A 72,089-nucleotide genomic window follows, 5' to 3' on the forward strand; every position below is an offset into this window, starting at 1 on the left:
TGTGTGTGTGTGTGTGTGTGTGTGTCTGTGTGTGGGGTGCACCTATGTACACAGATGTTACGAATGCTCACTAGAAACAAACTGGAATAAAAGATCATGTCCAACTAAGTTTTAAGAAATGTTCCAAAAAGGCAGTGGTACTGAACAGAACCTGAGGGATGGGTAGATTCCTCCACTTATTCATTCAACAAAACTTTTTGATGGCCTGCTCTGTGCCCAGCATTTCATTTGTGTCTGCAACTAAGCCGGGCACAGTACCTGGCACTGGGGTGCGTAGGTTCAAGCCCAGCATAGTGCCTTCCAGATTGGAATTGTTGGGTTACTTCATAATGGGTGGCACACCTGCATGTTTGTACACCAGGTGAATGTCCCATGTCCCATGTCAGGTGCTCTGGGAAACTGAGACGTGTGCATGGAGGTTAAAGGGGAGCACTTTTCAGGGCGACATCAGTGAGGGTTGAGAAAGCAGTATTGCACAGAGCGGGAACTGGACAATGATACAAACACAACAAAAGACTCCGCTCATTCCACAGAAGTTCTGAAAAAGAAATGGTTCTTTGGAACTGTTCCAAACTGAGGCAAGGGGCGGAGGCCTTAATACCCAATATTGACCAATCATTGCATGTGAGCTGCAGTCAAAAAGAGGCGTGACCTTCAACAAGCAAAAGAACCTTTCAGAGAGGAACTACCCTCCTCTGTCAGGTGGTCCCGTCTGGAAACAGTACCAATGAAGCAGTGGTGAACTTTATGGGAGTCTGATCCACTCACTATTGAAGTGTGTGCCTGGCAATGTTCTCAACATTATCATTCCCAACATTATCATTACGCGTGTGCCTGGCAATGTTCTCGTTGAATCCCAGAAGCCCTGCGTCTGTCTTACAATAGATTGCTGCTGGGCTGACCCTGTGATGTAGTAGGTCCAACAGAGCCCATCTCATGCAGGATAACCCTAGCCACACAAGATGTCCTCCTCTTAGGTGCTCTGTGTGTCCCAGGACCCGGTAGAATTCTAGGAGTTATTTTTCAAGTGGTATAGAATTCCTCACTTCAGATGGCAGGGACTTGTTTCAGGACTTTGGCGTACACACTGAGCATCTCCTTTCAAGGCTTCTCATAAATGCCATTCAGTATTTTTCCACCAGTGAGGCCTCTTTAGTTATAGGTTTTCTGGGTTATAAGCAGCAGGACCACTTGCAGTGCAGCCCCCACTTTCCAAGCTCTGGGTCTCACTTGAAATGGTCTTTCACACCACCCCGTATACATTTGGAATAGTGTTTCCTCACATAAAACATCTGCATCTGTAACCTAAAGAAATTTACCAGGTGTTATGTTTTCTTATAGGTGGAAGCTATCAGATGATTTTTTCTTCACTTTAAAGAGGAAGGTTCTACATATTTTAGTTTTGTGGACCTGTAAATCTTCACCGATGTGGCAAGCCACTGAATATTCACAGGGCTTTTCCCCTATCCTCTGAAATATAAACAGCTTACTACGTCTTCAAATGTACATGTCAGTTGTGTATCATCTGGGCTGGTTAATATGGAATAATGAATATGGTGAGCCAATGTTACGTTCTGCAGAATGTCCATAAAGTCCAGAGGTCTTAAGGCAAAGATTGGGAAATTATGGGGAAAATACTTCTTGTCTCTCCCAAGAGCATGTAAACTGCTTCTGGGAAAGAGTGTAGCCATTGGATTAATGATGGCCTACCACGGATGCAGGCTGCTCCAACAAAGATAACACATGAGGCACAGCAGTGGTGATGAGAGATTTTTCTGGCTGTTTTGAGGGTTTCTACAGGTGAGTTAAAGGTAAATATCATGGGGCCACCATCCTTTAGGCTTTGGGTGGAAAATGTTCTTTGTTACTTTGAAATACAAGATTCCCCTGGGCTTTCTCGGCCCCCACAAAAGTCCTTCTTTCCCTTGTGAGGAGACAGCAGCCTCACTGTGCCTAGAGAATATGCACCTGTCTCCCCTGAGGGGGATGCACCACAAGATGATAGCTGCCCCCCTCTATATCTGCCACCACTGCCCCAGTACCATGCAGGACAACACTAAAATCATTTTCCAGAATGAGCCAGCTGAGGAATAATGTATCTGGCTCAGGGGAAAGGGGATTATTCACCAAAGCTTTGCACAGGCAGCTCATATACACTGATAGAACATATTCTGAAAGTATTAGACCAGGGTTTGGATTAGGCTGAATATAAGACAATAAGAAAGAGCTAATGGACGTGAGGGAAATTATTCTATGATTCATGATTCGATGACTGTCCAAGACACCTGGTCCTATCTATTTGAGTGTTGTTCTGTCTTCTTGAATTTGGCACAGAGCTATTGAGGTGGGGATACTAGAACTGCTTTGATGGCATTCAGAAAGGAGTAAGATATCTTAGGTAGATAGACATACTAGAAAGGACTTTTTACCTAAAGTCAGAGAATTCTTCAGCTGACCCTATGCCCTGGGAAGATTCAGGGGACATTCCAGCCAGGAAATCAAGAGAGGATGCTGGACTCATGCCAGCTTTGTTAATCAGCTTGGTGTTAGCTGTGCTGTGTGGACCAGTGACGGCAGAGTGGGACTGAGCCCCGTAACATCAATGAGAATGCCAAATGACAGACATACATTGGCAGCACAGGCAAGAGCAAGACAACCGGGAGACCTCTGGCCAAGCCTGATGGACAAGGGGCCATGGTTGTGAGACTGATGGACAGCCAGTTAGGGTGTTGCCTGACCCCTGTAGAAAATCATCAAGAGTAGGTGAGTTAAAGGCTTACATCAGTTAACTCAAAGCAAAATAATGATCTGCAGCCCATTTCCAGACCTGACTCAGCTTCAAATCCTCACAATTTTAGGTGGGCTTGATCTCTTCACGAAGGACCTGACAATGCCCCAGTGTTGAGTATGCTCAATAGTGATACCCACCACTCATTCCTCACCAAGGCATCTATAGCCATCTACTGGAGTGAGTCAGTCCTGGGGAAGGAGATAGACAGATCTCACAAGGGTTGTCCCATACAGAGTCAGCTGAAGCAAGAAACCTCAAATACCAGAGAATCCCAAATTCCAACATGGTTTCCTGTTAGAGATGGGCATCTCAAGGCCAGGTCATGACTGCAGCCCTATTGTGTCCACCGCGTCCTGGAAACAGCCATCTCCAGACCCACCGTGAGTGATCTTTCTGGTCTCTAAGTATATCACTGGGATGAATACACTTAGCAGCTGAAAGATCCCTCACATTTGTTCCTTGATGTGTAGAGTATGAGCAGTTGTCAAAGAAACAACCAAGTGGAAACCTTTGAAACTGCCCCCCCGCCCCACCAAGATGGTGAATCAGAAACAATAGATCATCCCACTGGAAAGGACAGAAATTCACACCATCCCCAAATACATAAGCATACAGGTGTGGTGGTCCTCACTGGTTTCCCCTGTGAGCCATCTCTGGCCCGTGCACGATGCAGATGGATGGTGGCAGATGTTGGGGAACACCATGAACCTGCAAGTGGTTCCCCAGTTGCAGCACTGTGCCTGATGTGACATCCTTGCTTGACAGATCCAGAACCTCCATTGACCTTGGTAACTGGCAAACAGTTTCTTTTCATTTCCTATCCACAGGAAACATTGCTCATTCACTCAGAAGGTACAGCAGTATGCATTCTATCTCCACATGTGCACGACCTCTCCTGCTGTCTGTCACAATATAGGCTGAATGGGACAGAATTGTTTAAAAATCTGCAGAAAGTTGCAATGGTTCACAAAAATGATGGCATCAAGTTAATCAGACCTGGGAGAAAAGTGGCAAGGATTCTGGAAGTTGTCATAAGATAAGTGTGTAGCAGATGGTGAGAAATAAATTCTACTTAAGATTGCAGAGTCCCAGGTGTTGGTAACAGTTTTAGGGCTTGGTGATTGGGAGTGTGGTGAGACAGCCCATTCAAGGTGAAGAACAAGCTAGTACACTTTGTACCTACATCACAAAGAAAGAAGCAGACTACTCTTGGTGGGGCTCTGTGATTTTGGAGTCAGAACCTAGAAAATACTGCTCCAACTCATTTATCAGGTGCCTTGGAAAGTTGCCCTTTTTTTTTTTTTTTTTTGAGACAGGGTCTCACCCTGTCACCTAGGTGGGAGTCCAGTGGTGTGATCACGGCTCACTGCAGCCTTGACCTCTTGGGCTCAAGCAATCCTCCTGCCCAGCTTACAAAGTAGCTGGGACTACAGGCACACACCACCACACTCAACTAAATTTTCTTTTCATTCTTGAAGAGAAAAGTGTCACTATGTTGTCCAGTCTGGTCTTGAACTCCTGAGCTCCAGTAACCCCTTAACTCTGCCTCCCAAAGTCATGGGATTACAGGTGTGAGCCACTCTATCAGGCACAAGGCTGCCTTTCCTTCTTTCTTTCTTTCTTTCTTTTTTTTTTTTTTTTTTTTTTTAGCAAGGGCCTAGAACAAAAGATAATTCTCCATGTTCAACATGGAGTCAAAGTGACCTTTAACCTGGGCTATGTGAAACAGCAGGTCCCATTGAGCTGGAGGTATCCCTAGTCCATAAGAGTGGTGCGTACACATTTGTTAAGCCTCACTCAGAGGGTTGCAGCAGAGGATCCAGAGCCCTGCAGGCTGGCCTTACCATCCGCAGCAATTTCTGGGTATAGCAGTGGAAGTGGTACCAGCAGCAACTGTAAGCATCCTGCCCTGGAGTGGCAGAGTAATGGCTGCAGCCCCTGATGGCAGCAACAGTGGCAGCTGTGGCCTCACTGAGCTGTGCTGCGGCATGTCTGTCCGTGTTTCTGGCTGCGTGGATTCCTAGACATGGTTCTTGAACTCTCCTAAATCTTCTATGGACTCTTCAATATTTGTGCAAATTCCTTTACAGCTTAGGTCATCAGAGTCGGTTGCTTGTTACAAAGAATAGAAACATTGAGCACTGGTAATGATTATCCCTTCCCAGCTGCTAGAAGAGCTCCCAAGAGGGCAGAAATAGAGCTGCCTCAAGACTGGGTCAAAGTTTGCTATGTGTGCAGCCAGAGATTTGGATTAAAGAGGGTAGGGAGCATAGCAAATAAAAAAAAAATCACACAATTAAAGATTTTCAGGGTTTTGTGGACTCTTAGAATCATATTGTTTAATGCCCTCATTTTTCACACAAAAAATGAATCTCTCAGAGATGTTAACCCTTTGCTGATATTCCCATGAGTGCTCAGGGTCTAAGTATAAGAACCATGTCACCTTTTCTCCATGCAAGAGCATTCTGCCCTCCAGCCTCCTGACTCCTGAGCTGTTTTTGTTTGTTTGTTTGTTTACCTCTGTAAACACACAAATGGAGGGGACTTTTCCCTTGATAGTTTTATTAATCTTAGGGGACTCGGTTGAATATTATCCAAATGGATGTCATTCCCCTTATGCCTCAAAGATAATGGTTTTGCATGTTTCTCAGTGGCTATCAGACTCTTTATAGACTACTTGAACAATATGATGAAGGACTTCTAACGTTTTTCAGTAATGATGATTGGGTCAAAGATCTATCAAGGAGTTAATCAGAAAAGTTTATTAATTAGCATATTTCCAGTGGCACTATTGCAACTGATCCATAACATGGCATATGAAGGGTATGTGAAGTTTAAAAATCAATGATCAATCAACAACCATGTTTTTTTCTGGATCAATTGCATTGAAGTTTTACTAAAGGAATCTTAGATTATTAATAATTAGTACAATAGTCCTAAGTACAAGCTAATCAAAGTATGTCATATGTACTTACGAAAAAGCAGCTAGAATCTCCCTATGAAATTTTGTAAATTTATTTCAAAGCATAAATCGTTCTGTTCAAATTGAAATAGCTATATTGTTTAATTTTAGTTTTAAATAGCAAGAGCAATTAGTCCACTAAAGGAACTAATTGCTTGGAAATTTTCATATTTAAACACAAAGTCATTTCTAAACGACAGGCTTGAATGTCATTTTAAACTCGAAACAATGATCTTTCAAAGTAAAGCAGTAAAACAAAGGTTTCAAACACTTCAAGGAAAGAGTACAAGTACTTGATTTTGCTTTATTTTTATAAATAAAACTGTATTACAAAGAGTGTGATTATGATCAATGCCTATTTTCAGCAACACATTTCTTACAAACAACCACAGGATTCTAGACACACATGATAATTCAAAATACATTTGAAATCATTGGGCGTTTTTCATGCAATCTACTCCTAAAGATTATGATTATTTTCAGAGCTGCAGAATTATAAAATAGACTTTTTTTTTTCATTCAAACTCACTCCACAACCACCATTCTATATTTTGAAAAAAATCTCAGGTTAAACATAAAAATAGAATGGATGAACATCCACATACTCAATTCTATTGGATTGCTGAAGCTTCCGAATTCTGAGCATTGCAATTGTCCTTTTGGGTGAAAAGTTGTTCATAGAAGGCCATTCCCTTCCCTTAATCAGATTTTAGAGTTTATGACCAAGAACTTTGGAGCCAGCCAGACTGGCTCAGATTTAACTGTAGTGCTAATTAACTATGTGACCTTACATAAATTACCGTACTCCTTTAAGTATCAGGATCCTCAGCCATACAAATGATATAACAGTATGATCCATTATTCAATATATTCAATATAAGCATATTCAATATCCTTATCTTGTTTAATCCTGACAATAATGATATTATACTTAGGATTAAATAAGATAAGCATAGAAAGTAATTACTCAATTAAAAGGTGCTTAGTATTTGTATTAATATTTTATCATGAGTAAAATAACCATACATTATAAAAATTAGATAGAGGAAAGTAATTTTATGAACCTCTATTCCATGAATCATGGTAAAGTAACAAGTACAAGAAACTGCTAACAAGAGATAGTTAGAATGACCCTATAGGGTAAGCAAGCCTAATTTGCTCATTAACTTCCTAAGAATACAGGGTGTCTAGGCAGAGGTAAACAGTCTTAGGAGGAAAACTAGGCAAAAGGGAACCTTGATCTACTCCACTACTTTGTCAAGACTACTTAGAAAGAGTTGTTTACAGTAGCTAGTTTTTAAAATTTGGTGATGTCAGGCTAGATTCAATAAAAATTGCATTACTTAATGTACAGCATGCTTTGTTACAAATTTTGAACTCATTCTGAAATTAGTCTGAAGATACAGAACTTAGCCAATGCTATGCAATCTGCAAATTCAAATATTGAACGACTTGGTATTTGGAATATCCTTAAAAGCAATTAATTCTTTACAACTTTTTAAAATAAGAAAATCAAAGTTATTTCAATGTATTTTAGGGTTAGAAAAACTAGACATAGATATCCACAGGCAAAAAAAAAAAATTATGGACACAGACCTTCTACCTTCACACAAAATAAAATCAAAATGGATTGTAAATCTAAATGTAAAAATGCAAAATTCTAATCAAACAGGAGAAAGTCTAGGCAACTTTTGATTTGGTGACAACTTTCTGGATACAACAACAAAAGGAAGAACCATGAGACAATAATTGTCAAGTCAGACGATATTAAAAGTAAAAATTTCTGCTCTGTGAAGATGTTGCTAAGAGATTGAAAAGACAAGTCGCATGCTGAGAGAAGAATTCTTGGAAAACATGTATCTGATAAAGGATTAGTATTTGAAATATGCAAATAGCTCAACAATAAGAAAACAAGAAATCCAATTAGCAATAGGCAAAAGATACCACCCCGAAGAAGATACACAACAGCAACTAATCATAGGAAAAGATGTTGGACTTCATATGTTAGTGGATAGATGCAAATTAAAAGTACCATGAGAGTCCACTATACACGTACTAGATTGGCCAACATCCACAGTACAGACAACACCAAATGCTGATGAGGATGTGAAGCAACAGGAACTCTCATTCATTGCTGGTGGGAATACAAAATGTTATAGCCACTTTTGAAGACAGTTTGGCAGTTTCTCACAAGGCTAATCATCGGCTTACTATAAACCCCAGCAATCATGCTCCTTAGTATTTTTCCAAATAAGTTGAAAACTTGTATCCACACATAACCTGCACAAGAAGTGTTTAAAGAGCTTTATTCATAATTAACAAAAACTAGAAGCAACCGAGAAGACCTTAAGTAGATAAATGATAAACAGATATTGGTACATGCAGACACTGGAATATTATTCAGCACTAGAAGAAATGACCTGCATAGCCATGAAAAGACAGGGAGGAACCTTAAATGCATATGACGAAGCGAAAGAAGGCAGTCTTCAAAAGCTGGACTGTATGAACCAACTCTATGATATTCTGGAAAAGACACATCTATGGAGACAGTAAAAAGATCAGTGGCTGCCAAGGGTTAGGAGAAGGCTGGAGGAAGTGGTAGACTACTGAGGATTTGTAGGGCAGTGGAATGATTCCGTACAACACTATAATGGTGGATCCATTGCAGGATGCATAGAATGTACAGCAAAAATAAAGTGAACTTTAATATAAGCTGTGTGCTGCAGTTAATAATAATGTGTCAATATTGCCTCCTCAGTTGAAACACATGCACCACATGAATGCAAGATTTTAATGAAAAAGAAACTTGAAAAATGGAAAGAATGGGAACTCTACTTTCTGTGAAATTTTTCTATAAATCTAAGACTACCATAAAAAATGAAGTCTATTTTTTGAAAAAATAGTATGTTTTTATAGAAGTCAAGGCAATTATGTAATTGTATTCATATATTCAATATGTTATACATGTGACTAACATTGCTTTAATAACTACATACCAATCATTTACATTTTAAAAGATTAAATTAAAGTTATTTATTATGTATTTATTATCTTTATAAAATTTGAACATGCATAAGGATAACAATTGCATAAATTGCATGAAATAATGCAGTCCAATTTTCTTTCATTTCTTCCTATTGGATTTGAAAATTATATTTAGTAAGTTACAGTTTTAGTTTATAAGGAGAGTTATGAAAATGACTTTGATTTTTAAAATGGTATTTAGTCAACCAGAAATGCCAAGGAATGACATTCTTAGTTGAAATCAGCTTTTTAGAATACTAAAAAAGGATTTAATTCATTTTAGTTTTGTATGGTTTTCGTAGGGCTTTTTTAGTATTGTGTAGTTCATAATTTTTGATTATTTTTACATTAGGTAGGAACCTAACAGGAAAAATGATTATTTTATTTCTAAATTGAAACAGAAATAATTTGGAGCTTCTCAACTCAAAAGTGCTTTCAGGTATGTTTAGCAAATCAATTGCAAGTCTGAGCTCTTTCATGCTACTTCCTGATAAAAGCAAGCACTAGTCACATGAACTGTGTGCAATGATGTGCACATAGGACTAACTGGGAATTTTGATAAAATATAGTTTCTGATTTGGTGGGTCTGGGGAGAAGTTTAAGGTTCTGGATTTCTAATAATCTCCCAGGTTATTCTGATGCTGTTGTTCTGCAGACCACACATTAAGAAGCAAAGTGTTGCCTCAAACTTGTTACCATATGGAGAGAAAATAGGAGAAACATGTGAACCATACCTGAATATGTTACTTAAATGTTTATTTATCTGTGTAGACATTTGTATTACTTCTCCCATTAAAAGGAAAGATCCAGATAACAATAATCATCTATCCATCCTTCCACCCATCGTCTATCCATCCTTCTAACCATCTATTCATCCGTCCATCCTTCTATTCATAATCCATCCATCCTTCCATCCATCACCTATCCATGTGTCCATCCATTCATCCATCCCTCCCTCCATCCATCCAAGAAATACCTATTGAGTCTTTTCTGTGTATAAAAGACTATCAGAAGCCCAGGAGTAGAAGTCCATAGAGTAGTAATGGACCTTATCGTAGTAAGTAAAGTAAAGTCCTTATCGTAGTAAACCATAGAGTCTGATGGGGAAAATATAACAAAACGGTTAAATAAAGACATGAAAAAGAATCAGTTTAGAAAGTGATGATTGCTGTGAAGAAAATATATTAAGAGAAAGCAATAGAGAGTGATAAAGACAGTGTATAAACTGCCTGGGATACTGTCTCCAGGACAGGATTTAAATCTGCGTAAACATGGGCAAGTGACTTTGTCAGCCAGAGCCTCACGTTCTTCCTCTTAAACCCTCTTCTTTAAAATGCAGGTATGATTGAATGAGGTAATCCCTGAAAGGACCAAACAATGTGCCTCACATGTTGAAAGCACTCAGTAATTGTTAGTTATTATGATTTTCTGGGGAACTGGCTTTGGAAACCATATCTGGTTGCAGTGATGCAGAGAAAGTCATCCCGAGCGGAGATAAGAATTTATGAAAATGTAAAAACTTCAAATATGCCCAGTGACTAGAGACCAGGGAACAAATCAAGCAATTCTGTGTTTCAGGAATTTGGGATGAGTGTAGCTGGAAATGGGATTTTAAAGGTAGTTAAGATGTTAGAGATGATGCTGAAAGAAAAGTATGTTTCATACTAAGGAGTTTGGCTATTAGCTTGACCGATAGGCCAATGGATGTCAAACTGTAGTGTGCAGAGTAATGCAGACACCTCTCCCTCATGCCAGCTTCTCATACAATCATTTTCACTTTAACAAGATGTTGAAGCCTATATTTCATTGGACAAGAGGAAGAGGAAACCAGCAGGGTTCTGAAAGCAGTGAAATATGTGAATGATGATAGACCAAATGCAATGGTGCTGGTGTAATTATGAGCTATAAGAGCAATTCAGAAATTTATTTTAAATAGAGAACAAACAAAAATTAACTGGTTGGGCTGGGAGAGGGTAGCAGAAAGACATTTTGAGCAGACCAGACCAAATTGTAATAGGAATTTTTAATAAATTACGCATTTATAAGTAAAGTTAATGACGGGGCAATAGTTAAAACTAGCTGAGAGTTCAAACAGAAATTGCCTGGCTGCACAAAGAACTCTGGGAGATTTAATTAATTACCTGGGGCATGTAGTCAGGTGAAGAAAACTGGACAGAGGCACACAGTGTCAGGGAACCCTGTCTTCATCTCAGAAACACCAGAATTGGCCTTGCAACTTTGAAAAATCGATTTCAACTGATTTTCAGCAAATCAATTTGCCAGAGATCTTTTCACCTCCTCTGAAACAGAATATAATACAGATTTCCACTTTGGAAAAACAAATTGTCTTTGGAGAATACATGGATGAAAGAATTCTACCTTGAGATTAGGAATCACCATCTTCTCTATATGTCAACCTTATGAGACACGAATGGATAAATAAGACACAGTGCACATGGAAACATTTAATAAAGATTCCGAATCAGGCGTAAAGAGGCTATTGAATGGGACGCCTGAGCAGAAGGACTTCCACCATCCCTGCAGCTCAACCCACTGTCTGCTTTACCAAGACAAGAATTTGCCACCATTTGAAGTCCTACAATGAAGAACATGTGTGAGCATGTGGAGTGCTCTGATTATAAATATATTTAAATCAGGCTTGGCTCTGTCACTCACACCTGTAATCTCAGCACTTCGGGAGGCCGAGGCGGGTGGATCACCTGAGGTCAGGAGTTCAAGACCAGCCCGGCCAAAATGAGGAAACCCCGTCTCTACTACAAATACAAAAATTAGCCAGGCATGGCCTGTAATTCCAGCTACTCAGGAGGCTGAGGCAGGAGAATCGCTTGAACCCTGGAGGCAGGGGTTGCAGTGAGCCAAAATCATGCCACTACATTCCAACCTGGGCAACAAGGGCAAAACTCTTTCTGTCTCTCTCTCTCTCTCTCTCTCTATATATATATATATATATATTTGATATGTATATCTATATGATATACATGTGATATGTGAAATATATCATATATGATATATGTGATATATGATATGATCAGACTTCTTTGCTCACCAGTATTTCAGTCATGACCTTACACTGATAAAAATAGCATTTCCCATTTCCCATTTTGATAGTGGATACTGGCATTACTGTCTTTGCTTTTTAGGAAGATAATCCTGACACCTAGGGGGTAGTTGGACTGGAAGGGCAAGATCAGTTGTATTGTAATAAAAGAAAAAAAAGTCCTAATTTGTAGTGTTTATAGATTTCATGCTGTGAATACTCCAGCTATGGTCAGTGTCTTTCTTTTTTTACATCTTTAACTTTTGTGGGTACATAGTAGGGTATTTACAGAGTACATAGCATGCTTTCATACAGGCATACAATGTGAAATAAGCACATCATGAAGCACGGAGTATCTACCCCCTCAAGCATTCATTCATTGAGTTGTGAATAATCCAGTTACCATCCTTCTACTCTCTATGTCCATGAGTTCAATTGTTTTGATTTTTAGCTCCCACATATAAGTGAGAACATGTGATATTCATCTTTCTGTGCTGGGCTTATGTCACTTAACATAATGATCTCCAGTTCCACCTGTGTTGTTGCAGATGACTCAATCTCATTCTTTTTATGGCTGAATAGTACTCCATTGTGCATATGTACCACATTTTCTTTTTTTAGCTTTTATTTGCTTTTTTTTGCTTTTTTTTTTGAGATGAAGTTTCACTCTTATTGCCCAGGCTGGAGTGCAATGGCACAATCTCAGCTTACTGCAAACCTCCGCCTCCCGGGTTCAAGTGATTCTCCTGCCTCAGCCTCCCAAGTAGCTGGGACTACAGGCCTGCACCACCATGCTCGGCTAATTTTGTACTTTTAGTAAACTCGGAGTTTCTCCATGTTTGTCAGGCTGGTCTTGAACTCCTGACCTGAGGAGATCCGCCCGCCTTGGCCTCCCAAAGTGCTGGGATTACAGGCACGAGCCATGGTGCCTGGCCCTTTTTTTAACTTTTATTTTAGACTCAGGGACACATATGCAGGTTTGTTACATAGGTAAACTGATGTCACAGGGGATTGATGTACAGATTATTTCATCAGGTACTAAGTCTAGGACCCGTTAGTTATTTTTTTCTGCTCCTTTCCCTCCTCCCACCCTCCACCCTCAAGTAGGCTCCACAGTGTGTTGTCCCTTCTTACGGTCAGTTTCAAGCTAGCACCTGTTTCACCGGCTTACAAAATTATTGAGCATTCAGCTCTGTGCTCTTGCAGGACTATCCAGGCTGGGATCCATCCCCACTGGGAAACCTGTCAAGGGGGCAGGTAGGAAACCACGGACCAACACGAGACACTAAAGACTGTTGGCTAGAGGAAGAGCTAATGCAGTGGTGTTCAAATGCAGCAAAGCATAAGATTTGATAGACATTTTTGAGATTGAGGAAATCTGGCAACTGATTGAATTCTTTTTAACAAAGATAAGTCACGGAAAAGTACCAGTTTTATCACTTGAAAGGTTAACTGGATGATGGTGTCTGTGATTGTGATTCAACAGAAAAGAGCAGACATTTGTGAAAAGAAGAATTCAGTTACATTTCAGCACCCTAAATTCCTTAAACACGGCTGCGGGGCTTGGCTTGGGAGACAACACCAGGTTACAGATGCTCTCCTATATAACCAAGGTATAGATATGTTAACTATTCTACAGAATCATCTACCCAGGAATTTTATAAGCATTTAACAGAACACATTCAATGAAGTATGTCTTTCTTCCTACGGGTAAATTGACCCTATTCTTTATATTCTGGTTTACAATTAATAGTATAATTTTCCACTAACCTCCCAAAGTAGGTCTCGAAGGTGTTTTGGGGTCTTTCATTTCCCAGTTCTCGAACATTATTACTTCCTTTTATTCTGTAAGTAAAATCGTCATGGATTTACTCTCAAGTGTGATTTTAAAAATCCCTCATTTCTGCTGTCACAAGTAGCTGTGACCTGAGTACCTTCCCTAATAATTCATTTTTTGTATTTCTGCCACACTTAACTTCTTTTAAATGTCATGATATCCATCTTTCATAAGTTGTATTATTGGGAGCATGACAAGAATGTGGCCAGAAGGATGAAGCAGCTGGAAATTGAGACACTGAGGAAGGGTTAAGAAATACAAGTTTTGGGCCGGGTGCGGTGTCTCAAGCCTGTAATCCCAGCACTTTGGGAGGCCGAGACGGGCGGATCACGAGGTCAGCAGATCGAGACCACCCTGGCTAACACAGTGAAACCCCGTCTCTACTAAAAATACAAAACTTAGCCGGGCGAGGTGGCAGCGCCTGTAGTCCCAGCTACTCGGGAGGCTGAGGCAGGAGAATGGCGTGAACCTGGGAGGCGGAGCTTGCAGTGAGCTGAGATCTGGCCTCTGCACTCCAGCCCGGGCAACAGAGCGAGACTCCGTCTCAAAAAAAAAAAAAAAAAAAAAGGAAAAAGAAAAGAAAAGAAATACAAAAAGAAATACAAGTTTTGGGCATGGAGAAGAGAAACCTGAAGGGAACATGCGGTAGTTGTTTGTCATCAAGCAGGAAGAAAGTGTTGTCGGGAAGAGTCCTCAGTCTGTGTGTCCCAAAAAGTAAACTCAGAAATCACTAGGGAGGCAATAGCAAAAACGAGTTTGGTTTTGTGCCAGGGGGATGTTCCATTGAAGCAACTCAGATGTGGATGGAGATGCTTTGGTGCTGCAGGCAGGTAGAGCACTGGCCATCACCCTGAGAGTAATTTTAAAAGGAATTCTAGCTGTTAGGAAGCACTGGGCTGGGGGATCTTTTAAAGACCTGTTAAATGGAGGGTTCTATCATTCTCTGAAGTGAATGTTCTCTACAAACCTATCATTCTTCCCTAATGTTCAGTTTTTCCCAATGACTGAGTTTTGCAAGCCAGTAACACTAAACAAGAAACATTTATATTCTCTTTGGCAATAGAGTTATGTCGACTAAAAGGCCTCAGTGCTAACGGAGAGAATATATGCTTCCTACTTTGGTACACACAGAGAACTCATTAGTTCTAAATTTAGAAGTAAGCTTTAGTGTTGGAGGGACTCCAAGTTTGACTAATACATTTGACGATGTCCTTGTTAGAAAAAAAAAAATACCATGATGGAGAATTCTATTTTTCTAGGTTGGTATGTGTGGATGGACAGGGAAAAACACATGCTCTTTTCCATGTGCTAATTCCATCTGTTCACAATTATTGAGTAGGTGTGCCAATCGAATGATGCTCAGTACACAATAGGTATGCAATGGGTGCTTTTAGTCTGATAGTATTTATAGTTCCTACTTGGCAGAGGTAAATCACTTAGCTAATTCTCAGAGCGTCTAGATTTAAACCAACTGCTCTATTTTTCTCCAGGGCAAGCTGCCAGGTAATGAGACGCTGGTCAACCACAAGGTGTCATTTTGTTTTGACAAAGTCTATTGAGCACCTACTAGGTGTAAGTAAACAAAGATAAACATAAAGAAATTAAAAAATAAGTCAGCAAAGGTAACCAAGATGCTGCATTTAAGAATCTGCTCTAAAGGATCTTGGTCTTGGCAGAAAGACACATTTGAATAAGTAACTTGGTATCATTATCAGTGCTCAAAAAGCCTGTTATTTAGCATAATTCTTTTCTAGGAATCTTAAAAAACCACTGCATAGATAGTTCAAAATTCTCTAAACTACCTTGCTTAGAAGCATTCAATAACTTTAAATAAAGCATTTCAGTGTAGAGTAGTGCTTTACCACAAATTTTCTCTCCATGAATATCAAAATAAATAATTAAACATAATTTGACTGAAGCTTTATGTATTTTAAAATTAATAATAAAAATATTAAATGTCAAAGTATATGGATTTAATATGTTTAAAATATTAATTTTTAATTCTATCCCCTCAAAATCACGACAGTGTTTCCTATAGGGAATTCTAAACCATAGCGATGTTCCCGTCATAATTCATTAGGCTAGCTCTCCCTCCACTGTTAACAGCAGCAGGAGTGCACCAGCAGGGAGAAATGGCAATGTGGAATGGTCAACTACACACGTATGCTGTGGTGCCCACTCCTGCACCCTCTGATGAGGAGAAGCTGGGTGAAATAGTGGGGCAGATGACGTTTAGTTACAAGCTAAATAACCACTGGCATCACCCTAGGGTGCCACCATCACATGTTTTCCTCTTCCTCCCCTCTCTGACTCTCTTATTAACTCGACTATAAAGTGGGTGGACATCCCATTATAACTCTGATTTACAAACTGATATTGACAGAAACTTTTTTCACACTGTACTCACTCAGAGCCATGGGCAGTTGTGTTTCAGATGCTGTTAATTTGTTAGAGTTGGCAATGGTGGTTACTCTGGATCACTACACTGAAACAGGAAAAGACACACACACAAAAATCTAGAGATGGGTAAAAAGAATAAATATTCATGTATACTATTTTTTTTTTCCTAAAAAAAAAAAAAAAAAAACAAACACCTAACGATTTAATAGGCCTACATGGAACTGGCCTTCTAGTACGTGGCTAATCATCATTTGATAATACTTAGAAACTAAAAATAGTAATGAATCATTGAATGTTTCTCCATCTATTCAAATCTATAAGTTCCTTTAATACATAAAGGATTTTTCCCCAGGGAGGTTTTTGACTTCTTTCTTTAGTCAATTCTTTAAAAATATTAGTTTTTACCATGAATGCAAATACCTTGTGTATTATTTTATTTTCTAATTTTGTATTGTTAGTGAAGATAAATATTATTAGTTTTTGTAAATTGGTCATTGTAAAGTGACCTTGATAAACTATTGTGTTTATTCTAATATTAATAATTGATTTTTTGGCTTTGTGGATGATATGATCATCCACAAAGAATAACTATTGTAATTCTTTCTTTCCAGCATAGCAGAAGTGATTGTGAACATTTTTGTCTAGTTTCTAGTCATAAAGAAATACGTCAGAAGTTTTGCATATGACAGTTTTATGATATGTAACCAAATTAAGGGATTTCCTAAATCTAATCGTGAGAAAATACCTGTCAAAATCAAATCGAGGGATGCCCTACCAAAGAATTGGCCTCTGAGTTCTAAGAACTGTGAGGGTCTGAGATTTAACTCTGCTTAAAAGCTAAAATTTTAGCTTGCTACAATGTGATGGATGCCGGCAGAAGACGTTAGGACTCCTAGGCCAGAGACAAAGACTTCATTACACACAGCAGTCACAGGAGTAAGAGAACCAGTTTTTGCGTTGGTTTCCTAATATCATTTCCCATAAAGCAGTACAAACAAGACCAGTAACACCTGGTCATGCAGCAGGTTGCGTTACCGTAGAGGAACCCAGAGCTCAGGGAACCTGAATCTTTCATTAGGTTGATGCAAAAGGAATTGCAATACAATGGGCAGTAAGTATGTCCCGAAGGAGAAACTCTATTTATCTTCCAAAACTATTTGCTAAACAATCATCTTTAAAATGATAGTCTGGAACAAAAGTAGTCAGTGTCTTTCCTTGCAAGATATGCAGTAACCAAAGAAACCCTGGAGAACTGTCATCCTGCAGTCAACTTCAGATCATCAAAATCAAGAAAATCAAGGGAAGTATGAGGAACTCGTCCAGACCAAAGAAGCCTAAAGAGAAATGATTAACTAAAATCAACCTGTGATTCTGAGCTGGCTCCTTTTACTATGATAAACATTGAAACAATTGGAGAAATTGGGCCTGAGGGTTAGGTACAGTAATGCGTCAATGCTGACTTCCTGACTTTGAGGATTATGAGTAGTGAGGTTATCTAGGAGGATGCCCTTGCTTGTAGGAAAAAGATACTAAAGTATTTGGTGGTGATGGGCTCCCAGCTGACAACTTTATCGCAGATGGTTCAGGGTAGAAAAAGGACTTTTTTTGGTATCCTTTCAGTTTTTCTCTAATTTTGGGATTGTTTCAAAGTAACGTGGGATTCTGAGGCTTTGGGGAGAAGTAATGTTTTGATTAGCATATCAATGTATGTATACTTTTATTAGTTTATGCAAGCTTCAATGTCTTCCTAAACAATTTTTACCTACATATATTAAAATGTTTATCTATGTAATTGCTGTGTTAAATATATTGTTGTATTATTTTATTTTCATTGTTTCCAATTTTGTTTTTGATGTTATTTCTCTTTTTCCACTATTTGCTTCATTTATTGATATATCCTCTCTTTTTCTGAAAAGATGAGTTTTTGAGTCCTGATAAAATACATTTAGAGGTATCAGCTTAACTTTACTTCTACTTTCACTTATATTTGGACACATAGTGTTTAATTATTAGTCCATATTAAATATGCTATAATTTTTCTTTTGATTTCCTTTGAATCCAATGGTAATTTAATAACATTGTTTTTTTTGAGTCATTTGAAAATGTTTAAGCTACCTTTTATTTAAAACTGAGTCATGTTACTGACTTATTGGAGTTTTTTGGAAAGTTGCTTTGTGGTTATTACATGACTAGTTTTTATAAATGTACGGAAACTTTTTTTATTTGTGACCTCTAGAATTTTACATATATGCCTATTTATACAGTCACAATAGTTCAAGTTTATAAATTATGTTATGTATATATTCTACATTTTTGCTTATTTTTGTCTTCTTAATCTATAAGCTTTTAAGGGAAGAGTATCATAAATTACATTTGTTATTTTTCTGCCTTTTTCTATGAGTCTCTCAGGTCTTGTAAATATTGGTACATGTATTGAAGTTTAAAGTGATTATGTCTTTGGATCTATTTTTTTACCCATATGTAATATTTTTTGTTCTTTAGCTTTCAGTGTTACTTGTTTGCCTCCATTATGTCAAATATTGGTGGATTTTAAAAATCAAACCTGATTTTTCGTTGTTATATTGAGACACATGTTTCTCACCTACTTTATATTTTGCATTGGATGTTCTTTCTTATTCTGTCTTCTTTTTAACTTTGTATTGGATACATCTTTTTCCTTTAGTTTAAAAGTCATAGGACCTATTTTTATTCTTGTTTACCTTTAACATAAAAACTATATTGAGGCTTACATATCCTTAGAATTTTGGAGATATATTGTTATGTATATTTTTCCTTCATTACAAATACGCTAGTGTGTTCTCATGTCAAATTTATTTCATCCACACACACATAATCCCATACCACGTGGCTATACCTAGGTTTCTTTTTCTAACTCCTTCAGAATTGCTAGGTCCCTTCGCATAGGTAGGTAGCTAAGCAGATAGATAGATAGATAGATAGATAGATAGATAGATAGATAGATAATAGACAGATGATAGAGATTTGCCATTTGTTTAAGGGAATTGGCTATGAAGTCTATAGCTTGGTAGGCTGGAAATTTAGGCAAGAGTTGATGTTGCCTTCTTGAGTCCTAAATTCTGCAGGGCAGGCCAGGCAGGATGGAAACTCAGACAGGCTTTCAATGATGCAATCTTGAGACAGAATTCCTCCTTTAGGAAATCTCAATTATCATTCTTAAGTCCTTAAACTGACTTCGTAAGTCACAACCACATTATGAAGGCTAAGTTGCTTTACTTTGCCTACTGATTATAAATGTTAATCACATTTAAAAAACAAAAACAAAAACCTTCACAGCAATATCTAGTCTAGTGTTTATCCAAACAACTGGGCACCAAAGCCCAGTCAAGCTGACATAAATTTAACCATTGCAGGTGTTGTAAATACATTTTTTTAATCTACCTCTTCTTTAGACAAAAAGATAGATTTTAATAAATTTAATTAATCTTATTTTTTGTATTTTTTTGGCTAAATTCTTATAAATTTATTTTTCCTTTTATTTGAAAATGTCTTCGAAAATGTTTCTCAAATTGATTTTAAAAAGTGATATTTCAAAGGTATGGCTGAGAACATAAGTGCTCTGGCTTTATTTTACATAACAATTTGGTTAGCTAAAACATTACAGATTCAAAATTTTACATTTTCCAAGTTAATTTTAAAATACGACTTAATTGTTTTCTTGCATCTAGTGATATCAACATGACTTTTCCCTTTGCAGGCAGTCTGCTCTGTATCTTCGAGTGCATTTAAATGATCCTTGCAGCACATATTCCTCACTTTATTAGAAAGTTTACATGTGCAGTTTTTTCAATTCTCTGTACTACATTTAATCAAATGACTTCCTTTTTTCTTTCAAACAGTGGTTTTCAAAGTTGGTCTCTAGCATCTTCAGCTTTGTTGTAATCACACTCTCCTTCCCCACACCAGATCCACTGAGTGAGAATCTCTAGGCCTGGCAGTCCCACCTGCCTCTAAGTGATGTGGGCACCTTGTTTCAAGTTTGAACACCGCTGTTGTAAAACATAAAACTTTTCATCATGCTTCCTTTAAATATGTCCTCTTCTCTTTTAGTTTCTCTTGTTTTATAGGACTCCTGTTATCCAGATGTGGATGTTTCTGCATGTCAATGTTTACCCTTTTCTGCTGTTTTATCCGAGGATTCCTCAGTTGAATCTTTCTACTCCATCATTCTTCAGCTGTGCTCGTCTTACTTGTTTTTCTTCAGTGTTTGTTTATTTCATTTCAACTACTACACATTATACTTAATAGTTCTATTTGATGGATTATTATTTCTTGTTTCTTTTTCAGATTAAAAAAATCCTCCTTTATCCTTTTAAAGATTTTGTTTTAATTTTAAAATTCTTGTCAATTACAACAATTCAGGTTTACATGTTATATGTTGCTTCATTTGTTGTCATTTGGTCACGGTTGTAATCTGAGCACTACGGTCATTGGACCTGTGAACTCTTTTTCTCTTAGATGGCACCTCTCAGGTCTGGTAATGAGCCTTAGGGGAAGGCCAAAGGACAGGCCCAGGTTTACGTGCTTCTGGTGAGACTAATTACAATGGAGAGGATGTGGCCCAAGCAGTTGGCCAACAAACACAGACCTCTGTTGATAACTTATCTTCATTACTGTGTGCCAGTCTAGCCAGTGTTTTATTTTTAAATTGTAATGGAATGCAGGATTGGCAGGCAATTTTTGATTTTTAGTTTGCGTTCCACCAGGTTTTGTGTTTGTGTTTAGCAAATGCAAAACCTAACAGCTCTCATCTCTTACCTGTGCCACATAAAACAGCTGCCAAGCGATGCCCAGCTGAGACTCTGTCTGCACTATCACGATGTCACACGCTGATCATCCTGCACACTTGTGTGCATATTCAGGTTTGTCTTCTCAATATAGAATAGATAATCCATGAGAGCAAAGAAGAACTTGTCTGATTTCTTTAACATTCTAAACCTAGTGACAGCCGCAGCAAAGAGTACGTAGATAGTTTTGGAAGCTTTGCAATTGTTTTTTTTTTTTTTTTTTTTTTTTAGACGGAGTCTTGCTGTGTCGCCCAGGCTGGAGTGCAGTGGTGCGATCTCGGCTCACTGCAAGCTCTGCCTCCCGGGTTCACGCCATTCTCCCGCCTCAGCCTCCGAGGAGCTGGGACTACAGACGCCCGCCACCACGCCCGGCTAATTTTTTGTATTTTTAGTAGAGACGGGGTTTCACCATGTTAGCCAGGATGGTCTCGATCTCCTGACCTCGTGATCCACCCGCCTCGGCCTCCCAAAGTGCTGGGATTACAGGCTTGAGCCACCGCGCCAGGCCTGCAATTGTTTTTATTAAATGAATACGTGACAGAACTTTTGCACTATTGTCTCAATACATTTAATGATGACTAGGTTTTATCCTTTGTCTTATCTATTTTATGTTAGAGGATGGTAAAAAATCCAATATTTTGGTTATCTATTAAGGCAAATGAAGATCCCACGAGTGATGAGATATTATGGCTGTCTTATCTCTAAGTGTTCAGCAAAATATCTGATATACAGAAGATGGTTAAAATATGCAATTTATTACACATTATTAAATATTACTTCTTCAATTTAATATTGAATTATTGACCAATAGTCATTACAAATTGTGTTTGTGCAGAGGAACGTCCATGTGCTTATAGGAACATCCATAATCTCTGTGAAGTTTGTTCTTTCTTTAAAATAACTTTCTTGTTTAATATTGTTTATTATATTATCAAGTCCTTCACTTGAGGTTGCTTTGGGAAATGAATGGTGCAACCCTGTCCAGTGCGTGTCACACTCAAAGCAGAAATATGTCTATGGTACTCTTTATTCTTCCTTGTAAAATGTAAGGCCAGAAACTGCTATGTATATTACTGGCTTTGGGTACAGTTTTAATTGGTTCATGAAACCCATGGTTGAAAATATTTATTGTTTATTCAAAAGTTTTATATCTTTCTAGACAGTGACTGAGAAGGCAGATAGGCACAACACACTGGAAATAGGTCCTAATTATCATGATTATTACAACACAAGGAAGTCCAGTAGCTTTGATGGAGAAGACAGCTCTTGTATCTTCCTTTAGGAATTCAGTGGCATGTTTAACATTTACAACTTGTGAGCCACTTTTTTCTTAACATACAGAAAATTCTTTATTGATGCACTTTGGACATAGAAAAGCCTGTTCATATACCTTCAATATGTCGGTGATTTATTGAAAGGAATAAAATACTTATTAATCATTTGAGTTCAGGATATGAAATAATTTTTCAACATGTCCAGATGAGCCTGTCCAGTTAAATTCTATCATCAATTGCAGGCAATGGTAGAGACTTGGCCTTGAGTGTCAATCTGTCTTCAGACAGTTTTAATTTCAGCTTCCACCAGTGTATCAGTGGCTTGACAATGAATTACGAGTTTCCCACTCTTAGCTGGACAAGTCACTCACAACATTTTTTGTAACATGACCCAATTCTGGAGGAATGATTTTAGATAAATGTGATTTTTTTAATGAAAATAAAAATATATTTTATTGCATGTAGAATGAGCCACATGACATATAAAACAGGAATTGTATACATTGTGCATTTCTTTCTTCGACAATCCTGCAATGAATTCTAAAATTCAGTTTTCATCAGTGAAGAAGAAAACTTGTATAATGAAGAAGTATCTTTCTACTAATGATTCCATAGACCAAGGCAACCCTCATAGTCGCTTTACTCCCAAAGTGACAGTTTACATGGTCAGGATGCTCTTATATACACAATATGATCACTTTAGAACACTGAAAAGAGAATCAACTAAATGTGTTGCCCAGGTTGGGTGCAGTGGCTCATGCCTGTAATCCCAGCACTCTGGGACACTGAGGCAGGTGTATCACCTGAAGTCGGGAGTTCGAGACCAGCCTGATCAACATGGTGAAACCCTGTCTCTACTAAAATTACAAATATTAGTCAGGTGTGGTGGCAGGTGCCAGTAATCCCAGTTACTCAGCAGGCCAACACATGAGAGTCGCTTGAACCCGGGAGGCAGAGGTTGCAGTGAGCCAAGATGATGCCACTACACTCCAACCTGGGCAACAGAGTGAGACTTTGTCTCAAAAACAAACAAACAAAAATATGTTTTCCAGCACTGAGAAGGATACAGAAAAATAAAACAACAAGATTATTTTTAAGGAAGGAAATTTCAGGTAACGATGTTTTAATGACTATCCACTCTACTATAAATCAGTAGTTAAAAGTATTTAAAAGTGAAACAATTGATGCTGAATACTGTGAGGAAAGTTGAGGCTATGTCAATGAATACCAGTGTGACCATGAGGCAACAGAAATGGAGACTCTAAATGTGTTTGTGCATTATGCCTAGGTTTATGCAAGCCTCATAGAGGTATTCAGTGTCATTTAGGGGTGAAATTAGATTATAAATGTGCAGAATTCAAGATGTTGTCTTGTGCATTGTAAGTACCCCAAATAGGGGAGCTCTTATTGTAGTTACTGTTGTAATAAATTATTTTAGATACTGTTTAATACCTAGCAGTTCAAGTAACTCCATCTGAAAATGCCTTTGCTGAATATCATTGCTTTATGAAAAGATACTGATTCTAAACCAGTGGGTCTCAACTGAGGCTGATTTTGCCCCTACAGGGTACATTTGGCAATGCCTGGAGACTTTTTGACTTTCATGATGGTTGAGGGCTTGTTACAGGCATCTGGTTGGGGGAGGCCTGGGATGCTGTTAAACATCCTCCAAGGCACAAGATAGCCCCCTCTCAACAAAGAATGATCCTGCCCACGGTGTCAATGGTGCTGAGGTTGAGAACTCCTGTTCTAAACAATTTATGTGATTTTGTTGTTTCGTTTAGTTGTTGTGATAATTGAGAAACAGCAATAATAAAAACTGGAATCTGCCATTTCAGTTCTTCACCTATCCCCTCATCACTGCTGTAGCTAAACAGAAGCTGTGAGCAAGAAGACGGAAGAAAAGAATTCTTACAGAGACAAAGCGTAAGAGGAAAGAAGAGAAGGTAATGAGTAAACAAGATGACTGGCAGAAAAAAAATTGATTAATGTCTCTCATTCCAATTTACTATTGTGAAAGAATGGGTTGAAACTGCTCTTAAAAATTTAAGAAGCTGGCTGGGCGCGGTGGCTCATGCCTGTAATCCCAGCAGTTTGGGAGGCTGAGGCAGGCAGATCACTCAAGGTCAGGGGTTCAAGACCAGCCTAGCCAACATAGTGAAATTCCATCTCTATAAAAGTTAGCCGGCATGATGACAGGTGCCTGTAATCCCAGCTACTAGGGAGGCTGAGGTGGGAGAATCACTTGAACCCGGGAGGTGGAGGTTGCAGTGAGCCAAGAGTGCACCATTGCACTCTAGCCTGGGTGACAGAGCGAGACTCCATCTCAATAAATAAATAGATAAATAAATAAAAAGCAAAAACCCAGAAATACTAATAGAGCTCCACACAAATAGGATGTCACAACCTAGTCTAAAGGAAGGGCGTCTAAAGGAACAAGTAGTCTAAAGGGAGTCTAAAGGAACGTGGAACCCATGGGAATGTACGTGGAACACACAAATGTAGATATCAATGGGACCAAAGAGGTGATTCTTTTTAAACTACTCCTGCCCAAGTATACTATAATCCATTCCACATTGAAGGGAGAATGAAAACTACTTTCCAAGCTCCTCTGTAATGTCTTAGTTTTATAATTGCCCTACTAGAGATTGGGAATTTGCTTACTGACTGTTCAATCATTCTCAATTTTCCTGTTTGAGGGAACAAGTCCCTCCAAGTATTGTCAGAGGTAGTCCCTGTCATGTGAGTAACAATTGGCACGTGGGTTTTTGCCCAGAGCATGAGTAGGACAGACTGGAAGCACTGTCTCTATATGTAATGTTGCATTTGCAAGGTCTGTTCCAGGTCGCTTGTGTAGACAGCTGTCTTAGCTGGGATTTTCCACATTGATTTATAAGGTTGAATACTATTAGCTGCAAGTTAGAACATATTTTTAACAAAGGCCACTTATGTAGTAGGAAATGGTAGACATATAAGAACCAAGAGCAGAACAGAAGCATACAGGTGAGAAACAATCTTAAACCATGTGTAATTGTCATGTCCATGGCCACCCTTGGCTGGAGGCAGGTCGTGTTCATCATCCTACAGAGAAGGAAGTGTGGGCCAGGATGTTCTGGTAAGTCACCTGCAGGCACATAGCTAATAAGAGGCAGATTTCCCTTTGAGGTTTGTGCAGCCATGGCCAGGCTTTGTGTGGCTGGGCCATGCTGCCTTCTCCAAGCAGCATGGACCGAGCTTAGTCCTCTGAGATGGAGAGAGAGACGGTGGCTGAGTACATGGAGGTTGGAGGCTGGAGGAGAAGAGAAGCAAAATCTCCCATCTGAAGTAATTCCAAATGTGGAGAGCAGCGTGTGGCCATCAGAGCACAGGCCTGCAGAAGACCGGGACACAGGGCGGAAGGTGGCCCCAGCGGAGGCGTTTGTGCTGCAGCAGTGGGGCCAGGCAGCAGCTTAGGAGGCCCCTCAGAGAGCGACAGAGACAGTGGGAGACAGCAGCTCATATCTAGGATGAGGGAGCCCAGTTCTGTGGTTTGTGCCTGGGGTACCACTTCCCTGTGCCTCCTCAGAACAACAAGAACAATGTCCACCAGGACTATGGCTCATATCAGTGAAGCCTTAGGTTCAGAGGGTCCAGAATGTAGACACTAGGGTGGATTTTACACTGTGTTAAGTTATGGTGTGGGGTAGATGGGAGAGGAGCCCACGTGGGGGCTTTAAGGATCCTTCAACACAGTCCAGGAAGTTACACTCAGAGGAGCATGGAACTAGGGTCCCCACTCAAGGCCAGAGACAGGGATGGGGCAGGACACACTCACAGGGCCCAGACAGGACGAATGCCCAGGGTAGGGAGGCACCAAGCCTGTGAGGCCGGGAGAGAGACAGGGAGAGACAGAGACAGAGAGGGAGACAGGGAGAGGAAAAGAGGGTGTCTGAGAGAGGGACACAGAGAGGGAGGACAGAGAGAGAGAGAGTGAGAGATGCAAAGAGACACGGAGATAGACACAGAGAGACAGAGAGTGAGAGACACACAGACAGAGAGTGAGAGACACACAGACAGAGTGAGAGACACACAGACAGAGAGTGAGAGACACACAGACAGAGAGTGAGAGACACACAGACAGAGTGAGAGACACACAGACAGAGTGAGAGACACACAGAGACAGAGAGTGAGAGACACATAGACAGAGAGAGAGACATAGAAAAAGAGACAGACAAACAGAGAAAGAGAGAGAGACACACACAGAGAGGGAGGCAGGGAGAGGGAGAACCCGTGGGTAAGTCACTTTATTGGGGGTCAGGTGAAGTGCAACACCGAAAAGGCCTGAGAGGTTTTATCATGCTTTTGAGTGTTACTAGGTCCCAGTGTGGGAGGGCAAGAAGGGGAGATAATACCAGGAAGCACCCCACCATGCTGGGCAGGTGCCTGGTCACCTGGGCAGGGTGCACACGGCCTTATTGTGGAAACGTGGAAGCATTAGGAAAACACAGTTTTAAAATTTACCATACATATGGACATCCACACACACCCTTTCCAATCTTGTCTCTTTCAAAAAAATTATTTGTGCTGGACTCAACAACCACGCCGTGGCCGTCCCAGCAGTGGCTCCGGTTGGAGCAGCACTTAGCCTCCGTTGTGTGCTCTCAGGACTCATACGATGCTTAGGGGAATGGCCGTGATAATAGGAACGGCAAGGGAGAGAGAAACAGAAGAGTGTGGCAAGACGCCCTCCAATTTTCCTCTTTTTTGTAGAGAGGCCAAAGGTCTATAATGTATGATTAAAACTTTAATTAAATATGCTTAAATTCTAGTTCAAAATGTAGTTTCACTATCCATTGGACGCTTTAAATTCTCAAATGAGATGATAAATCTCAGCTGCCATAGAAATGTTACTCCCCGAAATGTTATTAAAAGTAGGTTTTTGTTATCTGGCAAAACTCATTATAGGGAGATTCCTTGTGAGATGAAATAAGAAAGAAGGAAACTGGCATTTGCTGAGGGACTAGGAATGCCCACTGCTGTTCCTTGTTTTGCAGGCATAGTCTCTTTTACTTCATTTCACCAAAATTACAAGTGAGTTTTACCCCTCATTTTATAGTTGAAGCAACTGAAACACAGAGACAAAATATTCTGTACTAGATCACAGAGCTGAGAATGTGGGAAGCACCTAGGTCTGTGGCTTCCAAGCCTTTGAACTCAACATCACGTTCTCTCTCCAATAATCCAGAAGGGAATGCGTGATTTAGCTTCCAAAACAGAGCTTCCAAAAGTTAAACCTACTATTTACTGAGAGTTGATAGGATTCTATAGAACAATAAAATCTCTGAAAAAAAGCATTAAAATGAATTGTAAAAACTACTAAATTTGCTCAGGGCTGTAACTTGGTTTTTTAATTACTGGGAAGCATGACATCATGGATCGACAATGTCTACGCGCAGGCGATTTGGCTTCAATCTAAGGGAGTTGCAAGAGAAAGGAATACTGGAAGTTCAATTTCTGCTTCTTCGGTGGAGAGGTTTGGTTGATTCTCTGCCTTGAGTCCCACACTGTGACATCATTCTAATAGAAACAAAAGAACGACTGGCCAAATTTAGGACATGCATGAACTTTGTAATTTCATACATTTGAAATACATTCAAATCTTTAGAAGTCCATTCGTGAACTATAAAATAAAAGAACATTACTTCCTTTTTCCAAGAAAAGTGCCTCCCCGTGTCTTCTTGGACGTGATATTTCTTCTACAAAATCAGGCTTCAATGAGCTAAGTGTGAGTAAATTAGAAACATATGTACTAAATTGTCTCTGTTATAAACTCTTTTATTAAGGAAACACTCAAATGCTCTAACAATGAATACAACAATCTGAAGATTTGGGTACACATCAAACCTGCTTAAAACTCATAATTCAACACCTTTATGGGAGTATAACTTACTAGTGTGTACCGATTCTAACGTTTAGTACTCATGTCATTAGTTCTTCTTAAAACCAAGTCTAAATGCAATTTAGGATAAAATACTCCTTTGTAGCAGTTCCTCCAAGCAGAAAAGTCACCTCAGAATGAGAAGATAAATAAATAAGTAAATACAAACCAACACAAAAAGCAAAGCTCAAAGAAGGGGAAAAAAATCCTACTTTGATCCGGGCATGTCCATTCAAGCTGTTCTGAAAGGGGAGACAGGTGGGATCTCTTTTCTATTAGAAATGGCTGCCAGAAATTTTCACATTTGTCTTAGAGAAACTGAAATTGATTTATGTTTGATAAATAGCACGCAACACAATGCAAATACGGAAAAAAATCTACAACACATTGTATCTGAATATCAACACTTTATCAACCCCTCAACACATCTCCCAAGGAATCTTCACTCCGATTTATTTTCATATTATTGGGAACTGATTACAATTGTTTTTGTGTGCATTTGAAAATGCTTGTGGTCCCAGAAGATTTATGTTAGAATCTTTACTTTTGAGAAGATTTGGAACGACGATAGCTGTCATTCTCTCTATCTTACTTTTAAGTATACTTTTATGCGTGATCTATAGATCTTAAAAAAATTCAAGAAGTTTTAAAATCCATAATTTATGTCTCAATTCTTACTCCATATATTCTTATATCAGCAGCCCCAGTATATCATAACATCTTTGACAAACCCTGGGTTCTGTTCAGCTTATAAGGCATCTTCTCCAGTGGAATGCAGCCAGTCCTGTGTATTTCATCAACCTTCAAAGATCAACTCTGTTTCAGTGCAGGATGACTGTGTTTTGGCAAGAAGCAATGAACTCTTGAGTGTGTGGAGGATTTAAAAATCTAATATTCCATAACAGCATCAACGACCCTTTTAGTTTTAATGTCCCCAAATAATAAAGGATGGTTGTTAAACCGGATATAATGGGCTGAGCAGATTGTTTTTTCTAATTGGTGTTTTTTTGCATCTGAACTTCAACCCTGGCATTTTCCTTCTGGATTTGAACACAGCATTTCCTCAAGTAGGAGCCAGAGGAACTTGAGAACCCCGGCCTTTGTGCACGGCTGTGCAACCTGGGCTTTGTCGAGACAGGAGCGCATTACCATGACATTTAAGGAGGAAAACAAGCTACTCTGAATTGTGTCAATCTCACTTGTGATCTATTTTTGAACAATGTCCTGGAAAGACATTCCCGTTCACACAGAACTAGTGATTTACCCTCCGGTGGATTCTACCCTTCCAGCTGCTTGGCGATAAATAAAGCCAGAGTGGAGAGAGAGTGTAAATAAAATTAACTGTACCCAGTTGGCTCCCCAGTGCTTTCATTTATGCAAGCTTGTTTGATGAGGTACTTTTCGAGTCTTCTTAATTGCGATATAAAATAAGGCCTCTGGTAATCAAAAGCTCTAAAAAAAAATCTTGCAGTGGGGAGGTTGTCCACCTTGGTTGTCCTCAAATTTTCCTTCTTGTTTTTACACTTCCCAACCTCATTACCATTTCAGTAACTCCTGGGGGTATATGGCACCATGCAAACCTGGCGCTGCCATGGCCAGACAGATAATCCAGGAGCTCTGAGCCTCCCACCAATACCTACTGTGGTGTGGAAACTCTCCTGTGTTTTTTACTGAGCCAAGACAATGTTAGACAGCCTTCAAAGAAGTGCTTTAACAATTAAGAGAGAGAAAGAAATATATATAGAAAGAGAAAGAAACAGAGACATACAAGCAGATACACACATACACACACAGAGGGAAAGAGAGAAAGCTGGACGGGAGAGAATAGACAGGAAGAAATATAGAGAGAGATAGAAAGAGAGAAATGGAGAGAGACAGATACAGAGAGAGACAGCAAGAAGGAATAGAAAGGGAGAAATGGAGAGAAATATAGAGAAGAATGGAGAGACAGAAAAATAGAGAGCAACAGAGAAGGAGAGAAAAGCAAAATACAGCAGCAATGCAGTAACACAGTACAAATTCCTAAAACAGTGTGTAGCCTTCCGTTTATTTGGTCATCACTATGTGCTGGTTTTTGGACGTCTGTCTGTTACTTCCCTTTGTCCTGAGTGGCTGCTGTGGACATAGTCTCTATTTGGTTCTTGGGCTGGTGGTGCTCTCTCTCAGGGAAATTTAGTGGCTCTACCCCTGGACTCTATGTATGTTTAGGGACTTCGGGCCTGGAAGTTGGAGACCTTCCTTCGTTTCACAAAATCTGCACCACATCAGGTGTCTCCTGTCACTGGAAGCAGAAAACAGCTCTTCCTTTTTCTGTGTCTGTGGGCGGGAACTGGCTGCCCTTTCAGTTCCCGTTTCCTGTCTAGGACGTCCTAATTTTGAACAGAACAAACAGCACTTGCAACACCCAACCCATCAGGAAATCCTGTTGTCTCTGCCTTTGGAAGACCCAGAACCCCATGGATTGTTACCATGTCCCTGCTACTCACCATCGCAGCTGCAAACACCGTGCTTTGTCACTGGATTCACAGGCGCACCCTCCAGGTCCCCTGCTCCTCCGCAGCCTGGCTCCTTCTGGCTATTCACAACCCAGCAGCGGCGAGAGGGTCACCTCGCAAGTCAAGCTCAGGTGCTCGCTGCGGCAGCACATCTGCTAAAACCGGAACACACACAGAGAAGAGGAACTTGGCCCCTGCCTAAGCACGACATGGAAATTCATGTGACATTCCATATGTTTATGAATATACTAAAAGCCATTGAATTGTAGGCACTGAAAATACTAAATTTTATGGCATGTGAATGATATCTCAATTCAGCTACTGTAAATAAACAAAAGCAAATCATGCCCATCCTTTGCTCAAAGCCCTGCAATGGTTGTTTATTCCATTCAAAGTAAAATCTATATTTTTTTAAAAAGCCATAAAGCTTCTTGTGATCTAAAACCCCCACCCCCATTATTTACAATCTGATTCTTTCTCTAGTTATGTTTCCCCTCACTTCTGGCGGATGCCAATTTGCACTGTTCCAGGAATGTGCCAGGTACTTCGCCCCCTAGCGGTCCCCTTGTTAAGAACCCCTGCAAAGACAGGGTGGACTCGCAGCCCCAAAATGTAGTTCAATGTTGAGAGCAATGATGACATACACACACACACACACACACACACACACACACACACACACACACACACACTCCAAGACAGTGTAACAAGGTGTATTTACATAATGGCAGAACAGGGCGAACCTCTTAAGCAGGTCTCAAACCGAGTGGAAAGAGCAAGGACAGGTGCATAGCTGGGAGCTTTACTGTGGTGAGCAGGTGGGTGGAGCTGGGTAAAGGTGCCCAGAATGCGGGCTTGCGTGATCTGAATCTCCCGCCAGTGTGAAAGTGGGAGCCCTTGGGCTTTCTTCTCAGCTTGTCCAGATGTGGGACAAGCTGACGAGAGGCCCAGGACCAACATTTGGCCACTGAGGCTTAAATGTTTTCAAGCAGCAAAAACTGAAGTCGGCCACTTTATCACACAACTCTTTGCTAAAACCTCGAGCGCTCAGTAAGACCTATCCTGAATACGCCGTGCAAAATCCTCCTTCGCACCTCATCGGTTTCTCCCCAATCTGCGTTCTTGGCTCGGTGTTGTCTTTTTCACACATCGCTGGCCACCTTCTAATGTGTCCTGTCATTTTCCTAAAATATTCAGAACTTGTTATCAGGGTTCCCCTGGGTCCTCTCCTGACCCGCTAAAAATGAACTGCTTGAGGGCAGGGGTCTTTGATCCAAATGCAGATGAATTCCGATTGCCTGCACCAGACCCGGCACCAAGCAGATGTTCCATAGGTACACGTTGAATGAGTGGATTCAGATACTTAAGAAGCAGTCAGCATCCACTCAATAACCCGGTTCTATAGGTTGGTGCAAAAGTAACTGCATTTTTTTTTTTTTTTGCCATTACTTTTTAATGGCAAAACCGCAACAACTTTCGCACCAACCAATCGTTGCCAAATTCTCTTTGGTGGCTCACTTCCTCAGTAATTTTTCAACCTGAATCTTAGCCCTTGGGGCTATCAGAATTTTACTAGTGGTTAAAGTATTAAAGCAATATCATGCATATGAGAAGCAAATTAGACATTTATACCAGAAATTTTAATTATCTCTGACAGCTTTAATAACTATAATAATTCTAGTTAATTCTAACTAGAGTTACTGTAGTTATTGAAAAATTAGTTTGATTTTGAATGTTTACTCAAAGGTGAGCCATTAAGTTGTAATTGTAAAAATCGATTCAATTTTTAAGTGAGATATGATGACTGGGGCACTGTTCTAAAAGGCCGTGAGGTAAGGGAGGGAGTTGAACTCTACTCTGTTTCCACCACTAATTAACTATGAGTCATTTCATCCACTACATTGAACAATCTGTCACTATAATAGGGCTAATATGAATTAAAACATGAATGCTAAAAGAGTATATTTATTTTATCATATGCAGTGTTAGGGTAACAGACAATAAAAGTACCAAGTTGTCCTTTACTTGGCTTTAAAGCAGAGATTATAAAGGAACCAAAAATATATAGAGAACATGTAACGAAGGTCTTTCGCTTTGATGCATTTAGGACACTTTCTCTCAGGATTTGTATCTTGCACTGGAATAATAGTGGTGACTGGGTGTGTCTTTAACCTTACTTTCTGCTGTCATGGCTTCTCTATGAGGATTTTCGGGGGGGTTGCCATTACAATTGTCTTTTAGCAGTAGAATTTAACAAGAAAATTCCAGGGGCAACACTCTAATTGAAGATCAGCACAATCCCTATACCTGCAACCTCTTCTCAGAATTTCCTTGCACTTCCTGGCATTGACTGCAACCAGGAATCATGATGGAGATTCAGGCTCCTCAGTAGCCATTTCTGCAGGAAGCTGCATGTTTTCCTGCATCCCAGAACCTCAGTTCCAGAGGTGGGTCTCCCGTCCTCCCTGATGCTCAGTGTCACCTTCCACAACGATCTCCAATGCTTCTACTGCTCCTTTGAAGTTATGACATCTGATTGTACAGATTTTCAGAGTTTCTACTTTTTCTGCCATTAAATGAGCTTCAGCTAATTTCTTCTGTTCTTCAAAAACTCATTTCCCTCATGATTTAGATTCACCGTCTCAACACTTCGTTTCGTTCTTAGAGACTTCAGTGCTCTTGCCATGGCTCTCTGAAATGTTCACTATCTCTTCCTTTATGTGCTCACGGTCATGACTTTCTCCACAATTTCTGAGCCACCAACATATAGAAATTACCTGAATTTGAATTTGTTAACACTCTTTTTTTTTTTTTTTTAGACAGAGTCTTGCTCTGTCGCCCAGGCTGGAGTGCAGTGGCGCTATCTCAGCTCACTGCAAGCTCCGCCTCCCGGGTTCACGCCTTTCTCCTGCCTCAGCCTCCCGAGTAGCTGGGAGTATAGGCGCTGCCACCTCGCCCGGCTAGTTTTTTGTATTTTTTAGTAGAGACGGGGTTTCACCGTGATAGCCAGGATGGTCTTGATCTCCTGACCTCGTGATCCACCCGCCTCAGCCTCCCAAAGTCCTGGGATTACAGGCGTGAGCCACTGCGCCCAGCTTCACTAACACTCTTATATGAAAAATCCAGTCATCCCATTCTTCAATCACAATCATCTCTTACTGCTTTGCTTCCTTTGCTTAAGTGCTGCATTAAAAGAAAAAAAAAAAAAAAAGCAGCCTCATACACACCCTTCATTTTCTCTTTATCAATTACTTCCATCTTTATTTCTTGAATTATCTGGTTTATATTGCCTGAATAAATCTGTCGCCTTGGAAATATTCTCATTTCCATTCCCTCCTTTTCCTCCTGGAAACACTTTAACCCCAGATGATTCAGAAATCTGCCTTCGTTGTGCTTATAACGACCAAAACTGCATAACATCAATAAATTTGGCAGCTAAGTGTCACCATATATTCACAAATTTCAAAACAAAATGGTCACTCAATGTTATATTGTAGTCAGCTAACCCTCGCAGGCTTTCCGTGCTATTTCATAATACGTCTTTTTCCAAATTTTCTACTTTTCTTCCCTTACATTATGATTCGTTAATGACTTTGCCATGAGGTCATGAGGTGGGAGCTGTGTTTTTCTTCAGTCACCAAATCTGCAAGTCTTCCTGTACCTGCACCTATTTTCACTTTTATTTTTTAAATGTACAAGTATACAATGCTACCAAATGTGGATTCACCTTCTGTGATGAATTAAAAACGTTCAATAGGTAATTATTACATCCTTCACTTTCTAGGATTTGGGGCATAGCAGTAAAAATGATAGATTAGATTCTTTCACATTGAAATTTTATTCTAGTGGATGAATACACAGATAACTAAGACATTAGATAGTTACAACTAAGGTATTAGACATCTACTTTCTTAGCAAATTTTCAGTACACAATATAATGCTACTAACTTCACTTATTACCTGTTTAATGGTTTACATTCACTTTCTAGACATTCATCTGAGATAACCGCATCTTTTCACCTTTACCCTTGGTCTCCTTAACTCACCATCCCCTAGTTTTCTTGTCTTTTTAGTCTCCATTGGTCTGAGAGAATCTCTTCAGATATATTTGTGTGTCATGACCTTGACGCTCTTGAAGAGCACTGGTCAGATATTTTGTAGATTGTCCCTCAATTTCAATGTATCTGATGGTTTTTCATGATTAGATTGAGGTGATGAGCATTTGGCAAAAATACTCAGTCTCTGGCAGTTCTTTATGGAAGTATAAAACCAAACCAATACACCCACCACTGTGATGTTCCTCAGTTCTCAAGGTCCTGGGTCTGCCTGATTTCTTCTCTGCATTTCTTCTTTAGAATCTTCACATAAAAAAAAGTATATGTTTCAAGATTTTTTATTACACTTAGAAACATAAAGTATGTCTACTCTATTTTTTTCCTGTAAGCAAAATTCTAGATGAAGCAGAAGCCTGTTTTCTAACTTTTAAAAAGTTTTTTTTGATTTTTATTGAGATTGTAAGTTTATAATACAACTTAACGTTTCATAGAATTAACAGGTATATAATGTTGAGTCTTTCTCTTTGAGAATAAGAAGTGTTTTCCTGTTTGTTCAAATCTACATTTCTGTTTTTCATGGATAGTTTTAAATTTTCTTCCTGTTACTTTTGCACATTTAAAAAAGTTTATTAGCAAATTCATTAAGTTTATTTTCAAGGGAGAACCATCGTTATTGAAATTGTAAATTGTATACTCTCTACCGTTGTATCTTTTAAACTTATTTTTTGTGATATGAAAGCTATTATTTGTAATACTTACTAAATTCTTTCATTGTTTGAGTTGGTTTTATCATTGCTTATATAGAATTTTGCAGTTATACTATCATTTTATCTGCATATATAGAATGTTTTGCTTGTTGTTTGTATCAATTATTATGCCTCTGATTAATTTATCTTGCCTAATTTCATTGACTAATACCTCCAGTATGCTGTTAAACAGTAATGCAGATACAGTTTTTCAGGAATGGAATCTAGCTGATACATGAGGAATTAGAATATTGCCCCTGTGAAATCACCTGGCCCTGGTGAGGTTTTAGTTTTTTGTTGTTGTTTTTGTTTGTTTGTTGTTGTTGTTGTTTTGCTTGCTTTGGTTTTGTATAGTTCCTGGAATATGTTCTTCTCTACAGAAATTAATCTATTTACACTTTCTGTGTTTAATGGGACCAATTTGGGGATGCAGGTAAATCATGCACCAAATTGCTTCTTTTGCCACTTGTCTGCTTCTGACCTTGCAGGGATCACCTGTAGACTGCGATATGATGGTGATGACCAATGTTACATGGAGAGTGAGTCATATTTTAGTGAGATGACTACTAATGTAATGTGCTTCTGTGTGCCTGTTTCTAATTGCCCTGACTCTGGGGTTGTGCTTCCTAAACAAAATCTTTGCTTTTCAAGTTACTTCATTATTAACTCAAGCAGTATTACTAAAAATGGGGAAAAAAATTCTTTTACACACATTGCTTACTTTTATTTTGGAAAGCTGTCTCAATAAAATTATTTTACTTAATTCGTTTTTATCTTCTTCTTCTTCTTTTTTTTTTTTTTTTGAGACAGAGTCTCTCTCTGTCGCCCAGACTGGAGTGCAGTGGCGCGACCTTGGCTCACTGCAAGCTCTGCCTCCCGGGTTCACGCCATTCTCCTGCCTCAGCCTCCCAGGTAGCTGGGACTACAGGCACCCGCCACCACCCCTGGCTAATTTTTTGCATTTTTAGTAGAGACAGGGTTTCACCGTGTTAGCCAGGATGGGCTCGATCTCCTGACCTCGTGATCCGCCCGCCTCAACCTCCCAAAGTGCTGGGATTACAGGCGTGAGCCACCACGCCCGGCATTCCTTTTTATCTTGTAAGTGCTTCAATGGTTCATAACATTTTGCTAACATTTAAGATAATTTTTTCTTCTCTTATGCATGAATTCATTTTTCCTGATTTGGATAATATGATGCAATATTTCACAGCTTTCCAATAGCCTTCGCTCTGATTATGTCATCAATATAATGATTCACAAGAATTCCAGAGAGACCCTATATTTCCCGACACATGTCTCCATGAGATAGGAGCAATGACTCTTGACGTAGCCTTGTAATATGTATACATTTTTTTAAGTCTTTGCTGAATAAAAGCAAACTGAGTCTGAAATTCCTTATCAAAATGGAAAAATTCAAAAAACAAGATAGACTAGAGGAGTCTATTTGTGCTATTTATAATCCCAGGGCATTAAACATTTATTTCTGAACCTGGGGATAATATTTCTTGAGATTTTTGCACTGACTCCTTTGACAACTAATGACTGGCTATACCTGCCTATGATTTGCTACATTGTCTGAGTAGCCAAATTAGGAAATTATGTGATGATGCAGTGTTATAATTCTCTTCTTCCTCTTCCAAATATTTTAGGTTTTGAGAGATTATTTTTTCCATCTTTTAGCTGGATTCTACACTTGAGGTTTCAACTACGAATTCTAGGAAGGATCATCAGATTTGTTCTGATTTAAATAGTTCTCATTGCTGGCACAGTTGCATTTATTATCAGAATTTTAGTTTTCTATTTTCAAACACTATGAACAATTCTGCACTTTTCAGACAATTTGTCACTTATGGTCCAGTACAGTTAATGCTAATTTTATGTTGATATTTTGGTTTTTAATGTATCTTTAAGATTGTAAGTCAGAGACAATCTGCTCCTATCCTTATGTTGAAAATGGAGGAAATCAGTTTTCAGATGAGATCACTACTACTCATTTAGTGGTGAGTAGCACAGTGTTTTGAGCATGAACTGAAACTGAATCCCATCCATACTGATTACATTCATGAATACTTGGACATATTGTACATCTCTTCTGGATCTTACTAGCTACCTCTATAAAATTTTACTAATAATTTTAAATTAAAAAGAACTGTGTCTATACCATAATTAGTCTGTATCAATTAACTATATATGCATATATAATATACATAATATATATACACACATTGTGAGAGAGACATATGCTCACAGGTATATGGTTATATGTCTCCCTCTCTCTCATACACACACACACACACACACACACACACACACGCCCATAATTATATTATGTGTATAGACATATACCCATAATTAGTCTTGATCTATCAATCAACAACTTTAAAAATATTAGTAAAATTTTGTAGAGATGGCTAATAAGATTCAGAAAATATATATAATCTGTATATATACACAATGTATATATAATACCATATGTATGTATCTATCTATCTATCTATCTTTAGTCTTCAAAATGGTCATTTTCCTGCATGTTATAATGAAAGCTGGATCCCAACTCCTCCAGATAGACAAGTATATACTGAGAAAGTTAAGAGTCTAAAATGAATGTATAACAGTATATTCTAAAGGTATTAGGCTAAAGAAATGCATCATAATGTTGGATTGGTTCAAATTTATTCATATCAGTGCATTTATCACAAGATTCAGGACTTAACTGTAACAGCAGTTAGCTTTAATAACATCCTAGGTTTGTTATTGGAGTTTGGATTCAGTGGTAGGTCATAGTCAACAAGCCCTCTCATAATCAAGTCAAAAGAAGCACATTTGAAAGTGAATTACATCTCATCCTGTAAGAACATCCTGCAAAAAGGGTTGCCGTCCTCTGTAACCTGCAGATGAAGTTGCAAGAGGCTGCATGGGACCTGGATCTGAAGGAAATAACCCAATCTTGTCGTTGAAAAGGCCAGGCAGGGCTCCTCTTCCATCAGAAGCAAGGTAGATGCATTAACCACGGTAAGTGGAAGGGTCTGTGGTGACGGGAAATTGATAATCAGGTCCCAAGAATGAAATAATCGGGAGCTTTGTTAAGATATATAAGCAGGACCATTTTGAGTCTAATGGGCAGAAAACTAACTCGGTTATTATCATTGTGGGAATTTTCAGACTAGCACCCACTTGACAGACCTGGCACCTTGATCGAAGGCATTTATATGTCTCTTTGACAAAGATCCCTGCAAAACAGCCACAGGCATGTATTAGGACTCTTCCTCTAAGCCTTCCCGGTGGGACTGGCTGTCATGCACCAAACTGTCAGTGTGTGATGCGTAGAGAAAATGCCATGATTTTTCAATGAATATTAAATACTAGCTCTGAACTGATGTTAATACTCAAAGTCAAAACCAAACAAGACACAGTAGTCACCGGTCAGAGCAGGGGCTCACAGAGGTCAGATGAGAGGTAAAGACTTGGTCCAGCATGTTTCACAGTGAGAGTGCAAACCCAAATCAGGAGACTTTGAAAACTGCAGAATCTTCATCTTGGTTTCCGGATCAGTGGAGCAAGTCATATTGGGTAGGAAAAGCCAGAAATAAGCCACTGAAGGGATGCAGCCTATGTGAATAGCAAGTCAAAACTGGAACTGTGTCTTAATAGAATTGCAGAATTAGTGCCACCACCACATACTGGAAAGCTGCAACATTTGTAGTTTTTATAGCATCCATGTTTAAATGATTTGTTTGCTGGGTGCTGATCTTGGAGACTGAATGTAAATTTTTGTAAACATAAACAGGTGGGGAAGTCCATTGCAGCCAAGGTTCAGGATATGGTATGTTTACTAGATAAATACCAGGTATATGGCTATTGACCTAGTAAATACTTTAATTCCCATCAGCAAAGGTATTCAAAAGCAGTTCACATTTACATGGCACTGACAGAGATGCATTTCATTGTCTCACCTTAGAAGTTTGTCAGTTCTCTTGCTCTGTGTTATAATATTGTTTGGGAGGACATTGTTTGCCTTACTACGTAGATGATTGCACCAATCCATTGAGTTCATGGTAGCTATACTAACTGAATCTATTGAACAGGAAGTAGCAAGTGCCCTGCATATTTTTAAGGCACTTGCATGTTCAAGGACAAAAGATCAAACTCAAGGAAATTCAGAAACCTGCAATACTGGTGAATTGTCTAGTGTCCACAGTTCTTGGATATGACAATAATTTATCTCTAAAACTAGACACCTATTGCTTCAATTTGTATAGCTCATGAAGAAAGAAAAAGGAGCTATGCTTATGGGGCATCTGGATTTTGGAGGCAACACAAACTGCATTTGATTCTGTGTACCAATCCATTAACCAGTTTACTAGTAGTACTGACAGTTTTAAGAGAGGCATGGAATGATAAGAGTCTTCTCTTAGAAATGACTCTAAGGTCTAGTGTAAGCTACTTTTCATTTGAGATGTCCATAACAGACACAGATGTTATGTACTTTTCTAAGAAGCTCTCATAACCCCCGGATTTTTGTGTAAGACCATGCACTCTGCTACCAGCAAGTACTCTTTGGGGTTGCTTCTGGCAATTCTAATGAAGACTGAACACCTGGCCATGTCACCTGAAGTGACTTTGATCCTAGAACCAATATCATGAAGTAAGCATCGTCTTATGCAATGATAAGGTTGCATGTGCACCGCAGAATTCCAAGTTTCAATGGAAGTCATATGTATAATGCAATCTGAGAACAGACATTAAAGACACAAGTAAACCTCATAGCCTGGTGCCTGAGTGCTCTCATGATACCTGTGCCTTCCCCTTTACTGCCTCTTGCTCCCTCAACCATTACACCGATTCAACAACCCAAAGTTAAATGAGAACTAAAATAGTTAAATACTTAGGAATTTCATTGCCACTTTTGTCCAGTTGCAATCTTTGGCATCACAGGGAGTTTCCAATGATCAGTTAACAGAAAAGGAAAAGCCCTGCTGTAGAGATGGCTCTACATGTTATGATGATACTAGCAGAAAGTGAATGTCAAATACAACTTCAGTTAAAAGTGGCACTCAAACTGGTAGTGAAAGGAAAGCCTCTCAGAGAGTACAACTAAAGATTATATATCTGGTTGTGTATTTTGTGTATAAAGTTAAATGACTTGAAATAATCTACAGTGACCCCTAGACCATGATTAATGGGGTAGTCATGTTACTATAGTCTTAGCAAGGATAAGAAAACTAGCAACAAGAAGATTTTTGGAAGAGGTAGCTTGGTTGGCCCTTTGGAAGTGGGAGAAGGATGGAAAGAAATTTGTGTTTCATGCAAATGCTTAACAGAAGGGATTTTCTGCAGAGGAGTTCTCAGTAATCAGGTGGAAAAGGTAACACAGAATGTACCTGTCAATCAAAGCTACCCACAATTACATAATGGTTCATGAACAAAGTGATGATGGCAGCTGGATTAGAGGCTTTGTGTAGGGTCAACAAAATAGAATGCTACCACCAAGGTTGTTGGGTTATTGCCCCTGCTTAGGGCTCAGCTTTCAAAGGAGAAATGGTTACTAATTATCCTGTATAGCACTATTCCATGAAGAACCAGCTATCTACCTGGCAGTAAGTTGATTACAGCAGATTCTTTTAATTATGAAAAGAGAAGTCCTTGGTTTTACATATGTTAATAGAGATTTTCCTTCATTTTCTGCAACACTTCTACCAGAATTACTATTCATCGACTTTCAAAAAGTCTTGTTAATTACTACTAACAAATACCTCATTTTATAGCAATAGAAAGTGCAATAGGGGACTTACACACATGAAATTTACGGGTATTGCCAGGTATCTGGTCACTGTGGAACAGCTGGCTTGATGGAATAATATAAAGACCTACTGAAGGCTGCATTGTAATGCCAGCTAGGAGACAACATTTGTTGCTTTTGGGTTGTTGTCTTAAGGAATACTGTTTGAATCTCTAATCCACAAGCAATATATTGTGCTAGTGACATCACAGTAAGAACTGGGAAACACAAGACAGAGGTAGGATCAGCCCCTCTCATTTTCACCTTAATAGACCACAGAGGAATGTTTTCCTTCCTATTCCTAGAAGCTTGAGCTAATAGAGTTTGAAGGTCATAGTGACCTAGAGCACAAGGCTTTCCCTAGAGAATATCTCCATGGTTTCATCGAGTTGTGTACAGGGCAGCCCACATGGGCCGTCTGGGCTCCTCATACTGTTGAAAAAACAAACACTAAATGTATATGTACAAAATGTTTTTTGTGGGTGTATAGTATAGATATATGCAAATGTAAAAACAGATGCAAATTATATATTTTGCATATATATAGTATAAATATGCCTTAGAAGAAGAAAAAAGAAATGTGTCCATATGAAGCCATTTGATTAAATAAATTTTAAGAACAAAAGACATGAAATTTGACCACACATAACCTGTATCCCAATGGATTCTACAGTTTGATGTGGCTCTGAACAACTTACCTAATCACTTTTTAACTTGGTTTCCTAGACTCAAAATGGGCCAACAATCATAGATATCTCATACACATATTAAAAAGACTAAAGGGCATAATTTATATAAAGTCATAATTCACGTTAAGTGCTCAGCACCTCTTTCCAAGGAAATACTCAATAAAAATGATTTATTATGCTCATATATTTATAGAGATATATTTATGCACATGTATGCATATACATATCAAACATAGATGATAGATTAGACAGAGTGACCATTTATCATATATTTTTGAATATTTTATTTCTAGGAAAATCACAGTGAAATTGTAAACTGTAATGCTTTTTGACGTAAAATTTACAGTTTAAAAAATGACAGTCGTGAAAGCAACAAATTGTTTTGTACATATGTAATTTATTGTTTGAACAATGTCAAGAGAAACAACCAAATACATTAATGTTTAAGGGATTAAAATTTTAAACCTTTAATATATGCTTAACTATTTTATATTCCTTGTATTATTCCCAGAATGATGTTTTATTCTGCTCTCTGGATTCTTGTGAAGTATTACTAATGATGCTAAAAGTATCGTTCCTAAATGGTTCCCTAGGTTATACATTTTGTCAGCACTCAGCTTTCAACCACATTTTCTCGTAGGCTTACAATTTATAGTACAGAATTTGCTAGGAATGCGTCTGGGACCATTTTTCTTAGTACTTAGATGACTTGTTTTAAAATTTAGGTTGAAATCGGTACAGATTTTGTTTTAGTAAATCACTCGCCTTAAATGTCATTACTAGGATGACAACTCTCTCAGCCCCAGCCTCTAACTCACAGACTGCCTTGATATGGGGATTATAGGGCTATAATTAATCCTGAGGCAAATTGAAATACCCATGATCATTTCGTGGGATGTTTTTTAGCTGTATAATTCCTCCCACACTGGCGCTCAATCTGTGCATTTTCCAAATATGCTTGCCAGAGAAGAAACACTGCTGAAAACAAGCTCGAAATAGACAAGGGAAAGGGAAAGCAAGAGAATTTAAAAGTTTAATGAGATCCAAAATAAGTTAATGAGGTTAGGGAATTTTTTTGCCAGTTTTTAGCCAATTGCAATTAATCAACTTGGCTATTAATAAGACTGAGAAGAAAAAAATTTATTTGGCTCCTTAAGGGCACATAAATACAGAAAGAATTTTTCCAGGAGTTAAAGACCATTAAAACTGAAAGAAAACTTAGATATTAAATGATATAACATATTTACTGGGTAGGTGTAAATACTAAAAATTAAATACATGAAGATATTGTTAAAAATTCTTTCCAAGTTATTAGTAAAATAAGGAATAAACTCTGGTTGTTTTCTTTCCAGTAGGCCACATGATGTATTACATGACAGATATATATTCTGGATTAAATTAACTTCAAAGAGTGGTAGTGGAGATGAATAGCCTTATTTGTGATGTAATACCTACTAATAAATGTAAAAGGAATGATGGAAGCAGTAAAATCACCATTTAGCAAGCACAATAGTAATAATTGATTTAGGCCAAAGTCATCAGCAAATATTAAAACCATTTGGTACAAAGTCTGATGGGAACAGGATATTTGAACAGCCTCAAAGTATTTCTCCAAAGATTGTTAATTCATGACACAGAAAAAAGGTGAGTTTACAGTGTAGAAATCTGACAGATACCATCTGTCCTAATCCACTTTGTGCTGCTATAACAGAAGACCATAATCTGGGTAATTTACAAAGAAGTTTGGTACATGGTCCTAGAGGCTGAGGAGTCCAAGAGCATGACCTTGGCATCTGGTCAGGGTGTTCCTATGGCAGAAGAGGGAAGGGCAAGGGAGTACGCGACACAGAGAGTAAAGGGAAGGCAAACTTACAACTTCACCAGAAACCCACGTCCACAATAACAGTATTAATCAGTTCATGATGGTAGCGCTCTCATGACCTAATCACCTCTTAAAGGTCCAACCTCTTCCACAGCTGCTTCGGAGACTAAGGTTTCAACACATGAGCTTTGGGAATACATCCAAACCATCAAGCCATAGCACGACAATAGCCCAGCGATTAAAGTTAACATTCCAAGAATGTCTCCTGATGTGGTGGGCTGAGAGCGCATAACTCACAGAGAATTTCTGCCAACAATAAAGCAACGAAAACTTCAATCTAGTCATAAGGAAGCAATCAGAAATCCACAAATGAAGGGACAGTTTGAAACTACAACAGAGGTGTACTGCTGAAAAAACATACATGTCATAAAAGACGAAGTTAAGATTGAGGAGGTATTCCAGAAAATGGTTAAGGAGACATGGTAGGTTAAAAAAAAATAGTGATATTAGATTGCACCTTCAGTTGAAATTTTAATAGGATATTTAGTGAAATATGAATATGGAGTTTATAATATGCAATACTATTAGATCGTGATACATTTTCTTTTTAATTTTTACAATGTGGCTGAAAATTAATTGATTGGCAATACAAAAAGAAGAAGAAGGAATTTCTCTTGATAACCAAAAATTGGACTTTGTGCTGTGAGCAGTACTTATCTAGAAAATAGTATCACAACACTCTTAGGATTAATGAGCACAAGTCCATTAGTTCAATGTTTTGAACAAAGTAACTTAAGAAAGCTAATTTAGGGAAGATCTATTTTATATATGAATGTTATACAAAATAGAATGACACAATATTCAAGAGAACTTGCATTTATGATACATTTTCTGAATCTGGTACTCATATTGTAGATGGTTATGATGATGGCCTTGTTATTAGGAGACTGATAATGAAGTCTACACAGTTGGAGGAATTTGCTGTCTGCCACTTACTTTCTAATGAGTTGGCAATAATGAAACAATGAGAATGATACTACGCAAAAGGAGATTAAGGAGGAGGAAGGGGAAGAAAAGAAAATTAAAAACAATATTCAGAGAGAAAGAGAAATAAACAATACATCTAAATGAAGGATACACAGTGGTTCATTGTACCATTTTTGTAACTAGTCTGTACTTTTGAAATTTCTTTGATAAAAAGTATACAATTTATTTTCATCATTATAATGAGTATTCAACTAAAAATGTCAACTGACATTACTATACATAAATATTACACAGATGGCTTCTGCTCTCTACCTACCACACCTCACTTGCCACTCACTGCCTGGAAGAAGCTAGTGCTAGAAATAGAAAAGGAGATGCTGCCATTATAAAATCCTCACTGTGCTGGGAGTTGGAACGTGACGTACTTGTTATAAATCCTATAAAGTTGGAATGATCACATTGTTGGCCAATTTAACCTAAATCTCATTAACTATCTAAGTCACTTGAGATAGAGTCAAATCTGTTTATAATGATTAAATTTTTTAAATGCCAGAGAAATCAAAAGAAAGAAGACAAAGGGAATGGGTAAAAGAAACCAAAGAGGAAATAATAAAGTTCAAGTGTGTTTCTAGTGACATCAAACTGCTTTCAATCTTGCCAATGTGTTGTTCAAATTAGCCATAATCTTCCCAGGACTAACTACCTTTTTCAATTCATATGGAAAATACCCAACCTGTTTTTTATTCCTTCAGAGACAGAAATATTTGTTTCATTTTTTTATCTTCTATTTATTTATTTTTTTTTAGAGGGAATCTCGGAGTGCATGCAGTTGCATGAACACAGCTCACTGCAACCTCCAGCCCCTGGGCTTCAATAATCTTCCCACTGCAGGCTCTGGAGTAGCTGAGACTACAAGAGCATGATGCCACAATTAGCTAATTTTAAAAAAAATTTATTTATTGATTATTATTTTTTTTTAGATATGGGCTTTCACTATGTTTTCCAGCCTCATCTTAAACTCCTGGCTTTCAGCCATCCTCCCGCCTCAGCCTCCCAAAGAACTGGGATTACAGGCATGAGCCACCATGGCTGGCCAGACACAGCAATCTTGATTTTAAAGAAACAAAATAATTTATTTATTCATTCAGCCAATTTTTATTGAGTATCCACTCTGCACCTGGTACGATGCTACATGTCAAACGTGTGTGTGAGCACTGCTTTAATCAAAACCCCAGCGCACTGGCAGACATGAAGTTTGAATAAGCAAGAATTAGACAAGATTACAAATCAGGGATGGAGTCAATCAGATTGAGTAGAGAAAGTGGGATACAATCCTACAGAAGGAGTTTTATGTGGGCAAGAAAACAATAACAGGCCTCCATATTTGGAAGACAGGGAGGTGGGGGTAATGGACTCAAGTGATTCTGGAAAAGTAGGTCCCACTCCCAAAGACTCCAGCCACACTACCAGAGCATTATTAACTACATTAAGCATAGGATTATATCCTAAATACAGTAAGTATCTGTTAAAAGTTCTGGGGTAGCCTAACGAGATGAGTGACTATGAGTATATTTAGAAAGCTGCACAATGCTCCGTGAAAAAGGAGTGAGAGACGCTCTATGGAAACAAGAAGGAGGTTGCTAGGGTACAGAGAGAAAGGTGACATGGAATGGAGAGACTGACAAGGAAAGTTAACTGACAAGAAATGTATTTTGGAGGTAAAATAAAGAGAACTCAGTAAAGTGGAAGGCAGAAAGGACGACGATGTAAATGGCTTCCCAAGAAGGGGTTGAAAAGGCATTGCATGTCTAACAATACCTCTGTTCTCTCCTCATTTGACAGATTTGGTGAGCAGAAAATTCCAAGATGAAAAATATTTTCTGGCTGGCCATGGTGGCTCATGTCTGTAATCCCAACACTTCGGGAGGTCGAGACAGGAAGACTGCTTGAGTCCAGCAGTTAAAGACCACCCTGGGCAATGTAGTGAGACCCCATCTCTACAAAAAATAAAAATAAAGATAGCCAGGTATGGTGGTGGATGCCTATAGTCCCAATTACTCGGGAGGTTGAGCCTGGAGGATTACTTGAACCCAGGAGGTTGAAACTCCAAAGAGCCATGCTTGCACTAATGTACTCTAGCCTGAGAAACAGAACAAGACCTATCTCAAAAGAAAAAATATATATATTTTCTCTTATAACTTGAAGGACATTTTCCATTGTATTCCGGCTACCAGTGTTTTTGAAGTATAAGGAATATGAATTAATACTTGATTTCTAATTTAATTCTCTTCCAGTTTAAGTGGAGGTGAAGTATGAATTCATTTTTTATTTTTATTTCTTTGAAGGAAACTGCATTTTATTTCTGTAAGCTATTAGAGTCTTATTCATCCTCAGTATTTTCAGATTTCAGAAAATGTGCTTTTATTGAGATCATTGCATTCATTTTGCTGGGTTCTGGATGCACAGTTTTATTATGGCATTTTTAGGTTATTCCATTCTAGCAATTTTATTATACTATGTTCTTGATTAATTTATCTCCTTAATTACACAAACACACAAGTAGGGTTTTGGATATAATAGATCAAAACTCTTATTTTATTATATTCATACATTTTCAGCATTTTCATTTCTTTTTATTTTTATACTAATTCATACAGTTTTTCCTAACTTTATCTTCTCACCCTTGTAATGAGTCACCAATTCTGCTATCTTTATTTGAAACTCCCACAGCATCTTTTATGTGCTATGATTTTTTTCCTACTCTTGCTATCTTGTTTTTATTTGGTAAATGCAAAGTCTCCTCTTAATCTGCTGGGCTTATCAATTATAGATTCGTTTACTCTTATGGTTCTCATGGAGCCCTGGATTTTATCTTTAAATTTTCTAGCTTCATTTCCAGTCCTCAAATCTGTCTGGTACCTTGAACCAAGGAGGCTGTGGTTTTGCCCAGCACTACTTTTCTGCAGCTGTGGCTACAAAAGTTGAGTAGAAGTGTCCTGGGAAGTCACAACTTTCATCTCTTACTTCTTCCAAAATCATTTCTCAAGTTCTAAGAACTTGAGAAGTTGTCAAGTTCAATCTCCCATCTCCTTGCTTTAGGATATTTATTACACCTGTCCATCTACATAGGAGTGTGTGTGTGTGTGTGTGTGTGTGTGTGTGTGAGATAGACAGACAGATAGATAGATAGATAGATAGATAGATAGATAGATAGATAGATAGATAGATAGATAGATATAAAGGTGCTATCTATAGTATCTTCAAATAAGTATTTTTACAATGTATTTATTTTGCAATTGTTCACAACACTACTTCACGTTTCCACCATCACCGGAAGTCTGACATGCTTTTGAAAACAGATAATCCACACTTTTGGCTTGATTTTCTAGTCCTCTTTGTGAAATGACATGGCAAATAAAGTTTAAAAACTCTCCACCAATTGGTGCTATCTATTCTTTGAAAGGATGAAAGTCAAGAAGGAAAAATGGGTTCTTATTGAATTCCAGCTTGCTCTTTGCCTGGAGTCATCTGCCAGAAAATAAATTAAGGCTGAATTAAGTAGTATTTAAAGGATAAATTGTTATCGAATATCAGTGAGAGGATTGAGCAGGTTAAAAGTCAGTTGATTCTTTCCCATAAAGATTGAAAGTGTTTTCATCTTTTTTTTGTGTTTTGTGTCACGCTATCAGGGCTATGATGGGAGCACGTGGTGTGTTTAATCCATTGATACGAGCATTTGTCAGATGGAGAAGTCAATGTTTTATGTTTAGTGAGAAAATCAGGTTACAAAATGTTTCCCAGAATGGATTTCACTAACATTATTCATCATATTACTCAAGTGTTCCCCTGGAAACGCTAGATATCTGTGTTTCATTTTCTTTTATGACCGGTCTTCCATTTTGTAGCAAAGAACTATTACAAATTGATATTTACTTGTATTTTGAGGATTTATAGAGAACGTATAATCCCCCAATAAAAGAAGATGAGCCACTTTCATGGTGTATTTTAGTCTGTTTTCCTAATGTTTGAATTTCAGACAATATTTTAAAGCTTGACGACTTTAAATTTTTTCTTTGTCTTAACAAAAAAACCCATTTTTTTAGTCATTAAAAGTAAAACAGTTTAGTATGTATATTTTCTTCTGGGCTAATCAGAGCCATAATTACTCAAAATAGTGGGATTACTAACAGAATTTTTTCTAATAAAATGTTTCAAAATAATAGTCATTTTTATTTTTGTATTATTAAGTGGATATCACAAAAATTTTAAAAGCTGTTCGAGTTGTTTCAGCTGGCAACAAATCTATCATTTCTGATCTCAGTATTTCACCCTATGTGGGAACTGCATCGTTCCTGGCTGTAGTCCTAGGTTCATGTAATTTAAAACTTTATATTAATTTGCTAATCATCTGACTTTTTTTTAGTATCTCCCAATCATATATTTGACTTCTTTAAACTAAGACATTCCTAGTTTATTTTAATGTGCATTTTTAAGTCCTAGTTTTGCTTTTGTTTTTAATATTATTTTGTTTCAGATATGTTTTTAATTTCTAGGTCCAAACTAAACATTAGAAACATCTAATCTATTTATTTTCACCCAATTTTTAAAAAGTTATACCGTCTTGAATCACTTCTATTTTCTTCTTTTATTTTTTGGAATCATCAAATTTCAGAACAGAGGTCATCTTCGTGACCATAACGAATCAGGAAATATCATACATGTGACAACACATATGTCAAATCCAAACCTCCAATCTGTGTTTTGGGCACGGCACATTTACTGTGTTATCAGCATATACATATATCTTATCAGAATGATGCCTAACGAGAATTTCTTGCAGGCCATACAGAGATCGGTATCCTATGGAATGCCATGATGCCATGCTATATGCTGCAAAGAGTGAGGTAAAATGTGGCTCCAGGGAAGTGGAACAAGCCCGTGCATGCATGTCCCTTCGGAGTAAATAATTCAGTCAAAAACCCAGTCTGTCCACCGGCAAGTCCTGAGCTCACAGCCCAAGAAAACAATCTTCCAAGGATTGCATCACCTGTTTTCTAAGAAAAGCTAGTGTCTTACTATTTGTTGGTTTGTTAATCAAAATTTTAATTCACATATTCATTTTTTGTGTAAAAGAACAGATTGTAGGGCGGAGGGTCAAGGTAAGAAAGTGATACAGAAATGTGTATTAAAACTTCTAAAAAATGTTCTAGCAATGGAATATCTCTTTGACCTAAGAAATACAGACGGATCCATTAATCTGTCAAACTCTATGTTGCATGAAGAGAAATAAAAGGATAGCAACCATCAAGACTGGCTTGTAGGCTGAAAGAAAATGATGACCAGATTAAACCCCACCACTGAGGTTTACATTAACTTCTAGGTACCCTGGCAGGCCACGGCCCAGGGCAAACCTGAGTAAATTCCTACTCTCTGAACCACCTCTCAGGTTTTGTTCACGAAGAAGGCTGCACTTAGCCCCTGATGCCAGTAAAATGGTATACAATTTATTTGACTTGTGTTTTGCCCATGCCCTGGTTTGTTATAGTGATTATGATGACCTCTAATGCTAAAACTCTATGATTCTAAAAATAATTTTAAAAATGGAAGGAGGCTGGTATGTTAGCTCTTGCCTGTAATCTCAGCATTTTGGGAGACCAAGATCGCAGGATCGCTTGAGGCCAGGAGTTTAAGACCAGCCTGGGCAACATAGTGAGACTTCATCTCTACCAAGAAAAGAAAATTGCCAGACATGGTGGTGCATGCCTCTAGCCAGTCCCAGCTTCTCTGAAGGCTGAGGTGGGAGAATCACTTGAACCCAAGGGTTCAAGGCTGCAGTGAGCTTTGATGGCACCACTGCACTCCAGCAGCCTGGGTGACAGAGACCCTGTATCTTTAAAAAAAAAAAAAAAAAAAAAAAAGGATTCAAGAGAGTATGACTTTTAAAGAAATTGATACAAGAAAATGAATTAGATGTTTCTTGGTTAAGTTGGACCTAGAAATTTAAAACATGTCTCAAATTTGCTCTTACCTGCCAACTATTAGGAAAAAAAATATATATGAGCTGGAGAGAGATTACCTGCGGTGAAACATGCTACTAGGGGCTACAGATTTTTTAATCAATATTAGTGGTATCTTAGACAAAAAGTATCTGTTGCCAGGCCTTGTTAATTAATGATTTTTAAATAGCTATTATTCATCATTCATTGTCTCAATAACATTTGGTTTATGTTGATTTATATTAAAATTTGGTCTCTATGGTTGGAGTCCAAGTAACATAACATACCTCTATGTTTGTAGTGTAACGAGTTTTAGAAGAAGGTGGACATTGGCTGTTTCTGTGTGTTTGAACCTAAAATCAGAACAAAATGTGGGTATGCCTTGGATAGAGATGTTGCCTATGCTCTTTTCCTCCTTACAATGTACGTGGTAAGGAAACATGACTCCAGTCTCAATTCCCAGGGAAGTTTCTGTATAGGCTGAGAAAACCAGAACCACCTCTTTAACTCTACCAGGTGTGGTTCATAAACTCAGGCTATGCCAGGTGATGCACAGCCATCTCTTGGTGTATCTGATTGGTCCAAGAGTGGACACGTGACCTACATTGGCCTAAACTATCTGAACAAAAAGACTTTCATTCTGTGGTTAGGAGAAGCAGTTTTCTCTCCTCTGATTGTTATAACTTTTTATACTAGAAAAAAATCTTTCCACCTTTTTGGTTTATTCATTTCAGATTTTTGGCACAATTAAGAGTTCCAGCTAATTGTTTTTATAAAATGTTCCACGTTCAGGATCTGTCAATTATTTCTCATAATTAGATTCAAGTTTGTGTTTTTTTGGCAGCAGTACTCCATAAGTAATCCTGCATACTTCTGTAGAGTTAGGGAGTCACCAATACCACACTCAGATTTGATAATTTCCTAGAAGGACTCACAGAACTCGCTAAAAGCTGTGATACTCAGAGTTACAGTTTATTACAGCAGAAGTATATGGATTGAAGTCAGCCAAGGGAAGAGGTGCATGGAGCAGAGTCCAGGAGATTCCCGTATGCAGTTCCCAGTGGCCCTCTGCCAGTGGGATTGTGGGCAGTGCTGTCTCCAAGAAATGATGGGTATGATTTACATGGAGTATTGCCAACCGAGGAAGGTCCTAAGCCTTGTGTCTGGAGTGGCTACATACACATCATCGACCAACACCTGCTTGACTCGTCTTTAGAGTCCAACTCCTCCCAACATCAATCTGACACTGCACGGCCCAAAGCAGCACCCAAAATCACATTGTTAGACAATCTGGTGTGGACCAAGACTTTCAAGTACAAAAGACAGTTTTATCAGAAAGGACATTCTAAGGGCTTGGAGAAGACCCCTTTGTGGCAAAGGCAAAGGACAGGGCTCTCTTTAGGAAAGGCTGGTTTTTTGCTACTCCCCATGGCCCTTGGCCAAGGCCCTCTTACAACAAAACAACCATATCTCTTTGAGCATCTACATTTATTGTAACATTTATGTCAATCGTATCCATCTGAATATGGCTAACGTTTGGAGAAATCAATATTGGGCAAGAACAGATTTGTAGAAGCAATTAATTCATCCTAAAAGCCATGGCATAAATTTTTGTTTTTTATGCTAGTTTGATAACTCCTTGTTCTTCTCTACCTATTGCTATTTGAACTTTACAACAAACTCGTTCATAATTACTTAAAGTAGAAATTAGATGATGGTTAGCAAAATCCAGCTTTTCCCCATGCCAGTCATTTTTCATTGGTATTTTCTCCTGTGAAGGCTTTAATTCTATTTCCCAATACATTTTATTGTCAATATCTGTATTAGACTCTTACCAGCAACACCAGTGTTATAATATATCACACTATGGTAGTAAATGTAACTTGAAAAGTAAGTCAAAAGCTACTGTTCCATCAGTAGAGTCCCACTCCACCGTTAACAATCACTCCAGTTTCTCGTGATATTACATAGCCACAACGTCTCCCAGAGGGATGCCACCCAGATTCTAGGCTTCCATTTCACCTTGTCAATTCCAGGATCAGGAGTGCTCTTGACAATATATAGTCTCACCTTTTCAGACATCCAGTATAATTGAGCTAAAAGACAATATCATCTCGTGATCAGAACCTCTCTCAGGAGACATCAATATAGTATTAGATTTGCCTCACTGCCAAACTCAGTTATTCCTCCTTTTCTCCTTTATCATTACATTTACCCAAACATCTGTTTTTGGAAGTATCACTGAATTTGATGACTGTGCTGGTCTAGATTGCCTGCAGTAATTCCAATCTAGCAAGTCCACTCAATTCACGCTCAGTGGTGTACATTAGGGTTACAGAAGTACAGAATTAGCGAGCTATTTCAATCAGACAATATTGCTATATTCTTTGTCAATCCTAGTTTTCCCAGAAGGGATCAATGCACAGTCCACCCCATCAGTCCCTTAAAATTCTGGTATAAAAGAAAAACATAGTTTCAGTTTTTTGCTACAGGATAATCCATGCTGCCAACATCCAGATCTGCAGCCCTAGTCTCAGGACCACTGCATTAGGTCGAAGAAAAGAAAGTTGAGGTGATGTGGGAAATAACTGTATAATTATTGCAGCCCTGTTCCCAAGATCACCCACAGAGTTGGAGGGATCTCTCTAGTAGGAACCTTCTCTTCCAAACACTTCATGTTGAGTGTGAGCACACACTCAAGAAGGCATGTAAAGCCAGCCCTGCATCTCCTTCTGACAATCTCACTCGTGACACCAACTACAGAGTTAAGGAGTTTCCAAGAGGACTCTCACTTCTGACACCAATTGAAAAATGTGGGGGTCACAAGACCTTCTCACATCTTACAAAATTTGTAAATTTTGGGTACTCAAGACCACCCTTAGGGTTGAATAATTTCCTAGGAAGATCCACAGAACTCCCTGAAAGCAGTTACACTCATGGTTATTATGTACTATAGCCGAGTGATCCAGATTAAAATAAGCCAAGGAGAGAAGCTCATGGGACATACTCCCAGAATATCACCGGTTCTTGTCATTGGGATTGCCCCACGGAAAGATTTTTAAACTTTCCTAACACACTAGGCTCTCTTCCACAGATGAGAGAAAGTTTGAAGCTGGTACCTGAATTTTCTACTTAAAACATCTATGAGAAAGAGTAGAGCCAGATGTTTTGTAATAAGTTCATGAGAGTAGACGGAAATAGCCCAATACAGTATGCAGACAAACCAAAGGGCACATGTTAAGACATTTAACACTGGTGGTTGTGACATTTCAGGATACAGAGAATATTTACGGAAGATATCATGACATTCAGATGAGGAATTAAGGGCTGTATCCTTAAGTGAGAGGATACTGCTGTGAGGTCGTGAGTCAGTCTCAGCTAGACAGTCTTATAACATTCTTACTAGCTAAAAAGGTGAAGCACAGATGTTAGTGCCACAGCTGTTGACTTAATTTGTCTTGATGTCTTTAATCCATGTGATGATTGGTGAGTAAGGAGGGAATTCACTTACTCCCAATGAAGTAACAATCATATACATATTAATTGGTAGTTTAAGGTTGGGACTGGAGAAGGAGTCAGTGGGGAAGGAATAGATTGAAAACCCTTCCTAGCAAGTATTGACCCAGAAAGTTATAGAGCCTGGAAGGACCCCTACCATGGCACCAGGAGCCCAGGACTCCACCTACAGAACTTCATCCAGGTACCTCAACTTTCAAACCAGCATGACATAGCAATTTATCCAGTATAAGACTATGTCTGCAGGCATCTTGAAAGACTAGATGGATTTCCCTTACTGTGGAAGACCTCAGCATTGAAAGCAAAATATGAAATAGATTTTAGCATAGGGCATTAAGAAGTCTTTCCAGTTTCATTACTGAATCAAAACAATTTGGACTTGCCTGACACAGACAAACTCAATGTGTCCAGATAAACAGAGAATAATGGTATCTCAGCACCTATCTACTCAATCATGTCTGACATTCACTTTTGCTTAAGCTCAGTTTTCCATGAAGTGCAATATCCTTTTACCTGATTTAATTTCAGCTCAGATCTTGTTTGTTGTTTTTTTCTAATAATAAAGGCCATGTAGGAGACAGATAAAGAAAAGAAAAGAGAAAGGATTCATTAGTCAGCTACAGTCATAATAATGTGCAAAAAAAATCCCCACAAGATTGGCTTACAACAATAAGCATATGTTTTCATATTGTGGGTCTTCAGGTAGAGCACTATTTGATCTAGCTCATGCCTGACTGGACAACTCTTGTCTGAACTGCCGGTTCGAGGACTGGCTGCAAGCTATGGACCTGATTCATATCTGTTCCATGTATGTTAGTGGTGCATTAGGGCTGAAAGTGGTGTAGTATCCAATTAGACATTTTCTTCCCATAGCACACCATCAGAGCACAGGAGCCAAGCCATACCATGCAAACACATGTACATCCTCTCCTTACACCACATCTCCTAATGCTGCATTGGCCAAGGTAAGATACGTGGTCACTCCCAACAGCGGTCTAGAGAAGTATATTCTGCCCAGAGTGGAAGGTGCCAGGAATGAACATTGACTGCACAATAACCAAAATTATCACCAAGGAAAAATGAGAGTGGAAAAACATTGAATACTCATCTTAAGTAGGTCCCAAAGCTGGCCATCGATAACAGAAAAGCAATGTCCTGCTTTGTTCCTTGGAAGAGATAGGAGCATGTTCATTGTTAGCTGCTAATAAAATTCTTTTGATAAAAGGCAGTAATTTTATGCCCTTTCAGGTATTATAAGATCTAAAAAGGGGAAAATCCAGGGTTATATCTGTTTTATCAATAGGCTTGAGGCCTCTGTGAGTTTCAAGTGGTGGTTTACATTGAGAAATGTATGATTTGATTTTACATTATTAGAAACTAATAGGATACTATAATTTTAGCAGATGCTCAACTACCAAAAAAAGGCCTTACTTCATTTAGTGCTGTTGGGTTCATCTTTCCAAATTGTACAACACCTTCAGAGACAACATAGGTCCTAACATAGATTTCTTCCACTATTCAAATTCCATTTATTCCTCATCCTCCTGCCAAATATCATTGGCAGTAGTATTTTTATATTTAAATTATATTTTTAAGAATATGAAAACACTATATACTCATAGTAAAGTGTTAAAAATGTGGCATACATTAAGAAAAAATATTAGGTTATGTAATTAGTGATTTACCACTTGTGTTTTGCTATGTTCATTTCTACTTTTAGTTATATAGACACACACACAAACACACACACACACACACACATACACAATTTTTCAAAGCTTCCTGGCTCTCAGTTGGCTATTCAGCCGAAAAATCATTTATGTTTTAAATTCTGGAATATTTTCAAGCATGTGTTTTCTTTCAATATGACTCCTTGCCCACTGTATCTATTATCTCCTTCTGGATCTCCTAAAAGGTATACATTGGATCTTTTTAATTTTTTCCCAAGTTTCTCTAATTTCTTGTTCATTATTTCTGTTTGTTGTGCCAAAATGACCCTTTATGGCACTCATTGAAGTTTGTATTTTTGTAGTGATACTTTAAGATTTCCAGCTGGTATTTTTTCTTTTTTTTCTTTTTAGGAGGAGTCTTGCTCTGTCACTAGGCTGGACCACAGTGGCACAGTCTCGGCTCCCTGCAACCTCTGGCTCCCAGGTTCAAACAATTCTCGTGCCTCAGCCTCCCCAGTAGCTGGGACTACAGGCACATGCACCATGCCCAGCTAATTTTTGTATTTCTAGTAGAGACGGGGTTTCACCATGTTGGCCAGGATTGTCTCTTGACCTCGTGACCTACCCACCTTGGCCACCCAGAGTGCTGGGATTACAGGTTTGAGCCACTGTGCCTGGCCTCCAGCTGGTATTTTTGTATATAGTTGTTGTTGTTGTATTCATGGTTACTATTCTTTCCTTTACATCTTTGAGTACTATGACTATTCTTGACTTAAAATCATTTTCACATTTTTTCATTGTTTCCATTCAGATATACATTCTGTACTGCTTTGGACTGTGGGCTTTATTTTATTAAACTCACTAAGATATTTTATAATTTTTATTTTATGACACATATCACAGCAAAAGTGTTCCCCTCCCAGTGTGCTCGATTTTATTTAGGGTGATTTTAGAAGGGCCAAACTTTGCCCTCTACAGTGCTGGTCTCCAGTCAGATCACGCAACAGAGGTTCCTCCTAGCTCTTACTCTGGGCAGTTACAACAACATTGGATGTTCCCTGGGATCCGGAATTTCCTGGTACATTCATAGTTCCCAGTGAGTCACACTTCTTTGCATCCTTGCCCTTCTGCATTCCCTTCCAAAACTGACACAGCCCTAGTATTTGCTTTGGCAACAAGATATTAGCAAATGTGACACAAGCAGGCATTTGAAATGTGCTTGTGAATTGTGGCATGTTTTCCCTCTTGCTGCTCTTGAACCTGACCATCATGATATGAAGCCAGGCCCAGCCTGCTGGAGACATGTAGCCCAGTAGACCGACAGCACCTTTATTAGAAACACAAATGTGTACCCCTGGTCATTCAGGCCCAGCTGGGCATCTGCAGCCAGCTGAGAGATACCAGTAAGACCAGAGAGATGTCCACCTGAGCCTACTTCCAGATGCCAGATACTAGGGTGTTGCTTTAAGCCATGAAGTTTGGAGTGGCTTTTAATTTGGTAACAGATAAGGGAAGCACAGCGCTAACTTTGATGCCTTTATCACTCTCAGAAGCTACCCATGGCCCTGTCAATTCAGCCCTATTCAGTGTCAATGTTCCTCTCCTGTATTCTGCTCCATATAAGTCTTCCATTTTGAGTTCTGCAACAATCACAACAACAGACATGCACGTGTGCTGTGAGTGTGCATGTGTGTGCATGTAGGTGTGAGCATGCATGTGTGGATATTCACTGTGGAGAACAGTTTCCTGGTAGAGCTCACTTGACATCTTGACCCAGAAATAATTTCACATGTCTAAAACCAAACAATGTTATGCTCCACATAGTTTTTAATCCTGGTTTTTATTGTCACTTAGCATAGTTAATACAATTTGCACCAAAGAATTGAATAGTATTAAGATGGGAAGTGTAATTTTCAACTTCTAGCTAATTACATGATATGTATTAACATTTCCTTTTATTTATTATTTCTCTGTTGTTGAAAGTCAAGTTTGCTTCCAAGCTTTTCTTATTATGAGCTGTCGTCTCTGAGACACCACTTTACATACACGGAGGTGCATTTAGGAAGCATTTTTTACTTTACTGATGTTAAATACTTGTTCATGGGGATTTTCTCTGGTTTCCTCCCCACCTCTGTACTCTAATGCCCTAATATTACCATAATGTCCAAAGTCACTTAGCCTTGAAAATCCCCACCTACAACTGATTTCAACACTTGATGCTTAGCATTGACTTCTTTAGTCACTTTATTAATCATCATCACTAATTTGTATACAATAAATCTTACCTGTCATATTAGATTACAAACTTAGTGAGGGCATTGATAATGTCATATATACTTTCATATTCCTTGTAGTCCTTGAAACAGCTGTATACTACCTACCAACTGTTTAACAAATATGTAGTGTATCCTCTGCTTCCTGAGCACACCACTCTGTGGAGAAGAGTATTTCTCTGACTTTCACCCACTTGTCCTGCAGGTCTCCCTCACATTTTCCTACAAAGTGTCATTTGAATCCTTCAGAGATATTTTATGTTACAGATATGTTATGAGATTACAATGTAAACTACATACAACTTCCTCATAAGCCTTGCAATTATAGTCTTCCATATTTCCTCATTTTATTCTTCTCAATTTAATGTTTGAAGCCATGTATTAACCCATGGCTTCCAAAGCATGTTCTTTGGGGGAAAATAAAATCACGGTTTATTATAGTTACTTACAAACTTTTCTACCATGAGTTAACTACTTTTTTTGGGTTATAATAACTTTTACATAAAATATTTCAGAGAATTTAAATACAAACATACACACTAAGCACTGAGTAATGTATACATAATATATAAATCATAAAGAATATTATCTATAATACTCTTTGTTAAGTACTTTGCCTATTAAGAACATAGCAAAATTCCTATATTGTTCCTCATTATTTCAGATAAATTTACCTTTTCTTCTTTCTTCCCCAGTCCTCCCAACTCGATCAATATTTTTAATGAAATTTAGGAATAATATCATTTATTACCAATTGGAATAATAAGCATATTTTAAAATAACATTTTTGTGTGTCTAATAGAAAACATTCAGTGAAAAGTTAAATTAAACAGACATTTTATTTTTCATTCTTTCTAGAGAAACAGATCCCCTGAGTACTAATCCATGCAAGAAAACAAATAGAAGTAAGTGTGGAAATAAAAGGGATGATTCAAGTTAAGTCACCCATCCGCATTTTCACTGAACTATACAAACTGATGAGGTTATTCGTTTAGCTGATATGCATGTAGCTACTTCTGATCAAGCTAATTAATCTAACAAGCAAAATCTCTTTTGTTATGTTATTAAATCATGCTCACTTGCTGTGGCATAGTCTCTCCTACTTACCAATACTTTTTTTTATATCCCAAGTATAAATATTACATTTTAATAAAAAACACATGTCAAGAAACAAGCTCAATTCAGAGGCAACTGGGATTATCAGGAGATACAGTCATAAGTACGTTCCTGGTAACAAATCTAGTAAGGATTCTCAATCAAATCTGGCTTCTTCTACCACAGACACCTTTATTTACACAATATCTTAATTTATTACTTCAATTTATTTGCTGGTCTGTTTTATTTGTAGGCTTAGTCTAATTTTAACACTGTCAGGAATAATTCACAGAGTATCGGGTGAGTCTGCTTAGAAGAGGGAACCTACGTTAATCTTTTCTGACATTAATAGAATTAGACCTTATTAATTCTGACATGATTTATTTCATATTGTGTAAATACTAAATGCAAGCATCATGTTCTCATTGAAACAAGTGTTTTACATGCTTCATATACTGCAATTTGAAACATGAATTGAAAGTGAGGCTTGAAAACCATTTGAAATGACTTAATTCTTGTCAAACTTAGAAAGATTATTACTGCCAAATGGGAAACATGAAATGCAACAAACAGTGCTCCATGACGTCACTGGGAAGAAAGAGAGCAAAGGCGTGCACAGCCTGCAGGGCTCACCAATATCATTCAGGCAGATATTCTTATGGTAAACGAAAATTATTCCCAGTGGAGATACACCTGCATAATGCATATTTATTTTTTTATTTTATGTACAGAGAACTGAAGTTCCAATACATTCATGTTTGAGTTTTGTTGTTGCTTTGTTTTGTTTTTGTTTTTGTTTTTAATTGGGGAAGATATTTTCTAGTATAATTGTCAGGGATAATGCAACCTGGGTGTGCTTGGAGCAGGTAAGAAAAATGACGCGGGGACTTGGATGAATCTGGAAACCATCATTCTTGGCAAACTAAAACAGGAACAGAAACACCAAACACTGCGTGTTGTCATAAGTGGGAGTTGAACAATGGGAACACATGGACACAGGGAAGGGAACATCACATACTGGGGCCTGTCGGGGGTGACGGTAAGGGGAAGGGGAGGGAGAGCCTTAGGACAAATAACTAATGGATGCGGGGCTTCAAACCTAGATGACGGGTTGATGGGTGCTACAAATCACCATGGCACATGTGTACTACCTACATAACAAATCTGCATGTTCTGCACATGTATCCCAGAACTTAAAGTATAATTTTTAAAAAAGAATTAATTAAAAAAAAAAGAAAATAAACCCACCTAATGCCTCTACCTCTGTTTACCTGAGTTGCAGTGCATGTGTCCTGTCATTTGTTAACTCATGAAAAAGCTAAACGAGGCTTTAGATTGTTTGCCTAGGTTTCTCATAATTTAGGTGACATTTTTAAAAGAAATAGCCAAAAAGAGGAAAATCATTATTGCTCTTACTAATTTGGGCTGATGTCTTCGGTCGGTTAGCCAGATGATTTAGGACCAACAGTTGGTTGACAGTCCTTCGGATAATTTTTAAAGCATGAGAATGCTAGGATTGCATTTTTTAGGGGCCTTGGTGTATCTACATCTAAGTTGCAGATGTGTGGAAATCGTTTGAACTACTTTCTAAGTACTATAAAATGAAAAGGAAATATTAATACTGGCTTCCTTCAAATGTGACTTGATCTATGATGCAAAGGACTTTTTTTAAGAAGCAGAAAGGATACTAGGTCTTTGTTCTTTTGAAACAAGAGCAAAGATGGCACTTCTTTTAAGTCTCAGTTATTTATTTACCAGAAACATATGGGGAATAATATTAGACAAAGGTTTCAGATTTCTAGAACAGTTCATTTTGTAGCTGTCAATTGGGGTGTGAATTACGTCGCTTAATATAGTACATGGATAACTGGAAGAAAGTGAGAAAATTTGCTGCATTTGTACATTTTATATAATATACATTATTAACTTGAACTAAAATACTTAATTCTTGAAACAGATAACAAATTCAAAATTATTTTTTTGTAAATCATGGTTAACTTTCAGAAGTTTTTCTAAAATAACCATTCCATACAGCAGTGACAATTTTAATTTTCCTAAATTTGGTGGGAGTAGTAATGTTATGATGATGTAGTAATAACACCAAAAGCAGAAATAGCTCACCTGTTAGAAAAGTGATATCTGAAATTGTATATGTACCAATGAGAGCTATTTCATTGGAAGATCAATATTTTAAACCTTACAGACATTTCCAGGACTCACAGAAACCTAACATCACATCAAATGCCAGGATGGTGCAGTGACTTCCCAGGGCTATGCACCTGGATCTGCAGCCTGATTGTGAGTCTATGACAGCATATCATCCCGTGAAACATATCTGAAAACTCTTCTTGCATATTTTAGGTCTATTCAGTGGGATGAAACTATGTCTTTAGTATATTTCTCTTAAAAGCATTTTGTTTGTTGGTGTGTTCATTAGCATGTGTCTTCTTCAAATTTATGTTTCCATGCTTGATGCTGTCTTTTTTTCCTGTATTTATGTATCATGTCTTCCCTTTATACCACCGTTTCTAAAAGTCATTGATTTCCACCACATTTTAGAAAATAGTTGATGAAAATCAAGAAGACCTGAGGTGTCTCTTATTACAGAATTTTAAATGACCCTTTGAGGTGCTGGCTTACATTGCAAAGTTTAAGTGACTCTGAAATGTTGGTTTCTATATATTGAGTTTGGTTTGTTTTCTTTTAACTTAAAGCTATAAGTCTTAGAGTAGACATACGCTTTCATTTCCCTTGGGTAAATACCTAGGAAAGGGATGGCTAGGTCATATGGTAGGTTTGTGTTTAACTTCGAAGAAACTGCGGAATGGTTTTCTGGGCAGCTGCACCATTTTGCACGCCCACCAGAAAGCATTGAAAGGCTCTGGTTAGTCCTATCCTCATCAGTATGTGGTGAGGTCACTCTAATCTTAGTCACTGTACTGGGTACGGAGCTGTGTCTTATTGTGGTTTTGACCTGTTTTTCCATAATGACTAAATGTATTGAACACTTTTTAATGTTTTCGTTAGTCATCCATATATCTTCTTTGGTAAAGAGTTTGTTAAAATCTTTGCCTATTTGTTGTTGTTGCTGTTGTTGTTGTTCAAAATTACATGTCTTTTTGTGGTTGAGTTGTAAAAGTTCTTTGTATGTTCCAGATACTTATCTCCTATTGGATATATGTTTTACATGTATTTTTCTCTACTCTGTGGCTTGCCCTTTTTTTCTTATCAGTGTCTTCTGAAAAAGCATAATTTTTATTTATTTTTATTTATTTTATTTATTTTATTATTTAATAAATTTAAATAAATTTTATTTATTTATATTTTTAAAATTTATTTATTTTTATTTATTTAAACTACATTTAACTGTCTGTTTCCCCAATTTGTGATTCTATCTCTTAAGTAAATCAAGGTTCTACTATGTAAAATAAGTTAGTCAACAAAAATACTGAGTATAAAAGCACTATTAATAAATGCAGTTCTGTACCCAGTCTTATTTTCTATTTCATAAGTAAGAAATATTTGCCAAACAAGGGACATTAATTTTGCCCCTATGTTTTCTTTCAGAGTTTTTATACTTTCAGCTCTCACATTTAGATCTATGAATGTTCATCGAAGCTTTATTTGTAACAGCCAAGCGGGCAGACAACCCAAATGTCCATCAGCTGATTAACACACAAATCAACTGCATGTGTTTCACATGAAATCCTACTCAGAAACGGAAGGAAGTGAATTATTGATACACGCAATGAAACAGACAAACCTCAAAATAACTGCTCAGTGAAAGAAGCTGGACAATAAAAAGTATGTACTTTATCATTCCATTTCTGCATGTTACAGGAAATGCAAGCTCATCTCAAGTGACAGTTCACAGAATCATGGCTGCATGGGGAGGGGTGAGCAACGCAGAAGGAAAGGATGTATAGGAGGAATTAGAAATGGGCACACAGAAAATGTGGAGGATAATGAGCAAATATGTTCATGATCTTAATCACAACAATGGTTTCACCATCTGCATGTGTGTGGTTATTGGACTAGCAACTTATTAAATAATACTGTATTGATTTCAATACATAAATAAATACAATCATTTCTTCAATAAATAAATAAAGCTTCAATAAAGCTGAAACAATAAAGTTTCAATAAAGCTATGAAACATAAATGGTAAATAAATATACATGTAAACAAAAATTTAAAAAAAATCTTAAAATTGTAATGCTCACCTTGAAAGGGAACCCAGTTACTTTGTATGGCAACTTTTTTAAGGAAGAAAACTGAGATTTGAGGACCTAGCATATTACAGATGCTATACTAAATGCTTTCATGTGATTTGTCTTGCTTCTCACAAGTATCCCATACAATAGGGATTTTTAGGCCTCAAAGATTAGCACTGGAGAGAGTTATTGACTCTATGGCATCAAACAGTCACGAAACAGCAGAATTAGGGATGACGAAATAGAGTAATAGGGTCCATTTCACTATGCACCCCTTAGTCCTTACACCCAGTATGAATACCCCATATGAGGGAGAGATAAAAAAGTAAGACGTAGGGTGTCTTGAATGTGAAGCTCTTACAGCTGTGCCCGTATTATGCTCAGCAGTCCCAGCACAGTGTACTTGCCACTCAAGAAGTCCAACATGACTAGTCAAGGGCTAGCGTCCACAGAGCATGCCTGCCAAGACAGCCATTTAGCTTAGCCTTGCTTGTGAAGCAGGAAGCTTCTGGAGATAAAATAAGTCTGGCAGGGCAGCCTCAGGAATAGTCAATTAGGAAAGGCCTCCAGGGAGACCACGTAGGGTCAGAAGGGCTGTGCCTGGCAGTGGGACCATTTGGGGCTTCCAGACAGCAGCCGGGAGACCAGTACATTGCATTTCACAGTGGCCTCGGGGTGGTCTGCATCCCCATGGGTCTTGGACTGCAGGTCCCTGGAGAAAGCTTTTCAAGGCTTCTGCTGCAAAGCAAACATGGGGTCAGGTGCACGCTCATGGCACAGGCTCAGGCATGGGCATTGTCCTACTCCTGAAAATCTTCTTTCTGAAAGTAGAGTGAACATCAGAAATTTGCAGAGGTAACATGTGCTCAGTGAGGACCCTCAGAATTCAGACGAAGGGGCTTCGAGTTACACACGACTACAAAGTGCCAGAACCTTCAAGTCAGGAACAAATGAAGCCTACTGGTCAGAATTAAACAGGCTCAAACTCAGTTGAGGGGTAGCAAGAAGCAGTATTCAGGGATGGAAAATGAACAAGGTGTGGAAAAGACATAGGGGAATATCTGATGGTCTGTCTTCTTCCCTACTTCTCATTTTCAGTAAACTACATTTAAAAGGTTCCCCAATGTGTAATTCTCTCTCTTAAGTAAATCAAGGTTCTGCTATGTAAAATAAGTTAATCAACAAAAATACTGAGTATAAAAGTACTATTAATAAGTGCAGTTCTGTACCCAGTTTTGTGAAAATATACAATTTGTAAGCCACACAATGATTGAAGTCTAGGACCACACAGTGCCAGTGGGGGGAAGTGTGCAAAACGAATGATTAAATAACGACAGGCACCATTTGTGAGCTATCTCTATTTTCCAGATGAGAGGTTATAGCAATTAAATGGTAGATACGACAATGACTATGATCCAGACAGATCCTGGAGGCCTTCAAGGAGGAGGTGAGTTTGAGCCAGGCCGTGAAGGCTGTGAAGGCTCCAACTAGGCACACAGCAAGTGGAGTCGGTGCCACAGAGGCTGAGTGGGAGGCAAGCACCCAGAATTCCAGTAACGCGGCTGACAATTCTGATATGGGTTAACCAAACATCTTGATTCTCAGCAGCAGATATCATTATCTACAGCTGATGGAATTGGAGGCATCATCGGATTAATGTTTTCATTTAAATATTAATCTCTTAAATTCTCAGTTATTTGAATTACAAATCGGAGCCATGTTATATTTATTAATAAGAAAGGCCTTGATTCTTGTTAACTGTGTCCTAGCCACGAAGCATTTGTAGTACAAAGAACTGAAAAAAAAAAAAAAAACATCAGCCAAAACTCAGCTTTCACACTGTCACAAAATTATGTTTCAGAAGGGAAACTTCTTGGTAAAAATGCTGCTAAATTATCAAATATCTCCACTGCCAAATGTAAGCATATTACCTGCCTCATCACATAGGCTGGCCTGAACCTTGAAGTGGCAAAAGCTATGAATTCTTGAAAATAAGTTAACGTTTTAGTCAGTGCTGTCTAACAAGGCAAAAGGAAGAAAAAAATAGAAAACTGACAAACGTAACATGTGCTAGGGAAAGGCTATGCTATGAAGATTTCAGCCTCAACCCCCTGACTCGTTTCTGGCTAAAGTTTATTCTTATACCATTCTTCAATAGGTGGCTGCACTCCAGCCTGGGCCATGGAGTGAGACCCCATCTCAAAAAAAATAAATAAATAAATACTAGGTGAGTGTTTTCCTATGTTCCACAGAGAAAAAAAAATAATGCCCAGTGAGTAATACAATTTGGCTTTAAGCAGCTATTTTGCCAGAATTTTGGCTTTAAGCAGCTATCTAAGCAGCGTGCCAGAAATTGGAAATGGCTTTGATTTCGGTTCACAGTTAAGTGCGATGTCTGATGGTCTCTGATGGAGACCCCCTTTCTTCTACGAGTTTGACCACAAAGTGAAAGCAGAAGTGCAGCTGGTACTAGATGCAGTCACCATTCAAACCTACACTCGATCCACACCGAACGAAGAATGAGCACAACTCTTGTATGTAAGTGCATTCTGTAGATGGCATTGTAAAAGGGAATGCTGAGCTCTCCCTTAAAAAAAAAAAAAAAAAGTCTTAAAAGTCAAGTATGGGCTACATTAAACATGAATGATAATACAGTCGACAGATAAATGACAACTGTGTGATTTATTACTTACTCTGCCAGTATCCACTTACACTTCCACATAGAACAAAAGCTGATAGAAGGAAATGAAAGTGCTGAAGACTGTTGTGAAGACATGAAATAATACGAGCATTCATTTAGTATTTGCATCTGAGAGTGACCTTTTGTTTCTGAATGTTCTTTAGTTCCTCCCAAATCTTCTGGAAATTTTAACTTCAGAGAAAGACAGCAAACGAGAGAGAGGGAGAAAGAAAAAGAAAGAGATTGAGAGAGAGAGAGAAAGAGAGAGAGAGAATATGTGCTATGCATAATGTGTGACATTTGGAATAGATAAATGAATTTTAGCAAATTCTGCTTTAGTAAACAGCTGCTTAATGTTAGCTGAAGTGACCTCAGATAACAGTTTTAGAGGTGTTGGAGTTTGGCTAGGTAAAAGTGAAATTCACTTCAAATACTGAATATCCATGTAGATGTGTTCACCAAGGGGTATGTGAAGAGAGGCGTGATTATTGAAAAGAATTTGAAACCCAAAGAAAATATTTTGTAAAAATTGGCCGAGCGCGGTGGCTCAAGCCTGTAATCCCAGCACTTTGGGAGGCCGAGACGGGCGGATCACGAGGTCGGGAGATCGAGACCATCCTGGCTAACACGGTGAAACCCCGTCTCTACTAAAAAAATACAAAAAACTAGCCGGGCGAGGTGGCGGCGCCTGTAGTCCCAGCTACTCGGGAGGCTGAGGCGGGAGAATGGCGGGAACCCGGGAGGCGGAGCTTGCAGTGAGCTGAGATCCGGCCGCTGCACTCCAGCCTGGGAGACAGAGCGAGACTCCGTCTCAAAAAAAAAAAAAAAAAAGAAAATATTTTGTAAAAATTATATTTGAACAAATTATATTTCAATGAATATTTTGTAAAACATCTTTTCTATCAAAGAAATCGACTTCCAGGATCTTAGAAGAAAAGAAGTGAGGGAGTCGTTAGGCTGTAGAGTCATCTGCTTGTGTGCACTGAGTTTTGTGGGACAGAACACGTTTGTTGGAACAGAACCTTTACACTGGACACAGCAGATGTCGGTATCAGGAAGGTTCCCTCAGCTCCTGAGTGCCACAGTGAGAAATCTCAACTTGTCCTTGTAACTAATTGATCACCACATTGTAACCAATTTAATCAACCAATTGATCAAAGCTTTTGCTGTTGAGTGACCTTGGCAAAGGAGGTGCCAGGAATACCATTTACTCAGTCTGATGTGCTGCTTTTAGTGTTTAGACAAAACCAAATAAACATTACTGCAGTTGCCCTTCTTCCAGCAGCAATGGTGGCAAGAAATGCGTGCAGACTTTGGATAGTTTCAAATGATCTATAAATAACATCTTAAAATAAGTTATTTTAAAATCAAATTTTAATTAAAATACAGTAGAGGAAGTAATATTACAATTTTGAATTTACTTGGATACCTACTGGAACAAGAGTAAATTTGATCAAAGATCTCTGCCAAAGTCTAATAAATATTCACCTGAACGTAGGATTTAGGTATAGAAAGAATATGTAGTAGGTCCTAGAATAATGGTTTTCATTCAACGTCAATTCCTTATAACACTGATGAGAATAAACATTAATTCCCAGCCACATCCACTGCCGGGAGTTGGCACATTCTTCCCAAGTCCGTGTGTGTCTTCTCTGGGGCACTCTGGTCCATGTTAGGTGAACTGGCATGTCTATGCAGTCCCAGGGTGAGTAAGGGCGGGTGCAGGTGTGAGTGCACCCTGCGAAAGGATGGCATCCAGGCCAGTTGATGCTGAACTGGAATACTTGGGTAAATAATTCTCTCATTCATTTTCATTGATCTTTCTTAAATCTATGTATAGCTCACATTTACTTCAATATTTATTATTAGATGTGTTTTGATCCTTATTTGGAAATTTGGTCATGTTTTTGTAACCAGAAATAGGCCATAGGAACTTAACTCTCATTTATACCAATTAGCAAACTTGTGATACCTTTTTCTTAAAGTCACAGTTTCCAAGAACCTGTTGATGGTGTTAAGTGAGAATTTACTGTATTTCTCCCTGGAACCAAGAACATTGGTAGAGAAACTGAACACCTATAATAATAATAATAATAATAATAATAATAATAATAGTAATAGTAATAAATTCCCTAACATAACTTAAATAATCTGAGGAGCAGACAGTGATAGCATCCTGATTATTAAAGATAAAATCTGGTTTTGAAAGCTATGAAAAAATGTTACTTTAAGACACAATTTAAATGTGTTACAGTTTAATCAATTTTATCTACTATATTAATGAATTATTTGTTGGAAAATGGTATAATTTCATTATCAATTAGAAGTTGCAAAACTTGAAGAAAGTTAGATTTATTGAGCGTGAAGAAATGGTAATTATTTTATGAATTAAAGTAACATCCTAAATGTACCTTTAAGCAGACCACTAATAAATTCTGCCACATTAAAAAAAAAATGATTACTTTCAGCTGGAATCAAAGGCGTGGAAGAATTTTAATTGCTACATTTTTAAACAGTTGCAGCTGTTTCCTATCAAATGATTTTCAGTTCTAGTTGATTTGGCCTTACTTAAGTCATGAAATGTAAACTGCAGGAATGGCTCACTCTTGTTTCAGCTTACAAACAATAAACTTAAAATTATCATTCCCAAATTTTGTAAATAAATAAACTGAGAGGCATGACAGAGCTGCCTACTTGAGTGAGCAGAGTGTAGAATTTATTTTCCACTCAATTTATTGCACAGATTTTTTCTCTTACATTTTCTTAACACTCCTTCCTGTGACTGGCATCTAATACTTCTTGGTAACACTGTAAAAATTTACTTAATTATATAATCTTATTATCATAATATTAGCCATTAACTCTATAGCTAGGGTTTTAATAAACACTGGAGCTTATGTAAAAATATAAGAAATACCTTAAAATTGTAACAATATTCAGATGGCTCTCAGTTGGCTGTAATCACTGAGACACAGTACGCAACTTACAAGTACAAAGATACTTGTACTGAAACACACATAATTGCTTTTATATTGAAAATACCTCTTAAGACTAAAACACTGAAACGAAGTATGAAAAAAAGAACTTGGAGTTAACAACCTAATTCAGAACGAATCGCTTTGTACCCTAACTGTTGTAGCTTCTTCTAACCCATCGGAAAAGCGTGTTACTCTTCCAGAATTTCATTATTTAAATGCCTGTCTCCAAATTACTCAGTATTTCTCTGGAATTGGCTTTCAAGCTATGTTCCTCTCATGTTTAGAATATTTCTGAGACTGTGTGTTTGCAAAAATGTTACAAAGCACATTCTCTAACTTGGATTTCCACCGACACTTGGGGTCATAGTGGGTCCCTGTGCAGGCTGCCATGCCTGGCTCCAATGCCTGGGCTACGGCTGAGTCACCTCTTACCCCCTGGTGTCTCAGCCTCCAGGGACACGTGAGCTTCCAGGTTCTACCAAGTGACAGTCATACAAGGAGTGAGCCAAAGATTCAGCACCAGAGTGCCCAAGAGACCACGTCATGCCACCAGGGTACACGGGGAAGCTCCCTGCACTGGCAACAGGAGGTGGAGAAGAGGGCAAGTAGATTCCTTGGCCTTTCCGATCTTCCCAATTCAGGAACTTTTCCAAGGTAAGGGATGCTGGAGGATGTTGACCCCCCATTCTTTTGCAAAAACAATTGTCTGCCTTTTGATGTCAGTAGCCTCTCCCGATGGCCTGCCGTTGCCGTCATGACAGCTGTAGCAGGGAGGTGCAGCTGGGGCTGCGTGTTCCACGGAGCTGGCAGCAACTGGGCACAAGTGGGACCCCCGCCGCTTCTGAGCTGGGGTAGGAGCTCTCCAGGTGCCACTGCAGCTGCCCAAACCGGGGCTGCAGACCCAAGGCCCCTGCACCGTGGAGCAGGCAGAAGCCCTGCACCCCAGGCACAGCTGCAGCTGCCCAAACCACAGGGGCAGACACAGGCATTCCTGCACTCTCGGGGGTCTGGGAAGGCCCCTGCCCTCATGGACTCAGACGTGCCTGTTCATGCTGCCTGGCTTCTCCCTGCTGTTGGCACCTGCTCTGATTGGAACAAAGTTGGGGCCAAGCCTAGATGCCATGAATGGCAGTAGGAAGCAAACAGATTCCTATGTGGAAGAGGGTGGATCCCCAGTGAGGCCCCACCTTGAGGTCAGGGAGGGCCTGAAGACTGGGGGCTGGGCTGCCAGTCCTGTGGACTGGAGTGGGAGCTTGTGGCGACTTTTCGGGGCCTGCTCATGGCTGTCCATGGACCAACTGGCACTTTCTCCCCTCTGCAGCCCATACAAGCTTCGGGCTCAGCCAGAGCTGCTCAGACTACTCGCCAGTCTCCTGTGAGCTGTTCCATTGCTCAATAAAGCTCCTCTTCACCTTGCTCACCCTCCACTTGTCTGCATACCCCATTGTTCCTGGTCACGGGACAAGAACCAGTGCCGTTTGCCACCAAATGGCAAAGCTAAAAGAGCTATAACACAAACAGGGCTGAAACATGTCCCTTGCTCACCACACTGTGAGTGAAGAGAAGGAAAAGAGAGCTTTGGCCCCTAGGGGAGTGCAGACCTGGAACTCTCAGAGCCAGGGCTGTGACTTTCTTTGTGGTCTTGCAGTGACTGGCATCTCCAAGCTTCTGGACACCTCTGCATTCCCGGGTGCCAGTCAGGGAAGTTGCTTGTGGTGCACCTGGTCCAGTCACAGCCCCCCAGAGAGCCGCTGCCTGTACCAGCACCCACAGCTGCCCACCCTGCTGCAGCAGTCGGCATGTCTGATGGCGCAGTGGCTGGACCTCACTCTCCCTCACAAACCCCTCACCGCTCCACACCTGACTCACCCTTGGCAGGCATGGGATCCCGGGTAGCAGCATAAGCTGAGCACAGCCTTCCAGGCCAAGTGGGTGGAATAAGCCCAGTAGGCCCAAGTAAAACTCGGGAAAAGGTGCCACTGGCCAGAGGTTTCAGGCCAGAGAAGCAACACCCCAAAGGTCCCATAAAACCTTCACTAGGTTACCATCTTGGGGATGACAGTCCTCTAATTTAACAATGAGAACTCGGATTGATACGCCTTTATGTTTAAATGCCTTCTCGTGGAAATAGTAACGCTGAAATATATTGGTGACTGTTGCTTGGTTAAAAGAGTATTAAAAATGTCTCACATGTCTAAATATTTCTAATCCTCCTAAATTAGTAAATGTAAGAGGATACTTACTCCCTCCACCCCATCATTAGAGAATCACAATAACAAGGCGACAAGATCACAGTCTCCTTCGGTAAATTCCCTCTAAGCATTTGACAATATTGTTTAGTGACCAAGCCAAATAATGTTCCCTCATCAGATTCAGTCCTCTTAGACCTGGGGCCAGAGAAGCCACATGCTTTGCACAGTGCAGTGCAAAAACACAATGCCCATCCCTTGTTCAAAATGAAATAAAAACATGCCATTAAATTGCCAAAATACAGGTTTTCTCCTTTTCCATGGTCTCTCTCTCAACTTGTCATTGCATTTTAAACATGCTATTTAATGTCATTCTAACCAACAAAATACGAAAATGTAAATCACTAGCATGAGCTTTGCCATTCATCTCTTGTGCAATGCCACTTTAAAATACGAATAAAAGACATTTAAGCATTATGCTCTTTAACCTGCAATTTTGGTATCCCTGAAATTATACAGTGTGCTGTTCATAACTTGTACATGCATCTTGTTCTTAGCAGAAGAGAGGAAATCCTTCACAAAACAAACTCAAGGGATTTTATTTTTTTATTTCCCTTTTTGGTATGCACACAGTCTGCCAGCATTATCTATGATCGACTTACTGATGAGTGAGAAAGTAGAATAAAGAGGGTGCTGTGGGCTTCTTTGTCCTTTCCTTCTACACCATCATTTCAGCATCAGTGAGAAGTAACACTTGTTAAGAAAGCATATGGAAGGGCCCTTGATTGTTTGTGATTCCTGCATTGCTATGGTCTT

At 38.7% G+C, this 72,089-nt stretch overlaps 1 long non-coding RNA gene and 1 other non-coding gene across 3 annotated transcripts; one reads left to right on the top strand and one right to left on the bottom strand.

The window, feature by feature from the left end:
* Positions 1 to 10,760: 10,760 nt before the first annotated feature.
* On the bottom strand, positions 10,761 to 30,852 carry LOC144330992 (uncharacterized). Of its 2 annotated transcripts, XR_013397782.1 has the most exons (3): positions 30,576 to 30,852; positions 13,606 to 13,680; positions 10,761 to 11,077 (listed from the first exon to the last, which is right to left on the bottom strand). It is a non-coding gene; the product is annotated as an uncharacterized LOC144330992 (long non-coding RNA). The 2 variants fall into 2 exon arrangements; XR_013397781.1 differs by lacking the exons at positions 10,761 to 11,077; positions 13,606 to 13,680 and adding an exon at positions 27,533 to 27,728.
* Positions 30,716 to 30,823, top strand: LOC114670190 (U6 spliceosomal RNA). The gene has a single exon (XR_003719674.2). It is a non-coding gene; the product is annotated as a U6 spliceosomal RNA (small nuclear RNA).
* Positions 30,853 to 72,089: the final 41,237 nt, after the last annotated feature.

The sequence above is a fragment of the Macaca mulatta genome, chromosome 9 (genome assembly GCF_049350105.2).
Source record: "Macaca mulatta isolate MMU2019108-1 chromosome 9, T2T-MMU8v2.0, whole genome shotgun sequence".
In the NCBI taxonomy this organism is placed as follows: Eukaryota; Metazoa; Chordata; class Mammalia; order Primates; family Cercopithecidae; genus Macaca; species Macaca mulatta.